General features: G+C 42.8%; 3 non-coding genes across 3 annotated transcripts; all 3 read left to right on the top strand.

Moving 5' to 3' along the window:
• The first annotated feature begins 40,563 nt into the window (after nucleotides 1-40,563).
• Nucleotides 40,564-40,638, top strand: Trnas-uga (transfer RNA serine (anticodon UGA)). Its single transcript has one exon. It is a non-coding gene; the product is annotated as a tRNA-Ser (tRNA).
• Nucleotides 40,639-42,429: 1,791 nt separating this feature from the next.
• Trnas-uga (transfer RNA serine (anticodon UGA)) lies at nucleotides 42,430-42,504 on the top strand. The gene has a single exon. It is a non-coding gene; the product is annotated as a tRNA-Ser (tRNA).
• Nucleotides 42,505-44,596: 2,092 nt separating this feature from the next.
• On the top strand, nucleotides 44,597-44,671 carry Trnas-uga (transfer RNA serine (anticodon UGA)). Its single transcript has one exon. It is a non-coding gene; the product is annotated as a tRNA-Ser (tRNA).
• The last annotated feature ends 27,418 nt before the right edge of the window (nucleotides 44,672-72,089 follow it).

Raw genomic sequence — 72,089 nt, 5'->3', positions numbered from 1 at the left:
CTGGGAGATGAAGAAGCTCGCAGAGGATAGAGTAGCATGGAGAGCTGCATCAAATCAGTCTCAGGACTGAAGACAACAACAACAACAACAGCATTTACAGTACAGTATTTGTGGAGAGAGATTGAAGAAGGATTTGTATTATGTTTATTCATTACATACAGAAATAAAATGCCAGAAAAATGTAAAAACCATCAACAAGCGAGCATGCTTAAAACTTACTGTAAATGCCGTGTAGTACAACAGCCATGCATGTCAAAATTTCTTTCAACTTACTGTGTTATAATAGTTAAGCAGTACCGAAATGAAGAGAAAGTATTCTATTAATAAATTACACGAACGTCTACAATTTCAACTATGTTTCTCCTCAAAACTCACAACATTATGCAAATATGATGTGCTATACCTAACACATTGAGAATGTCAAACACAGATAACAAGACAATGTGACCAGCGACTAAAATATAATTTCACTTCTGTACTTTGAAAAAAATAACACATTGGAATTTAATTTTCTAGTTTCCTACAGCACAGCTGAGGCAATATTCTTTAGGTTTCAACCAGTTACTTTAACTTTAGAATACAATGCAGTAACGCATCAGTTATCTTCGTTCACTTTCTGTATTTAAGATGTGCATACTCAATTAGCATTTGGCGATGCATGATTTAAGCCTCATTTGAAATCAACAATCTACACAAAACAAGATTTTAAAAATAAGGGCTACAATGTTGTTAGTAATTCTAAAATCGGTAACAAACAAAAATGAGCATTGGACGTTATAGCCGACATATTTCTGTGAAAATATAAAAAAATAGTTAGATTTATATGGTAAGTCGCAATAAACGATGTCGCACTGAGAGACTTATCAATACAGTATTAACATAGGATTTAGACAGGATAGTTAGATTTCGCTGTTATAACCAATATGCTGCTAAAAGCGATATCACTGTAGATGGTGCCACTGTATATTTAAATATTTTGACTTCGAATTCCAACTTCCTCCAAAAGAAGCCTTGCCTGACAGATTCCAGCAACGTAATAAACACTGCTTAAGCGTACTAAGGTCAATGAAGAGTACTTTGGGGACACCATAATGGCTATAATCTTGATCATGTTGAGCACCACACCTGAAACTGTTATCAGTGATGAATGAAAATTGCCTCAGATGTATTATTATTAGGGCCCAGTTTTTAATGACCTAAAAAAAACTGCGAAATGTAACAGCGTTTATGACCTAAAACTTATGAAAATATGACCTTAAAAGTAAAATATGACTTCATATAGGTTTATTTAAAATCATTCTTGTTTATTTTTTTATATGGAACATAATACAAAATTCACTTTGGAACAAATTGATAGTTTAGTACTTAACTTTTGCAGTGTTTAGAATTAACTAGCACTTATTTTTGAATGTTTGAAAAAGAAACAAAAATGATAAAACACACGTGAGTCATGGCCAGGTCACATTGATGCCTTGTTCTTTGGCATTTGTCACAATCGAGTGGCGTGTTATTACTCCCTGAGTTACTGCCATAACGAGTTGCTGACTTGCCTCCGTCAGTGGCAGCAGCAGTGCTTATCGATACTAGTACTGCTGTACCATCTTTGGTGTGACTGCGGTCGGTTGGGACAGAGCAGCGAGGAAGCCTCCGCGGCGCGAAATCAGATTGGGGCCATTGGCAGCATGCACACACTGTCAGATTTGTGAGGAGCTAGCTGCGAGAGCTACACAGTTCGTCGCCCAATGTAGCTAGACACTGAAGTTAAGTGATCAGTTAACCTGTTACGAAACCTCAACTGCTATGACATCTCTTTGTTCATTGCCAGTTGTTGCTTTCTGGCTCGTTCCCGCAAGCAGCAACGTATGGTGTGTGGGAGTCAGCGAAATTTTACAGCTGTCTTTTTTGTGTGGTGTTTGACTATTGAATTGGTTGATACTTATTAGTGAAGTGCACCAGCGGTATCGTCTGCCTTGTGGCTGCTAACGTTCCAGTTTCCTGCACTGGTCGTTAGCGTAGTTTTCTGGCAGTGTGTTTTTCCTCACCATGTTGATGCTGTCCGGCATGGCGTGTAGTTCGACATCCTTCGGTATTGTTCATACTTTTGAGTGGTTATTGTGTCTTGACTGTATTTGGACTCCAATTTTCAAGACGTAGTGCTGATGGTAACTTCGTACTTGCTGATTTTTCTGTTGTCGTGCTGTTGGTCGGGCGGAAGGGAATTGATTAGTTTGTTGGTCGGTCGTTCCGCTGTCCCTGGGTCGACTTGCCGTCCGATTATTTAGTATTACGCTTGGCTGCCTCTCTCACCTACTAAAGTTAGAGTTACCACCCCACGCCGACACTTGGTGCACTTCTGAGCACCACTGTTTTATTGTTTTAGATTGTGATTTTGTTTAAGTCTCAAGTATTGCGCGAGGCATTCAGCCATCTATTAATTTGTTTTAATGTTAAGATAAGGCCTTGAGCCGTCTTAAATTAAAACTTTGAAGATTCTTGCTTAAAGTATTTTCTTATTTTTTTAAAAAGGGGGATTTTGCCCATTGGAAATCCTTATTATTATCCAGGCTTTAAGCCTTGAATTGTTCTACGTTCAGTATGTGGCCTTCAGCCGAACTTTACGTGAAACGTTTTAAGACAAGGCCTTCAGCCATCTAAAATTAAAATTTGAAAAGTCAGTTGTTGACAACCTTTTAAAATTTTCTTCTCTATCTGAAATTCTTGTTATCCAAGCCTTAAGCTCTCAGTTCCTCTATCTCCTGTGTGTGGCCTTCGGGCGAGTTCTTATGTAAACTTTGGAAATAAGGTCTTCAGCCGTGTGTATTTCTTAAGCCAATTTTAATACCTTGTGTTTGGGCCATCAGCCATATTGATTTTGAATGCTTTTTACGGCATGTGTGATTAAGTGTTTTAGGAAAATAAAGATTTTATGTTTTGTGCAACTGACAGTAACTGATTTTGGCCCCTTTCCACAACTGTAACCTGATCCGCTGTGTCCTGCGAAACCAGATTTCAAGACCTCATACACAAAGTGCACTGAAAATAGTAACAACTATCCAAACCATAAAAACATGTCTTTACTACTGCACACTTCTTGTTTAAAATATTTCGTACTAGTTAACACGTCCTGTCAATTTTCAGTTTTGGCCCAGCTGCGCTATATCAGAAGGTGCATTTCCAGGTTTTCCACTTTCAAAGATAGACGGTCGTTGCTGAGGGCAGTTTTGTACCAGGAAAAGCCCCTTCGAATGTCACCGGACTTCGTAGGTGCGTATTCGAGGACTACGAGTGCACTGCAGCCAAGCTTTGATTTATTATCTTCAAATGTTGTGTCATTCCCAGAAAAACACTCACTAATTTTGCACACAGTAGAATATCCACGAGTCCGCTGGAGAACACTTTGCAGTTCGTTGTTGTCAACCTCACGACAACGAGCTCAAGCGAACTCACTCTGCATGCGGCGCGTGATATCGAGGACGTTACACAACTGAGTCGTGTGGTGGCTTTCCATACCACTCAAAAGTTGGACTTGATGGATGCCAAGTTTCCAGACAAATGAAGACTTGTTTCACGGTTTTTATAGCACTTGATTCAGTCCTATTAAGCTTACAATGGATTTCCTTTGTTTTGGTGTAGTCGGTGCAGTAATAACCAGCCCCATTAACCCACGAACGCCATCATGTCAGAACATGCTGAGCGTGAAGGGACAATGAAGCTATTTCTTCCTTGAATTTCTACACCCGTACCGCAGCTTTCACAGGGGATTAATGTTTACACATCATGGTAATTCCAGCGGTCCTCTTCTGCGTCTCTGTGTAACACGTGTGCAAGGCAAGTGTCGTGCACTGTTTCTGGGCAGAATATCTGAAGCCCCTTGGTTGGTTATGCAATGTGTGAAGCACTATATGTTACTTGCAGCAAAACACCACCAACAACAACTGCAACGTAACATTGGTAGGTTCAACTCTGGACACACAAACTTTTCGGTCAGCAACACAGATTTGTATTTTGTTGAGCACCTCCTTGAGCACACGGATAAATAGTTCTCAATTCTCCTGCAACAGGGTGTGCTGTGTCCTTCTCCAAGAAATGTCAGAAGCATGGATTATTTAGCTTCTTCAGTGAGATGTTGCGAGACACATCATCTTAGTCCGCCTGCGTAGATGGGTGATAACGTACTTGCCTCCTATATACTGGGTCCGGGTACAACTCCTGGCCGTGTTGCAGATTTCCTCTTCTCTTGGACTTGGTGTTGTCCTCATCATAATTTCTTCCTCATCATCGACCCAAAGTCACTCAATGTGCGCCGAATTAAATAAGACATGCACTTGGCGGCGGAACCCGACTGGGAGATCCCGGCCAATGATGCCATACGATCATTTCATACCAAATACTTACACAGTTCCTTGAAGAATGATAATAGGGTTGAAAAAGGGCGTGTCTGCTCAGATAACAGCGTTTCTCTGCTTCCCTTTACACAGCTCCCGTGTCTGGGGGTGTTACAGCGCTGTTCGACCTCAAACCAACTTCGCATAGTCTTCTAAATAATGTGCTATGGAATTTTCGTACATACTAACTCACATGATCTCGTAACTTTATATTTTTGGCATGTTGAACCAGCTGAGATTGGATTCAAATTGAATAATCTACATCTGCATCGACATTTATACTCCGCAAGCCATCCAACGGTGTGTAGTGGAGGGCACTTTACGTGGCACTGTAATTAGCTCCCTTTCCTGTTCCAATAGCGTATGGTTCGCGGGAAGAACGACTGCCAGAAAGCCTCTGTGCGCCCTCGAATCTCTCTAATCTTACATTCGTGAAGTCCTCAGGAGGAATAAGTAGGGGGAAGAAATATATTCGATACCTCATCCAGAAACGCATCCTCTCGAAACCGCGATGCAGAGCACCTCTCTTGCAGAGTCTGCCACTTGAGTTTGCTTAACATCTCCATAACACCATCACGCTTACCAAATAACCCTGTGACGAAACGCGCCGCTCGTCTTTGGATCTTCTCTATCTCCTGTGTCAACCCGGCCTGGAACGGATCCCACACTGAAGAGCAATACTCAAGTATAGGCCGAATGAGTGTTTTGCAAGCCACCTCCGCTGGAAGCCAGAGAGGATTTCCTCCGATCCATAGCGACACACATCATTGGTGCCGACATGAACGACCACCTGCAGATGGGTGCACCCTGTGCCCTTCATGGCATCCAGAAGGACCTTTTCCACATCTGGAATGACTCCTCCCCAACCCCCCCCCCCCCCCGGTATGCACACGGACTGCACATTGGTTTTCTTCCCCTGCTTTGAAGCCACATCCCTAAGGGGCCCCATTACGCGCCTGACATTGGAACTCCCAACTACCAGTAAGCCCACCCTCTGCGACCGCCCGGATCTTGCAGACTGTGGGGCAACCTGTGGAACAGGACAAGCACCCCTGTCTGGCCGAAGATCAGTATCAGTCGGAGACAGAGCCTGAAACCGGTTCGTCAGACAAACTGGAGAGGCCTGCCGTTCAGCCCTCCGGAATGTCTTTCGCCCCGTGCCACACCTCGAGACGACCTCCCACTCTATCACGGGTGAGGGGTCAGCCTCAATGAGGGCAGTATCCCGGGCAACCACAGCCGTAGTCCGATCGGAGGATGAGTGGTACGAGCTGGCCATCCCCCACAAGCCATCGTACGCAAGCACCCCTGTCTGGCCGAAGATCAGTATCAGTCGGAGACAGAGCCTGAAACCGGTTCGTCGGACAAACTGGAGAGGCCTTCCGTTCAGCCCTCCAGAATGTCTTTCGCCCCGTGCCACACCTCGAGACGACCTCCCACTCTACCACGGGTGAGGGGTCAGCCTCAATGAGGGCAGTATCCCGGGCAACCACAGCCGTAGTCCGATCGGAGGATGAGTGGGACGAGCTGGCCGTCCCTCACAAACCATCGTACGAACCCCTACAGTGACGCCCACGTGATCGAAGACAAGTGTGCGTTGTTTATTACGTCGGAAGCCGATTTGATGGCTGCGAGAGCGTTTTGTTGACACCATGCAACAATGATTTACGTCAACGACCCCACTAATGCGTTACGCTGCTTGTCTACTATAGTCCAGACAAGCTTCATAGTAATTGTTGTGTTTATTTGTACCAACATAATCTAAAGCTTTGTCACGTCAGGAACATTTTCGTGTTTTTAATTTTATGTCCTTAAAGATACAACAAATACACGAGTTTTTGGCAAAAATTGGCTGAAACATGATCTATTATTTAAAATAGTACAAATATATGTTTGCAATATGCAAAATCGAAACACTGTCTTCTAAACAACAGTACCTGGCCAATGCATAAATTGTTGTATAATTCACCCTAAAGTCCAGGAAAAATTTAATTTTCACTAAAATCGAAGCCGTAATTACTACACATTGTGTTATGACCGGTTTCGTTCGTACAATATCTTCAGGTTTCTGAGTTGTGCTAAAAGTCTTGACGCAATTAATCCGGGTGTCGTATAAATACAGTAACAATTACCTATGGACCATTTGCATTTGGCCTTTAACGTTAAATACGACAGCCAGATCATTTGTGTCATAACTATGGCAATACATGGCAATATGTATATGTTCTAAGAACGAAACCGCTAGTAACATAATAAAAGTCTAATACTGCATATGAGGTTAGTTTTCCTTAATCTTTAACATAACGTGTGTACCTTTCATTCATCTAAACCATCTACATGTACACCAATACCCTGCAATTGACACCTAAGTGCTTGGCATTGGGATCACACAATCAAATTCAGACTATACCTCGACTGTTTCATTCTCGACTAACAACTGGTGTAAACGTACTCCTAAATATCTACATCTACTTCTACATTTATACTTCGCAAGCCACCCAACAGTGTGTGGCGGAGGGCACTTTACGTGCCACTGTCATTACCTCCCTTTCCTGTTCCAGTCGCGTATGGTTCGCGGGAAGAACGACTGTCGGAAGGCCTCCGTGAGCCCTCGAATCCCTCTAATTTTACATTCGTGATCTCCTCGGGAGGTATAAGTAGGGGGAAGCAATATATTCGATACCTCATCCAGAAACGCACCCTCTCGAAACCTGGACAGCAAGCTACACCGCGATGCAGAGCGCCTCTCTTGCAGAGTCTGCCACTTTAGTTTGCTAAACATCTTCGTAACGCTATCACGGTTACCAAATAACCCTGTGACGAAACGCGCCGCTCTTCTTTGGATTCCCGGCGGGGTCAGGGATTTTCTCTGCCTCGTGATGGCTGGGTGTTGTGTGCTGTCCTTAGGTTAGTTAGGTTTAATTAGTTCTACGTTCTAGGGGACTGATGACCATAGATGTTAAGTCCCATAGTGCTCAGAGCCATTTGAACCATTTTTTCTTCTTTGGATCTTCTTTATCTCCTCCGTCAATCCGATCTCGTATGGATCCCACACTGATGAGCAATACTCAAGTATAGGTCGAACGAGTGTTTAGTAAGCCACCTCCTTTGTTGATGGACTACATTTTCTAAGGACTCTCCCAATGAATCTCAGCCTGGCACCCGCCTTATCAACAATTAAATTTATATGATCATTCCGCTTCAAATCGTTCCGTACGCATACTCACAGATATTTTACAGAAGTAACTGCTACCAGTGTTTGTACCGCTATCATATAAGCATACAATAAAGTATCCTTCTTTCTATGTATTCGCAATACATTACATTTGTCTATATTAAGGGTCAGTTGCCGCTCCCTGCACCAAGTGCCTATCCGCTGCAGATCTTCCTGCATTTCGCTGCAGTTTTCTAATGCTGCAACTTCTCTGTATACTACAACATCATCCGCGAAAAATCGCATGTAACTTACGACACTATCTACTAGGTCATTTATACATATTGTGAAAAGCAGTGGTCCCATAACACTCCCCTGTGGCACGCCAGAGGTTTTTTATTTTCGTGCGAGCTCAGATTTTTCTTATTTTATGATGACGGTTATTTCTCTCTATGAACATTTCTCTCTATGAACAAAGGAGTCAACAAATATTTTCGTGTTGGGGGAGAACTTTGATTGTAGAAATTTTACGAAAAGTTCTCACCCAACGACAAACGCCATTGTTCTAATGACTGCCACCCAAACTCGCGTATCATGTCCGTGGCACGCCCTCCTCTGTTTCTCGATAATACAGAACGAATCACTCTTCTTTGAAATTTTTCTATGTCCTCCATCAGTTCTAACTGCGCCAGAATACGCTAGCAGAGGACAGCCAAACTGTTTTTATTTACAAAAGGAATATCTCTTTAGTAAATTTGTTACATCCTCTGCATATTCTATTTATATAACGTAGTCTTTCGTTCGTCTTGCCCACAACATATGTGGTGGTTGCAATTTATTTTCAAAAAAATGGCTCTGAGCAATATGGGATTTAACATCTGAGGTCATCGATCGCCTAGAACTTAGAACTACTTAAACCTAACTAACCTAAGGACATAGCACACATCCATGCCCGAGGCAGGATTCGAACCTGCGACCGTAGTGGTCTCGCGGTTCCAGACTGTAGCGCCTAGAACCGCTCGGCCACCCCATCCGGCCCAATTTAAGGGTTCGTAACTGTAACCCAGTATGCATTAAGTTGAATCGATCACCTTCTAGTTTGTATTCATTATCGTCTAACTGAAGTTTAAGGATTCTTTAGTATTCATGTAGTTGACCTCACACTTCTTATTGTTCAGGATCAATTGATGCTCTTCCCACCATACAGATGTCTTGCGTAAATCATTTTGTAAATCGAATTGATCTTCTGATGACATTAATAGTTTATAAACGACAGAATCATCTCCATAAAATCGAAGTAGGCTGCTGATAGTGTCTCTCAAGCCGTTTATATACGTAAGAAACACAAAAGACTTTTAAAACTTACGTGGGGAACGCCAAATATCACTTCTGTTTCACTCGATAACTTATCGCATATTACTGTCTCCATCCTTTCTGACGGCAAATTACGAATACAGTCCTACAACTGAGACGATACTCCATAGGCAAGCTATTCGGTTAAATGTCGCTTGCCAGGAATGGTCTCAAAAGTCCTTTGGAATCAAATTGGGATCCCCCGTCCGTAGCACTTATTACTTCGCATGAGTAACAATCGTGCGATTCACAACAATGCTGTTTGCTAAGTCGATGCTATGTGTCAATAGATAGTCAATAGGTAGTTCTCTTCGAGGTATTTCGTCATATTTATAATACTGCAAAAGTTTACTGCTTACTGATGTCAGTGACATGGATCTACTGTTCAGTGAATTGCTTCTTTTTTCGTTCTAGTGTGTTTGTGTGACCTGTGCAGCTTTAAGGTCCTTAAGTACGTATCTTACGTCGAGAAGCCGATAGTATATCATTAAAAATTATACAGCTGTTAGTCACCACACATTTTAGAAATCCGATTTACTTTTACTTCCAAAATTTAAGAAAAAAATGCCTGCGTTCTCTAATAGCTCGCCTAATTGAAATATCAGCTTTAGCATGTATGTATATACTCTCGTCTGTAGCACAGTACGAATTGCCGGATATCTATGTTCATCACCTTTAAATAACCCAGAAATACGATAAACTTCCTTGTTACGCATAGTACTGAGAACGTGAAAGTCGAAAACGCACCAAAACAGTCTTTCACAAGGTTGCTTTCTTTTGTGTTGTTTTGTATTTATTAGGAACAATAAAATGAGTTTCTCAGGAAAGAGCACACAGCACAGAAGCGCCCCAGTCTCGTCGCAGCTTCTTTGCAGTTCCACTACACTTTATCGACTGTTTACGCTTCACTGACATCACAGACACTGTGTGTTATATTCCTTCTGAATGTTTGCCCACGGTGGTAGCATGTAAGAGATGAATATGCATCTATCGTTTTTTCTTTTCTCGTTTTGATTTGCAACTTGCTCTCAGCTGGGTTTATTCTTTGTGGCAACCGATCTCCTTGTGAAGGAAGATGAAATATCAGTAGCAAAAGCAGTCCAGTTTATGTAGCATCGTCTCTCATATTAACTTGTTGAGGGAACTGTCTCCGAGTGTATTGGAAACTTTCAATGAATAAATGCGAGTAAGAATGTGCTATGAACTAAATCTGGAATGAGAATTTTGTTCTCCATTAACGGGCTTTTTAGATTATGACATGCAATATTTTCACTTCAATCTACTTTCCACGAATTTTTATGTATTACTACGCCAAAAAACAAATAAAGTTACTATGTAAGTCTAGCCTAGGCGTACTATTAGAATAGTGACAAGCTAGAATGTTACACGGAAACGAAAATGTAGTAGACAAAGCTAATAAAACTGTACACAAAGCCACTCTGTTGCGTGAACAGCTCAAGGTTTACTAACAGCCTCATAACACTCCCGTTAATTTAAGAAAATCAATGAAACATTATAGCTCTGATGAGAAACCGAACTTTTTCTTCAATTTAGGTAAATTCATCATTCAAAACAATAAAATAAAGAGGAGCCATACGCACATTCGTATACTGTATGACGACAGGAAAGCAGTTCTCCGAAACTGCAACATGTTTATAAGAAGTGAGGCTAAATGGGTATGAGTTTGGTCTGCACTGTTGCCAGAGCCCCTCCTTCTCCTTATTGTGTCACATTACCATGTTTCCTCTTCCCTTCCCTAACTCCTCTGACATCACAGCTTATTTACCCCATATCCCATTAGTGCAGTTTAAACTATTACCGCCTAAGTTTGTAGCTGAGCTGTTCTAATTTTAGGACAGTTAGGAATAGGATAGAAACTTTCAAGTCCTTATTTACACAAACACCACAACAGGTCAGCCCACGATGTTCCACACCAGACACGTCTTCAGTCTGAAATCTACCCAACTGGAGTAGAACTTTACTCAGTGATTTCGAACTGAGTTCCGACGACCAACAAAAGACGTGACTGGAGACCCACAGGACCTGTCCGCCATACGGTCTGTCAACCAGGAGTGTTGGTCCGGGGTGCCATTTCAATTCATAGTGGGAACCCTTCATTACTTTTCGTTGATCCATTATGGATCGTGGGACGACGGCTGGCATGAATATCTTGATGTATGTATTGTAGAAATTTATTTTATTTTATGAACTTCTATGTGCTACCAGTTTCGGCATTACATAGATGCCATCTTCAGGCCCCACTCGTCATAGTCGTAAAATCACTATACATGCCTGGCCACCAAGAACTGTTGCAGGACGATTTGATTCACAGATCCAGTTATATGGCTCCTTCCGTGTACAGCGATACATAATATTCACTACATTCACCACGAAAATGGTTATTTGAACTTTTAAATATACACTATGTGATCAAAAGTACCCGGATACTTGCCTGAAAATGACTTACAAGTTCGTGACGCCCTCCATCGGTAATGCTGGAGTTCAATACGGATTTGGCCCACCCACAGCCTTGATGATAGCTTCCACTCTCGCATGTATATGTTCAATCAGGTGCTGGAAGGTTTCTTGGGGAATGGCGGACCATTCTTCATAGAGTGCTGCACTGAGGAGAGGTATCGATGTTGGTCGGTGAGGCCTGGCACGAAATCGGCGTCCCAAAACATCCCAACATTCAGGTCAGGACTGTGTGTGGGCTAGTCCATTACAGGGAGATTATTGTCGCGCAACCACTCCGCCACAGGCCGTGCATTATGAACACGTGCTCGATCGTGTTGAAAGGTGCAATCGCCATCTCCGGATTGCACTTCGACTGTGGGAAGCAAGAAGTTGCTTAAAACATCAATGTAGGCCTGTGCTGTGATAGTGGAATGCAAAACAACAAGCGGTGCAAGCCCCTCCATGAAAAATACGTCCACACCGTAGCACCACCGCCTCCGAATTTTACTCTTGGCACTACACACGCTGGCATATGAAGTTCACCGGTCTTTCGCCATACCCACACCCTGCCATCAGATCGCCACATTATGTACCGTGATTCAATACTCCACACAACGTTTTTCCAGTTGTCAAATGTTCACGCTCCTTACAAAAATCGAGGCGTCGTTTGGCATTTATGGCGTGATGTGTGCCTTATGAGCAGCCGAAATCCAATTTTTCTCACCTCCTGCCTAACTGTCTTAGTACTTTCAGTGGATCCTGATTCAGTTTGGAATTCCTGTATAGATGTCTGCCTATTACACATTACGACCCTCTTCAACTGTCGGCGATCTCTGTCAGTCAAGAGACGAGGTCGGCCTGTACGCTTTCGTGCTGTACCTGTCCCTTCACGTTTCCACTTCGTTATTACATGGGAAACAGGGAACCTAGGGATGTTTACACAATTGATTTACTACTACTGAAATAATAATGTATCGAAATAATAATATATTGAGTATTCCCGTATTTCCGAAACTCTCTCAAGGTCGTTTCTCGTGGATATTTGTTTATTGTCATTCTAAGACGATTGGACATGGATTATTGTAACGTTCATGACTAACTAGACCCATACAATGATTACGGTAGTCAAGCAGTTTCCAGAGTTTGCTTCTGCCATACGAAGTATTTTGCGTTGTGACGTGTAGTCAAAGTCATCCGCTTGTAGAATTACAAGACTTTTAAAACTGCTGCATAATGTTACAACACATTCACTTTGTCGCAAAGGTGGATTTGACGCCACAGCAACAACAGCCGATCCGACCTGGGTGGTCGAGCGGTTCTAGGCGCTACAGTCTGGAACCGCGCGATCGCTACGATCGCAGGTTCGAATCCTGCCTCGGGCATGGATGTGTGTGATGTCCTTAGGTTAGTTAGGTTTAAGTAGTTCTAAGTTCTGTCACTTGATAATTGCTCGTGTACAATAAGTCGTTATAATTGTTTGGAACGAGTTTATTCATTTTTCTATGTGTTGGGTTGTCGTCGCATGAAAAAAAAAAAGAAAAACATGGAATCCTGAACCTTTATGAGCTTCCAGCATGTTGGAGTAAAATGGGTAGGCAACTTCTGTTAATCTATAGAACGAAAAATAAGTTCAAGTTGCAATTATTTTATTTCGAGACCCATTTTCAAATCAACACAACACTGTCGAAAACGGCATTTCTGAAGATGTCAACAAAATGTCTAATGTAGATCTGTAATTTATGTTTAGAAAAATCACATGTTTCACAACAGATAACGAGTTTCTTCACATTGAAACCTAATGTAAATTATAAACTGATCATAATCTTACAGACAGACACATCTCAATGCTTCTGCATCTAATGAGCACTGCCGACTAACTGTCTTTTTTAGAAATGCCCAGCTTAAGCATCTCACGAACAACGATAGTTCGTAAAGTATTGTCAGCAGGCTAAGATTATTTTTACTGCTAGATACAGTTTAGTATTTGCAGCGTGTGTTATACGACGCTCTATGCAATGTCCTCAGCCTATGCGTGCATGTCTCAAGGAACAGTCACTACAGAGATTGACAGCCGTATGATACGAATTAAATAAATTAGCAACTGCAAAATGATTACACTTCACATGCAGACAATGAGAATTTGAGCCGGACGTGGACTAGAACCCGGATTTGCCGCTTACAGCGAGCGGTCGCCATAACCATTAGGCTATTTGAGCACGGCTCCAGAAGCGATCCAAACTTCCGTATGTCACTGTGTGTCCACAGCCTACACTTGCAAAGCATGTTTGAATTCCCGCACAGAGAGAGAGAGGTTCATCATTATTGTCACGGCCTTGCCTAGTTATGAAACAATATTTGCAGTGTCTGTGTAAAATGATTTACTATACAGTGTACTTCACATTTGCAGATATACACGCATTTATAAAGGAACAGACACTGCAGTGGTCTTCAGCTGTGTAATGTGAAGTTAATGTATTCGTAGTTCCGAATATGATCAGACCAGCTATTATATACTGGATTAGCGAAAATCGACATTTGTTTCGGACCGGAACCCGAATCCGAATTTCCAGTTAATCGCGAGCGGTTGCCTTAACAACTTCGAGTACCCAGATATGCCTCCAGCACCGATCAGAATTTCCGTATGTCTCTGTGTGTCTACGTCCTGCACTCGCACTGTTACTGTATTTCCCGCATATTGAGAGACTTTCTTTATTATTATCACAGGCTCGTCTAGGCAAGAAAAACATCTAGGTGATAAAGTCATGGGATAGCGATATGTACACATACAGACATTCGTAGTATCGCGTACACCCGGTATAAAAGGGCAGTGTCATCTGCACTCAGGTGGTTCATGTGAAGAGATTTACAACGTGATTAAGGCCTCACGACGGGGATTAACAGAGACTGAACGCCGAATGGCAGGTGGAACTAGACGCATGGAACATTGTCGGTAATCAATAGGGAATTAAACATTCCAAGATCTACAGTATACAGAGAATACCAAATTTCAGGCATTACCTTTCACCACGGACTGGCCAACAGTTTTTTGTCAACGTCCTAAAGCAGCCTACATAGCGTTGCCATTGCTAATAGATAAGCGTGAATTTATCGCAGATATCAATGTGGGAAGTGAGACGAACGTATCCGTTTGACGTTAATGGACATTATCAGCCATATGGCCATCGGGCCAAAATCGTTCGCCATTGGTCTGAAGACCATTCTGGTTAATTCCAGAGAATGATTTGGTCACACATATCGTCAGATATGAATCCCATCGAACATTTATGGGACATAATCGAGAGGTGAGTTCACGCAAAAAAAGTCCTGTTATGAGTCATGTGAGTCCTTCCTCACCAAATGCTCAATAACGAACAGAAAGAAGAAAAAAAATTGGTTATGGCGACTACATCTACATCTACATTTATACTCCGCAAGCCACCCAACGGTGTGTGGCGGAGGGCACTTTACGTGCCACTGTCATTACCTCCCTTTCCTGTTCCAGTCGCGTATGGTTTGCGGGAAGAACGACTGCCGGAAAGCCTCCGTGCGCGCTCTAATCTCTCCAATTTTACATTCGTGATCTCCTCGGGAGGTATAAGTGGGGGGAAGCAATATATTCGATACCTCATCCAGAAACGCACCCTCTCGAAACCTGGCGAGCAAGCTACACCGCGATGCAGAGCGCCTCTCTTGCAGAGTCTGCCACTTTAGTTTGTTAAACATCTCCGTAACGCTATCACGGTTACCAAATAACCCTGTGACGAAACGCGCCGCTCTTCTTTGGATCTTCTCTATCTCCTCCGTCAATCCGATCTGGTATGGATCCCACACTGATGAGCAATACTCAAGTATAGGTAGAACGAGTGTTTTGTAAGCTACCTACTTTGTTGATGGACTACATTTTCTAAGGACTCTCCCAATGAATCTCAACCTGGTACCCGCCTTACCAACAATTAATTTTATATGATCATTCTACTTCAAATCGTTCCGCACGCATACTCCCAGATATTTTACAGAAGTAACTGCTACCAGTGTTTGTTCCGCTATCATATAATCATACAATAAAGGATCCTTCTTTCTATGTATTCGCAATACATTACATTTGTCTATGTTAAGGGTCAGTTGCCACTCCCTGCACCAAGTGCCTATCCACTGCAGATCGTCCTGCATTTCGCTACAATTTTCTAATGCTGCAACTTCTCTGTATACTACAACATCATCCGCGAAAAGCCGCATGGAACTTCCGACACTATCTACTAGGTCATTAATATATATTGTGAAAAACAGTGGTCCCATAACACTCCCCGGTGGCACGTCAGAGGTTATTTTAACATCTGTAGACGTCTCTCCATTGATAACAACATGCTGTGTTCTGTTTGCTAAAAACTCTTCAATCTAGCCACACAGCTGGTCTGATATTCCGTAGGCTCTTACTTTGTTTATCAGGCGACAGTGCGGAACTGTATCGAACGCCTTCCGGAAGTCAAGAACAATACCATCTACCTGGGAGCCTGTATCTAATATTTTCTGGGTCTCATGAACAAATAAATGTGCATGGCTGTGTTCAGTTACGCGCTGCAGCTACGCAAGGCGGGTGACCTTGAACGAGGTTCGCCTCCTAATGAAACTGGACAACAAGAGTTACTTCAAGGACCTAATACCTTTGTAGGTTGCAAGATTCAATTCTCTTGTACTACTACAGAGGTAGTTAGTGGAAATTTCTGGTTAACATTTGCAATACTTCGAGGAGGCGAGTCTGCACTTCCAGGATTGGAGTCGTATAATGAAAGGGATATAATATGTTTTCGTACATTTGCAGTTGGTGTGATTCCAAACAGGAATTATGGAACTTGTGTTGTTACGACTGACAAACCATTTTCTCTTTATACAATTTGGGAAATACGCGTGCGAGTTCCCATCTGCTATAAATTTTCAGTGTCAATCCATTGTGCAGCAGAATTCTGAACATATTCGCAATTTTGATTACATTTAATTCGTTGGATACAGATTAATTAACTGTTGCAGCACGACTATCGATACTCAGTTTGCAGCCTTACTATAGGACAAGCTTTAACAGATAACAACCAAACAGAAAATAATATAAAGTATGACGTACAGAGTCCTCGCAAACTGTTACAGCTAGTCGCCCTCTCACGTCTTTTGTAGTCATATTGTAGAAGATGTATCGCACTGTGGCGAGAGTGCTTAATTACGTGTTGTCAACAAGTGATGATCGATAGGTCGACACCGATGTCTGGCTACACGTAACAGCAGGCGGACGTTAATGGGAAGTTCCATGCTGGCGTGTGTCTTGCTGCTGTGACCAGAGCTGGGCACAGTAAGGGGCACCGTTCATGACAACACGACGATCACTGCACGTGGAGAGAAAATACTGGATATTGACAAAACTGTAAGTATAGCAGTGAAACGTCTCTTATTAGGCCCAACTCAGAAATCTCCACATCAGAGGTGTCACCACCCTGGAGTTTCTGCAAAGTTTATTGATCTTATTCTTCTTGGGGGTTATCTACGGCTTCCGCCGCTTCTCCGCCAATCGCCTTCTTCTGTCTTGGCTCTCCTCAACGTTCATATTCCTTGCGTCCACATCTGTATCTTCTTACATATTCTACAAACCGATGTGAGGTACATGGCAGGAGGTACTTAACATGTTAGAGTTTCATCCCCTTCCAATAGAGTACGGATAACGAGCAAAATATCTGCTGAAATGCCTCTGCTACTTCTGTAATTAATCTGACCTTGTCTCTGCAGTACCTAAGGTAGTCATGCACCATCATACAGTACGAACGACCAGGGTCCCAACGTATTTCCCTGGGGCGCTACTTAAGTTACGTCTACATCCATATGGGTTTCTGTAGGAGGATACAAGGCGACACAGACAAAATTTCTAATTAGTTATGAATGGGAGCTTGTTCTAAATGCAGAAATATTAAATTAATGGAGATGATTAGGAAAAACAATATCGTGATGTTCGAATATACCATTAGTAGAGCGCTGCTTGACGCATTCACGTCAGTTAAATATCTACGAGCAAACCGATGTGAAATGGAAAGATGATATAAGGCCGGTAGTAGAGAAGGAAAATGATCGACTTCGGTTTATTGGGAGAATTTTCGGGATGTGTGGTTTATCCGTAAACGAGACCACGTATAGAACTAGTGCGACTCATTCTTCAGTACTGCTGGAGTATTTGTGATCCACCAGGTCGAATTAGAGGGAGACGTAGAAGCAATTCAGAGGCGTCCTGTTACATTTGTAACTAGTCCCTGGAGGAAAGATGACGTTTTCCTTCGCAATGTAGTACTGAGATTAATAAGGAAACCAAATTTGAATCTGACTCCACAATGACCCTACTGCCGCCAACGTACACGTCACGTAAGAACCACGAAGTTAAGAAAAATTAGGGCTTGTTCAGAGGCATATACGTAGCCGTTTTTCCATTGCTCTATTTGCGAGTGGAGCAGCAATGGGTATGACTATTAGTAGTACAACATACTCTCCGCCATGTACCATACGGTGGCTTGTGTAGTACGCATGTAAATGTAGATGTGGTTGTAGATGTAGGTCAGTCGACATCTCCGTGCCGATTTTGCCTGTCTTAGCACCCGACTGTAAGCTTCAAGCGCCTGTACCCTTCCAAGTCGACCCACTGTTACGTCTTTTGGAACCTGTATTCCGCCGTCATCCTGAAGCACATTATACACGTGCTGTATAGAGCAGTTCTGAGAGTATAAGAAATAATTTCAAGCATTTATCCGTTGTCACTGACAGAACACATTCGTCGTGGACCAGTACAACGCCGAGTACGATCAAATCCTCGATATCGGCACTTCAGAGCGTGACTGGTCATAATATAATGTAGGTGTTCCACACACTCCAACAGAAACTCTGTTTTAGAAGCTTATTTTAGTTTGCATGTATGCCGAATGTGTGGTAGTTTGTGTTTCACTCATGGTAATGTGGGTATAGTATCGTTCGTTGTGGTGTCAGCAGAGTTGATATTAGACAATGAAGTAACGGCAAAAGTACTTCTTCTGAGACGATTTCCACCTGAGATTCACTGGACGAAAAGTACTTCTTCTGAGACGATTTCCACATGAGATTCACTGGACGAAAAATCATAGAATATTGCAGTGTGAGATCTGTGTGGTGACTGGGGTAAACAGATGTTGAAAAAATTGCTTTTGTAATTCGTTACGGAAATGTATATCATTGTTGGTGTCATGAGAAAATTACTAATGTGAAACGGTATAGAGATGCGGCAATGCTACTGCATTGTCCCTTTCAAGACGTCCATCTGGTCCGAGCTCCATCTTACTGGACGGCAATACCGCTGTGGCAAAGCTACCATTCCCACTGAAAGTCCCACAAACGGAAGTACACCAGATGGATACGCTGAAAGACATCATCTGACTCTCGTGCAATCGGTCTGGGATGCGCTAGTGAGTCGAGTAGCCACCCCTTATCCTCCACCGAGGATTCTTCCAGGGCCCAGCTAAGTTTTTTAGGATTGGGGCTGACTGCCAGTACAACTCCTGAAAAGCCTCATCGGAACCTTGTTAATTGTTTTCACGGTCTAAAAGTAATTGCCCAACGTCTTTACTTTTTATATAATAAATGTATTAGTTCTAGGTCGAAACTGTTCAAATTACAGTTTTGCACATTGATGCATGCCTAAATCACTTGTTGTCACTCATTCTGTAGTCCTTCCGAAGTCCAGATCAGGGCAGATGCTTTCAGCTTTTAATTACAGATGAACATGGACTGTAGCGTAGTATAAGTAAAACCAAGGAAACTTCACAGAATGTGAACAGAATTTCTTGTCTAATAATAATATGGGCTACTCTAACTTAAAACGCTGTGTGTGCATTTCATAAAACTGATAAAATTTGCACTGTTATTTACTGGGTGAGGCAGCTCTACAGGCACCCTAATATCTTGGTGTAGTTTTCACCTAGTTGTAGAGGACAATATGGCACTCTTCCTGATGTTCGCAAGTCATTTTTATCGTTAACAGACGTCTTTATTTCTAACGCAACTACTTTTTCTGTGGTATTTGAAAGAAGCTTGTAAGAGAATTTCAACTACATAACAAATATGATACTTGATCAAATACTATCAAGGTAATAGCGCTGTGTACCACTGCTTCGCTCTCAGGAGAACAGGTCCTCAAACACCTATACTATTATAAGAAATGTAAGCAAGCACGTAACTCATGTACGGTTCGCGTGTTTATTATCGTGTGTGTCACACCAAATGCTCGAAATTTTGACCCTAAGCAATGCTACACACTATAAAGAGATACTGGAGAAATAGTACTGCACTATGAATTTCATCTGGCCTTAACTGCTTCACAGACCCGTGTTATACAGCATTTATACCTTCGGGAGCCGCTGGTCTCTCCTAGTAGGTTTCTAGCTTCAATTTTCGCCACAGATAAAAGTATAGAAGTGTTAAGTTTGCTGAGAGTGCAGATAATTTAGCCTTTCCTGAATGACCGTGCCAGTGTTCTCTGAACGTTATCTTAAGGTCGTCTGTCATTACATGTGTGGAATGGGAGCGACATCTGTCACTTTGAAGCCACACTTATTGTCCTATGTCCAGTGGCATGTGTTCCAATAACTGTAGCAGCAGCATCTCTTAGGAGCTTGATATATTTGAGTGTATTTAAATAATCGTCAGTAAAAGACAGACAAATGATGCGGGCCCTGAGAAACACGCATCAAAAGTTGATAGATCGAGAGCGTTGTTTATTATCCACTCATTTCAATAAGCGTGGATTTTCATTCGAAGATTAGGGCATACTGTAAAGATAGACTTGCCCATGGTTTGTAAAACTCTTCCTTACACAAAATTTTAAACAGGTGTGCCACATTACTTTGCACTTATTGTAGATAACATTCGGAAAACTTCAATAAACGTTGTAATTCGTTGCTGTGAAGCTGTAGAGGCAGATAAACGCGAAGAACATGAAATGCGATGGTATGTAGTGTTTGCGGAACACTAGTTTAGGTCATCCATTTCTTACTTCATAGGTGATTCTTAGTGACACTTGCGTTGTGTATTATTGCTGCTAAAAAGGTTAATTTATTTCTTAAGTTGCTCTTAGTTTTTCTTTGAATATATTATTCTTCACACTTCCAACTTCTAGACGTTTCTTTATAATTTTCGAAATCGTGAGTGCTTTGCACGATCAGGACATTCTTCAGCAAACAACCTCACCGCTACCCTTGTAGTTTGACTTCCGAGATAAACGATATTCACTTTTTCGACTGTCGTACACATTGTGAATGTCTAAATTGTCTTACGAGGAAGTTGTCTGATTGTTACACAGACTGATGGGCTTCAAGCGCACTGGTAATGACAAGAACCACATCTAAGTTACGTGTATGATCACAGTTGATACTATGGGGAAGACGTTTATGGAACCTCTTCTTCTGATGGTGGGACAATAGTTCGCGGTGCTATCATCTTGATATTATGTGATCAGATCCCATACATGTTATGTCGTTGAAGTTCTCTTAGAAGTCTCTTTCAAATGCCATAGAAAAACGTATGTAGTTCCATTAGAAAAACCAAGTTGATGTCGTAAAAGGAAAAAAGAAAATGAGGTTAGGGACACTTAGAGACTTGGTATGTTTGTTCTCGCTTTTACAAATGGGGCCATGCTCCTTTTACTGGGCTCATTACTGCAGTAGCAAAGTGTAATGAATATGTATGCGACTACAGTGCTTAAAATAAAATAATTTTTATGCTTATTCATTTGGGCTTTCCTTCTACATCTTATCCGCCTACTTACGTCATCTCACCAGCAAACTAGTTTCAGGTGAAGAATCTGACACCTATTTATTCATTCAGGATATACACTCCTGGAAATGGAAAAAGAACACATTGACACCGGTGTGTCAGACCCACCATACTTGCTCCGGACACTGCGAGAGGGCTGTACAAGCAATGATCACACGCACGGCACAGCGGACACACCAGGAACCGCGGTGTTGGCCGTCGAATGGCGCTAGCTGCGCAGCATTTGTGCACCGCCGCCGTCAGTGTCAGCCAGTTTGCCGTGGCATACGGAGCTCCATCGCAGTCTTTAACACTGGTAGCATGCCGCGACAGCGTGGACGTGAACCGTATGTGCAGTTGACGGACTTTGAGCGAGGGCGTATAGTGGGCATGCGGGAGGCCGGGTGGACGTACCGCCGAATTGCTCAACACGTGGGGCGTGAGGTCTCCACAGTACATCGATGTTGTCGCCAGTGGTCGGCGGAAGGTGCACGTGCCCGTCGACCTGGGACCGGACCGCAGCGACGCACGGATGCACGCCAAGACCGTAGGATCCTACGCAGTGCCGTAGGGGACCGCACCGCCACTTCCCAGCAAATTAGGGAGACTATTGCTCCTGGGGTATCGGCGAGGACCATTCGCAACCGTCTCCATGAAGCTGGGCTACGGTCCCGCACACCGTTAGGCCGTCTTCCGCTCACGCCCCAACATCGTGCAGCCCGCCTCCAGTGGTGTCGCGACAGGCGTGAATGGAGGGACGAATGGAGACGTGTCGTCTTCAGCGATGAGAGTCGCTTCTGCCTTGGTGCCAATGATGGTCGTATGCGTGTTTGGCGCCGTGCAGGTGAGCGCCACAATCAGGACTGCATACGACCGAGGCACACAGGGCCAACACCCGGCATCATGGTGTGGGGAGCGATCTCCTACACTGGCTGTACACCACTGGTGATCGTCGAGGGGACACTGAATAGTGCACGGTACATCCAAACCGTCATCGAACCCATCGTTCTACCATTCCTAGACCGGCAAGGGAACTTGCTGTTCCAACAGGACAATGCACGTCCGCATGTATCCCGTGCCACCCAACGTGCTCTAGAAGGTGTAAGTCAACTACCCTGGCCAGCAAGATCTCCGGATCTGTCCCCCATTGAGCATGTTTGGATGAAGCGTCGTCTCACGCGGTCTGCACGTCCAGCACGAACGCTGGTCCAACTGAGGCGCCAGGTGGAAATGGCATGGCAAGCCGTTCCACAGGACTACATCCAGCATCTCTACGATCGTCTCCATGGGAGAATAGCAGCCTGCATTGCTGCGAAAGGTGGATATACACTGTACTAGTGCCGACATTGTGCATGCTCTGTTGCCTGTGTCTATGTGCCTGTGGTTCTGTCAGTGTGATCATGTGATGTATCTGACCCCAGGAATGTGTCAAGTTTTCCCTTCCTGGGACAATGAATTCACGGTGTTCTTATTTCAATTTCCAGGAGTGTATTTGGGGGGTATTTTCTAGCTGCCTCGTCCTATATATTTAAAGATGTGGGGTTAGTCACTATCTTAAACGAGTGATCGTTGTACATTAGTGGCTTGTGTTCCTCAGCGACATAATTAGCTGTACTGCAAGGGGAATCGACAACGGAGGATACCTACTGAGCGTCCAGACTAACGTGTGGCTCCTGCAGAGGGACAGCAGCCGTTTGACTAGTTGTATGGGCAACAGTCTGGTGATTGCTCTGGCCTTGTAAAACCAATCAAAACAGCCTTGCTGTGCTGGTACTGCGAACGGTTGAAAACAAAGAACATGCAGCTGTATTGTAAAGTTAAATGATGATATTCTGGAGGGAAAGCAGTTCCACATTCAAATTCCAATTGGAAACTACTTAGAAGGATGTGGTCATCAGGAGGAACGAAACTGGCGTTCTGCAGTTTGGAGCATGAAATCCCTTCATCGTGCAGGAAGGTTCGAATATTTAAAAAACAGAGAATGGATAAGTCGAAGTTAGATGCAGGGGAAATTAATGAAATTCATTGTCTGGAAGAACAGAGCTTCTGTTCAGTTGAACACAGAGTTACAAATATAAAGTCACGTAGAGGTGGTACTGGAGTGGGTTTAATAATAAACAGGAAATTAAGAATGCGGGAAAGTTACTACAGACAGCATAATAAACGCATAATTTTAGTCATGATAGACACGAAGCCCATAAGTACCACCGTGGTATATGTTTGTATGCGAACTACTTCCACAGATGATGATACAAAAGAATGTTTTCTTATAGTTTAACGAGACGAAAATTTAATTGTGATCTGTGTTTGAAAGTCGATAGTGGGAAAAGGAGATAAGGAATATATGCAAGTTAATATGGACTGGGGGAAAGAGGGAAAAAGGAAGCCACCTGGTAGACTATTGCATAGAGCATAATTTAATCATAGCTGACACTTGGTTTAAGAATCATCAAAGAAGATTGTACATGGGGAAGGTACGTTTATTCTCGAGGCTACTAATATGTCTGTAGACAGGCATGCGGTGGCGGCGTTGACGATACATACGTTGACGAGGCACAGTGCTTCAATGCTGTTGCAGATAGAGCTCACAGCGGAATGGTTTCGGGATAAGCCACTCCTGCTGGTGCGTGCAGAGTCTAAGTCCGTTAGCAGCGAGTTACGTAATCAAAGTCACCCGTCTTCTATATAAGCGGGCAGTGCACACCAGCAGAACCATGTCGCTGTGAGCTCTATCTGCAACAGCATTGAAGCACTATGCCTCATCGACGTGTGTATCGTCAACGCCGCCACCGCATGCCTGTCTACAAACATATTATTAGTCTCGAGAATAAACTTGGAGGAAATGGAACCGCCAGTGCGGCACTATATTTTTGAATTTTTTCAAACTGTTGCATCCTTGAGCCCCAGTTCGCGATGTACGCTCCCCGGTTACAGAGATCAAAGTTCATTAATAATTATAGAACAAAGTAATATCTCCAGTTAGAGTTACATTTTCTGCGAGTACACCAAGTCCTTTAATCAATACATGAATTTTTTCATCATTACTAACTTTTCTAGAGGTTTCAAAGGAAAATAAGTTGTGCACTTTTAAAAGCAGTAAAAATAAAGGGTACACGCCGATGTTAGTTTTCCAAAACTAGAATATTTGTTTTCAGTGAAAAATGGGTTATCCGGGCCGCGCACTGTAGTCTTACTAGCAGTGCGCGCCGTCCGTTGTAAATGATGTTTATAGTAATATGCCATATAGTAATATGCCATTTACACAGGGAATGTACACCACTTCGGTGCATTTGAGAAGTGCTATCAGTTCAGGAGGCTGCCGTTCGGCCTGAATATTAAATATCTCGTCTGTTATCTTTACCAGAGGACTGCATGGTGTTCTCAGTGATTTCCTCAAGGAGAGAGTGACACGATTTGTTGATCTGTTAATAGCAGAGAAATCATGGCAGCAACACAACGTGGGCCTAGGAGAGTTGTTGAACACCTTCAAGAGACACGTTGTTACAGCCAACATTGAAAATTCATGTTTCGTATCGACAAAAGTTGATTCCTTAGAACATTTATTCCGGCAATTATTGAATAAAAAAATTGAGGCCGTAATGAATTACCCTTGCCCGAAGACCAAGTGACAGTTGCTTCGTGTCATCAACTTTTACCACCGATTCACGCACATTGAGTTACTGAGTCGTGCACTCCTTACTGTACTGATGGAAAAGAATAGACCCTGGGAATGGGACAAGGAGGCAAAACTACAGTTCCAGGCACTTAACCTGGTCTTATTAGCGGCACCTATTCCTCCACACCCAAACCTCGCGGATGATTTCTACATGGTGACAAATAGCGCTTACAGCAGACATGACGTGATTTTCCAAAACTATGTGAACGGTGGAAATCCTGTATGGAAAGGAATCGCTCTAATAGTTCAAATGGCTCTGAGCACTATGGGACTTAACATCTGAGGTCATCAGTCCCCTAGACATAGAAGTACTTAAACCTAACTAACCTAAGGACATCACACACATCCATGCCAGAGGCAGGATTTGAACCTGCAACCGTAAAAGCCGCGTGGTGCCGGACTGAAGCGTATAGAACCGATGGACCACAGCATCCGCCAAAGTAATCGCGTTTGGGAGCCGCTTCTTCACGAAAACTGATAAAAAGTGCTCCGCAAACTAGCTGGAAAAACTCGCTATGGTGTGGGGACTCCAGTAATTTAGATATATTTTATATAGAGGACAAAGGTCTATATGGACCACAAAGCTCCGGAACTCCTTCTCACGCTGTATTTGATAAATAAGCGGCTAACCAGATGATTACTCTTGCTTCAAGAGTTTCATTTTCAGATTATCGGTATAAAGCACAGTATGAACATCATAACTAACGTCATGTCTCGGTCGCCGATTGGCTTCGTTGAGAGCAACGATGATGAACTCGAGGGAGGCCATTTGTTTCTCTGCTGTATGGGAAAGTTTGCGTGAGAAAAAGACTTAACAGATACCATGAGGGACATAAGAAAAGAGCAGGGTAAGGACCCAGGAATAGTCAAGATCAAACACAAATGGGAGTACCAGAGAGAGACTGCCATCAGACAATTCCTCCAGAAAGCGCTTTTATTCGGTAGGGGCAGTGTGGCGTCTGCTTAGGCCGAAACACCTGGCTGATAATATTAACTGGCACACACACTTCAGTTAAGCTCACTCTGGGAGAGGAAGTGCTTCCTGAAATTAAGAACGATCCGTCATTTCAACAATATGTGACGGAGTATCCTCCGAGTTCCGTCAGTAAGCAAGCACTACCAGAAAGTTAAGCACACCACTACAACTATACTGACGCCGCTTTACCCCATTGTATCCTGCAAATTGAAACAACTAATGGCCGAAGACCTCATAGGACCGTTACCAGAGACCAAGAGCTGCTATTGGTTCATCAGTTGTTGAACTGATGTCAAAGATCGTCATTTTAACGCTACTCAAGAGGGCCTTTCGAAACGATTTTATTTCGTAAGTGGGACATGCCGATCAAAGGATCTCCGATAATGATCTGCAGTTCCATGAGTCGTTGTGGAAAGATACGATAAGGAGACATAAAGTATTTGCGGTCTGCATATCCTCACACCAAACGAGCTCGAACCATGCGGAACGGATGATGAAATGGTTGGGAAAGATCCGCAAGATATATTGCACAAGGCAACACATCACCTGGGATATCTTCCTGAAAGATTTGCGGAATGTGTTGAACGAGACACCGCATGGAATCACTCAACTGGTGCCAGTTACAGTACTGCGCCACAGGCAGTCTGTGGACCTCGTCAGAATTGTGGACTTCCCACACAGGTCTCGCGTGAAGCATAAGAGTAGTTTTGAAATCGTAATTAAACGGATTCAGGCGGCAGTGTGTAGCAGAGAGACATATGCTAATAATGGGGCGAGAGAACGGGAATTTCGTATCGAGGACAAAGTACTTATCAAGTCCTTTCACCTGACGAATAAAACAAAGCAGAAGTGCGGCAAGGTTTCCTCCATTTACAACAGGTCATTTCCTGTATGGAAGATAGCTCGCGCAAACTCGTTGGAGCTGGAGTTTGTAACATTATGTGATTGTCTTATCATTTTCAATCATTCATTAATCGAGCAGTCGCTCGGCAACAGCTACAGTTAGCAAATAATGTTGCGAGAATGTAAAAGGTGAACGACCTGTGATGTAACTTGTTTATTGTCGAAGCGCCGTCAGAGATGCTGTGAGTTATTGACTTTGAAAACCGCGGCGCGAAAAACGGACAGAAGAAGAACATTTTTACACATTTTGTTTAGATGTACGAGATATTCTCGATGAACAGTTACTCATTCTTCTCCTGTCTCCTGTAACTTGTGTCGGACGCGCATGTCTTGCCGCCGTATTATTATTGCCAAAATTAATGTTGTTCTAGTGTAAAGTAAATGTGTAATACTAAAAGTGCCTAGCAGTAGATTTATTGTGCGACGTGTATGTGAAAACGTCAAAGGAATTGTTTTCATTAAGAGAAGTGCCAGTCAAAACGGCATCCATGTTAAATCCGTCATTGCAGTGTAAGTTTGTCTATTACTTGCCATAAATTCAGAGTTAAATGGAACTGGTGTATGGACTATTCATTTACTATAGAATCTATGTCTCACTTCTTCATGAAATTATTTAATTTTCTATATGTTTCTGCCAAATAGAGAGTTCACAGTCACGAATTCTTTCGTCGAGTTCGGACGGAAGTTGCACGCGGCGAAATATTTTCTCCGCGCCATATTCTACTGGTAAATGCATGATAAACTACGGTCCCTTAGGAAATTCATGTTGAGCTATCCAAAATAATTATATTTTGAATAGGCATTTACTCTCCTCTGCAATGCAACTTCCGACTGATCAGACGATCCAACAAGAAACAGCCGCACACGGTCGGCGTTCGCAAATATGTTTCCACCGCTGATTATAGCTATATGTTACAGCACAAAAGTAACATATTGTTATAATTAGAGACTACGAACGGGGACATTTATAACTGTATGTTTATGTATACACATTACGTAAACATATCGTTATAAGTTGTTACGGTCGAAGAAGTCCATTGGCCTCTACCTTGTGACTCACGTCAGACAATTTCTAGAACAGGAACTTTGTCGTTTGCTGTTTTCATTTTTGGATGATAGTACTAGTTTTTATATTCTCATTTTTGCGAAATTTTCTTTATGTCTACTGTGAGTAGAATAGGATCAATTTTAGTATCTAGATTATCTCTTTTTCTTGTTGTTGTTTTGTATGTTTCTGTAGTTCTCATTTTGTTTGTTTTGTGCGTATCACAGTTGTATGTCAGACACCGTCCCCGGAAAAATTCGTACACATATCAGGGTAGATTATGAGAATCATCGTTTTCTGTTGTGGACAAATATCCCAAGCCGCGAGGAGTGGCCGCACGGTTAGAGGCGCCATGTCACTGATTGAGCGGCCCCTCCCACCGGAGGTTCGTTCTTCTCTCAGGCATAGGTGTGTGTTTTGTTCGTAACATAAGTTAGTTTAAGTAGTGTGTAAGTCTAGGGACCGATAACCTTGGAAGTTATGTCTCGTAGTAATTCACACACATTTGAACATTTAAACATCCCGACGTATTCATTATCTGTCTACTTCATAGGGATTGACAACACTTCGTTCGCTGTAGGCTGTCGTGTTTGTAGTCGAATTGTCCTAGGTTTTATCAGAAGCTTTGGTTCAGCGCTCTAGGCGTTCTGTGTGAGATTGTATATGGGTGAGAGATGGGTGCACGCTTGGGCAGCGTGATATACTTTTAATTTTGTTTCGAATGAATACGACAGCTCATAAGTGCATAGGTGCATCTCTTGTGTTTCTGTTTGTGCTTATGATGCTAAGTTGCTCAGAGTGCCCGCCCCCGCGACAAATACACTGGGTCATTGGGAATTGTTTTAGATAGGAGCGTGAGGCCTCGCCAGTTTTGGGAGCGCCAAGTTTCTTAGATGTATGCTGAAGGTGTTAAAGAAGCCACTCTCACCGTAACTGCGAAGGGTCATCCCACCGTTTTGCGATTGCCACGATGTCACAACGCCCTTGGCCGCATGCTCAATTTATCGTGATCGAAAGAGACGTGTTCGTTGGGCAAGTATCCTATACTGATATCAGATCTGTGACTCGATCAATTCACACCTTCTATAATAACTTGCACGTTTCGCAAAATTCGTGTGTACTATATCGGTAATAGGATCCAGCGGATCTTCGTAGCTGCCAGTATTTTGTGAGTTACAGAGAAATCAAATCACACTAATCGGAAACCTGCAGACCACAGATAGATCCAGGACTCTCAGAAACCATCTCACGAAGGAATTTTCCACAATCGCGGCAGCAAGATGGGGACAGCAGTCTGCTCAGAAACACGGAACTAGAAAAAAATGGTATCACTCCTCTTCTATTTGTTTTCAGCTTGCGTATATCACTCAGACACATATACTCATTTATAAATTCGGGCATGTCGATAAAAGTGGGAGTCAATGTCCATTCTGCTTCTTTACTATAGTATGTTTGAGAGATACGTTGCAACTATATCCACAGGTGCTTTTCTCACGAAGAGAAGCGAAGATTAACACAGGAAGAAAGAGGCCTAGGCCTGTCACACACAAGAAAAGGGAGAGAATCTAGATAATCTGCTCAATATGTAAAGAAATTCTACAGATAATTTAAGGGCAATACTTACTTATTAGCTGCATAAGGTTAATTACAAAAGCATGTTTAATTTATTCACCTGTCTGTCGATTTTTTATGCATGGAATTCATAAGGGTAGTTTTAGAAGTAGGTGGTGCCGCGTAGCATTGGATTTCTGATCGCAAGTGCTATTTTAATTTAGTAATAAAAGAAGGCCCCGCAACCCTTCACTTCTAAGTCCTTTACTTGCGGACCTTCGAAAGTGATTCCCTAGTTATGGTACATCCTAGGATTAACTTGCGTGTCATGTACATTGTTAGATACCTATGAGTTGTCCTTGGCTCATGTTAATCAGTTTATTCCTTTTTTGCGTCTCATTAGAGTGAGAAATAGTGGGATCTACTTTATGTGTTTTTTTTTTTTTTTTTTTTGCTTTCCCGAACTTGTAAATTGAAATATGTAACTCTGTTCAACAGCGTTTTAACATGTTTGTAAGCGGGCAATGCACGAAAAACGGAATGTATCGGTGTTGTATAGTGATCCACAATGGAGCTCGAGAAGGGACGTCGCCCGGCTCTGCACCCGAGCCGTCGAAAGAAGCGTGAGCTGGAGGGTGGGAGTACCTGAGCGGGCGGTTGAACTGCAGTGCATGGTCACAGAAATTATTCTAGTGGCCGAGGTGAGATAATCCCTAGTCACAACGCTTCCTCTGTCGATGAGAATTCATGCCGGACACGGGAGCGAGACCCGTTCACAGAAACAAGTCGTGCAAGACACGACGGCGCCACAGCCCAACATTGGGGGCTGGCACTCGCCAGCACTGCAGGACTACTGCTTTCCCCAAGGAATAGCAGACAAGAAGGGTCGACGTGACACGTCCAGGTGTAGCAGCCGATGCACCTTTCCCATCCATCGACATACTGGCCTGCGGGCAGAGAAATGAAATGAAGCAATGAATGCCCACACAGTGGATCCCACCTAAGAACATCTCACTACCAAATTAGGGTGTATGGCTAACAGTTTACCAGACGGGGAATGCACATACTGTCATGCAGCGCAGATGACGGTATCAGTGCAGTAGTGGGCCACCTGTTCCTCTATGTCTTGCCATCAAAGAGCTACCAATGGCCGTCTGATGAGAGGCTGTGCGGCTGATAGCTGTAACGCTCCAGAATGTTTTCCAGCGCATGGTACATGTGACAGCATGCCGCCTCCAGTCTCCTCACCTCTCACCCATCGACATGACTTCGCCCACCTTTTACCTGGACAAACCACAGTACACGCAGACACTGTGTGTAAAACATTTTGTGCTACAGCAAGCGTGTTGTAAATGCTTTACATTACAGCCATTATCTAAGCATATGACTGGTGCGACGACTAAAACACGACCTACTTCCAACTCATATGTATTTATATCCATTTGTACATACTGTAATGGCACATTTTTATTGTAGCATGTCTTCTTGTAAGTCTTTCATTAATCAACTCACCATTTAATTCCATGTTTAAATGCCTTTTCTTTATGCATATTATCCATGAAATACTCTGATAGTGTTTTCACGAATATATCCTCTTCGCTCTTAATATTATATAATCTCTAGACCTCAACTCTACCACTTTACTCATTCATTTTTAATATAAGCTACATGGCTATGTGCAACATCCTCTATTCGCTTTGAGGTTGAAGCATTTCACCATTATGCATTTTATTATATTACTTTCTTCTACTTTGATGGTGTGAATCTTTGATATGTAACTTGTTCTTCTCATGTTTTTCGAATGAATGAACATGATTGGATATTAGATCAACTAGATCAACATTAATTGATTATACACTATACAGTCGTCTTTCTGGGACACGTGGTCGTGCGTACTATCTTCCTTAGTCGGAGATTCAACCGTACTGTGCGTTGGTCTCCATTTCTCTTTGTTTCTCTGTGGACGTCTGTGGTGTTTCCTTACTGCCACAATTAGATGTTTTCATTATTATAATTTGTTATTTGTGCTCATTAATTGTAAGGGCTTGATCCAATCTGGCACGCTCATTTCAAATATCTTGGTCAGAAGCCTGCTGGCCAGTTCGCTGAGTAAATGTTGTGTTCCAGAGGCTGTCCCCATGTTCTCTGTCTAATGATGAAAGGATAGAGGGTTGGCAAGTCTTCACCACTATTTCTTTATTGAGTCATTTGGTTCCTTTGGGCATGTTGTGAAAATTTTGAATTAGGTGCGATTTTTCACACCTGCCCTATTTTTGAGGTGAGGCACAGACACTGCATAAAATCCTAGTGTGAGTGGTGGGGTAATGCAAGACGGTAGGTCTATCAAACGGTAGGACCATCAGACCACCCCATCTTGCATTTTTGAAATTTCTATTTGAATACAAGCAATTAATGTCATTTCGCTACTGTATTATACTGTCGTGCAAAGTAGGTAATTGGATGCGTAGCGGCGTGTTCATGATCGGGAAAAGGATGCATACAGTTAAAATTATTTTCTCTTCACGTTGGAGATGAGAGGGATTTTTTTGGCTGTGAGGTGACCAATCGCTAACAATAGCAGCGAACGGAACATCTGGTCAGGGGCAATTGCGGACGGAGTCTTAACGTGTAGCTAGCGGCTTTCTCTTTTGAAGTAGGCTCTCAGGGGCCAGAGCGGCGAACGCTCGGTATTTGTACAATGGCTAAGGGAATTTTCTCGTAAATGCTTCCGTTTTGAGCAGCAATGCGCCAGCTTCACGCCACGAATGTGTTACTTTTGCGAAGTTATGGTCACCGAGCTCCACGGGATAGCTGATAGACGTAGCACCCCAATTATCATATTCTGTTGGCCCCCGTTTCCAGAGAATTTCACGCCCATTCCCGGAAGAGGCTGTGATAGGCTGTTCGATTATTACGTCAACACACGATTGCAGTCACCGTCAGGTGTTGGTGGGAAGGAATGATATTGGCGCCGAGGGTGACGGAGTACGATACTGGGAGTCTAGACGAATTTGTTGTAAGGCCATAACTGGCTTTCAGCAGTCGTTCTCTGGGTTTGGGTCGGAAGAGAATTTCAGAGAGTTGGTTCCTGGTTGCTGCAGGAGTCGGTCGCGTACTTTGTTACCATTGGTGAAGAGTAATTTCATTCTTAGTTTCACTTGTCTGGCCACCGGACAAACAAAGGTCTTTTCGCGCTAATACTTCTATCGGCGTAGCCTATCTCCATGCGGCTAAGCCGACCAGGAGTAGCTGCCATCAGCAGCACACCACCTTGCGCCATATTGTCGGTAATATACGCAGCTCCGGACTGTAAGGTTTCAGTTCATTTTTTTGCCGCCCAAAATTTGAATTGTGGTTTATAGCATCTTGGTTCTGCCCACTAACTTGCATATCTGTTAAGGGTTCCACGATAGCATACACGCAGCTAGTTACCAGTTTCTCTACTATAAGCAGCGATGCCAAATGAGAGATTAACGCAATTTGAAACAGCATAATGTTTTCTTTATTAAAGAACCTGTTAATAAAACATATGCTGCAACAATTTATATGCGGACTGATTCACACAATCAGGTGCAGTATTTTACCTTCTAGCACATTGTGTAAACATGGACTGGCCTCTGGTGAGTAATATTTCACTTGTAACGTAAATCCTGGACATTAAGATGGGAGAAAACTCAGAAAAGAAATATAAAAGAGTATGATCGATTGCAACGTTTCGCCAGACATATTGCATAATTTTGCTTTTGTCTCTGATCATGGAGCCAATATGATGAAAGCTTTCGAAAATCACGAACGGCTTTGTGCTGCTGACTGTATTAACACAGCCCTTTGCAACTCCCCCCATGAAGGTAACCTCATATTTAATGATGCTCCTAACAATTCACGAACAATAAAGACAGCTGGCTGTAGACTTCATAGCGGTTTCGCTGTATTCTCATTATACGGTACATCAACAAAAGTGATATCTGCTTATCTGTACAAACTTATTTGAAACTAGAGGTCAGTACGCGTTAGAACAGCTTGTACAGTTTGCCCGAGTCCTTATATCTTTAGTATAAGTAAGTTGCCGCTTTAGTGACAGGAAATAATTCCCCCTACAGGTTAAAGGTATATGATAGTCAGCTTGCAGCAATAAGTGTGGATATCCTGAAACCATTTTTTGAAGCAACAGTTGAATTAGAAGGGGAAAAAACACCTTCAATCTAGATACATCTTCTCTGACTTGACAACGAATGTGCAGTGCTAATGCAAATGACTTGGAGATGAATTAAATTATTGCTGTTAAAAATGATGTTCCATTATGATTTGATGAAAATATATATATGTTTGCTTACATCATTTATGCTAGTTAACTGAATAGACACAAGGTATAAAAGTATTATAATTTGTATAATATTTTATCAATATAAAATAATTTTTTCCACGTGCACCATCTTGCAGTACTGTATTACTACCCTTTTGTTTAATAATATAGATCAGATAATACAGTGCCGTGGTTAATGTTGTTGCGCAGTTGTGTACATTAGAGGAAATTCTGGATTCTATTCTCTTATTTAATGGAAGACATTTTGTACTCATTCTGTGTTGTTAACTGAGGAAAAGCGGCATCAAAGTCTGAGAAGCAGACGCGGGGCTGTAAACTGGCATGTTAACCGAGTGCCTGTCTAACCGACTTCCAGATCACGTCTTAAGGCAGCGAATGAGCCGAAGCAGCCGTCACGTTGCATGTTCCTAAGAAATTACATAGCGACATTAAAGAGCCAAAGAAATTGTTACAGCTGCCTAATATCGTGTAGGGACCCCACGAGCGCGCAGAAATGCCACGAGGGGGCATGGACTCGACTAATGTCTGAACTATATAACAGAACGTAAAATCATGTATGTCAGTAATTTCTTTACGTGTAATGTTTTATGTAAATATAGTCTTTGACTGCGAGTTTAACAACTAAGAGACGATTGTCTTTGGTCATGCGGGAAGGAGGTCGATCTTTGGAAGACGTGGTTGGCGGTCTTTGAATCGGGAGCGTGGGTTGCAGGAGGTGGTGATAAAGATGTGGTGTAAAACAATGTCTTATTCCATATTATTGTAGAAGTGTTAAATGTGAATAAATGAATTAAATAGTGATGTGCAAAACTAATGTAACGTTTGCTCTCTAAAAATCAAAATACCACGTCGCCCTACAGTTAGTCTCATCCAAACACAAAGAAAACCGCGGGAACTTCGCAGTGGAATCACCTCTAGACTTCACGAAGACAACAACGCAGCCATCGATATGAGTTAAGTACCAAACTGTTCGTACTTGTTAACGACCTCGGACTATAAATTTGAATCTCCTGTAGTGCCTGAAGTCACCATGTGGACAAAGAAGTAGGACAATTTATAGACTTTGGAAATCTTAGGAAGAGGTCTGTTAAACTTGGGGGCTCGTCCGGGATATTACAGTTAAATGCGATGAGACTAATTGTGCTTTGTTTGCAGAACAGTATAAACTTTATAATTTGTAAAACATGAATAACATTGTACACGTTTCCTGGACCAAGAAAAGTAGTGTGAGAACCAACAAAGTGCTGGCTTATCGGAGAGGTGCACCTGTGATCGACGTCATGGTGTGAAAAGATAAGTACAATTCTTCTTTGTTTTAAACTTTTCGTCAAAACTGTGTCCAAACACGTGGTGTCATAATGACGCTATCAGCAGAAATTAAAAAAGAAGTGGGAGAAATGTTAGACTCGAACGTGTGTGGTGTAAGTGACGATCCAGATGACTCACAAACCGAAAGAAAACGGGATCAACAGGACTGAGTAAGGTTACTCTTTACCAGAATGGGACAAATGCAGTCCGAATTAACAATGGCAATGAATTCAAATAGTGAATTCCTAGAATCGAAAATAAATGCATCCAGTGAATCGCTGGAAGCGAAATTAAACTTAACTAGTGAATCGCTGGAAGCAAAAATGAAAAGCAACGGTGATGTACCGAAAGAAGAGATCTAGAATTTAAAACTTCAATTAGGAGAAAGTTAGAAGGGCGTGAACTCCGAAAATTGAGGATATAGAAAATAAGTTTGTGACCTTAGCAAATAAATTGGCCATAGTTAGCTCAAGGCAAGGGAAAGAAATTGAAAGATTAACCGCTGCTCAAAGAACTGTGGAGGAGAGGGTAGACAAATTAAGTCTAGATACAGAATCAAAAGTCAATTCCTTAGATGCTGAATTGAATAAGATACAAGAGTCTGTAACATGTAATTTAAGTGTAATAGACAAGAGATTCACTGAAATGCAAGATAATTTTGTGTCTAGAAATTTATGTATGAATGGTGGAAGTGTGTGGAGTAATTCATCTGTAAAAAGGTTTTCCTTGTGATAATTTACACCCCGTAGACATTTTACAACACTGCTCTGACAACCTTGTTCCTGGTATGTCTGATAATCTAAAGATTAAATTTGTCCAAAAAGTTCTTGAGGGACAAGCTTTGTCTTGGACAAACCAACTTTTTGATGAGTGGAAAACGTTTGATGATTTTAAGAAGAGTTTCTTAAATAAGGTTTGGTCTGAGACTGAACAGGGTAGAATAAAAAGTGAATTTTTAAACGGGCCTAGTTTCAGGGGCAGAAACCACTCAATGGAAGACTTTTGCAGAGATCAACTTAGGAAATCTGGCGCATCTAGATAAGCCCTTCGACGAAATGACGCAAATTGATGCCCTTAAAGGAAGGTTACCTGAAAGAATACAGTGGGAATTAGTGCATGGACCTGATGACTGTTTAGACTAGTTTCTAAAATATATAGACAATGGAGAGAAATGTGCAACAGTTTAGTAATGGAAATCATTACAGTGGGAGGTGGAATTCTGATTACCGTGGAGAGAACCCTACAAGGGACGATAAAGATTTTCGGAATGAACACCAATATGATAGAACAAGAGAGTACTAGGCTAATGGGAGAGGGAGAATTCGGGGGAAACAATGGTGTAACTAGGAACAACAGATGGGAAGGTAACAACAGAATGAATACAAATTGGAGGAGTGACAATAGAGGTAGCCATCCAGAAAACTCCAGACCACCTCAATGAGGGTCCACAGCTTTGGGGTGAACAGATTTAAACATAATAGGACCACTAACTTTCACACAAAAGCAAATAGTGTAAATAACTGTACAATTAACAAACAGGTTAAAAACCAGGAATACAAAGTGAATTTTATAAGTTTGGATAAAAATTTCTGGGATGCACCACAAAATAAACGTAGGAGAGATCAAAGTTCTGATTCAATTCTGGATGAGGAGATGTTAAGTGATTTTTACAGCTGGGCAAAAAGGGGAGAGCAAGCTAATAATGATGAGAATAATAAATGTTTTAGTTCAGAATTGGGGGGGGGGTTGTTCACACAAGAAGGTAATAGTGAGTCAGCTGATGATAAATCTAAGCAACAGCAAAAAGAATCAACCATAGAAAGTGAGAAATAGAGTGAAATAGATGAAACTGGCAGTAACGTATACCATAATAGTGATGATGTTAGTATTATTGATGTGAAAAGTATGGTAAGCAAACCAGAAGGTGAGTACAATGTTTTTATTGAAATAAATAATGAAGTGTTGAAATTTGATGATAGTTGTGGTGACAAAGCAAAGGAATATGATTAGAATAGTGGACAGCTGAAAAGCAATTGCTGCATGTCTGTCCTGATCATTTCATGTTTAATCAAAGTGGGGACAACAAAAGTGAAAATATTGTGAAAGATTTAGATTTGCGTGATATTATTGAGAGTAAAGGAAGCCAATTTTTAGAAATCCTGTGGGGACCAGTATAATGAGAGTTGTAGTAGCAAAGTGTTTTGGTATCGTCTAAGTATAATTAGTAGAGTATTACGCCCACGTTGGTGGGAGAGTAAAAGAAAGAGTCTGAGTGAAAGGTTCAAAAAATTGTTCAAATGGCTCTGAGCACTATGGCACTTAACATCTATGGTCATCAGTCCCCTAGAACTCAGAACTACTTAAACCTAACTAACCTATGGACATCACACAACACCCAGTCATCACGAGACAGAGAAAATCCCCGACCCCGCCGGGAATCGAACCCGGAAACGCGATCGCGGGAAGCGAGAACGCTACCGCACGACCACGAGCTGCGGACTGAGTGAAAGGTACATAAACTGTAGGGACATATTTTGTGTGCAGCCAAAGTGTAAATTTGATAGTAGTAACTTAGAATCTGAAACTCAGGAAAACCTGATGAAGACTGAAAGGGAGGAAGTAGATGGAAATTATTAAGAAGTTGAAAAAGATTTATTATATGAAGTCCCCAAGGGGAAGGCAGATGACAAGGAATTAGGGTGTCCATACATTAAAGTAAGAATAAATCAGTGGGAAGGACACTGTCTTATTGATACAGGAAGCCCCATATGTGCAATATCAGAAAAATTTAGAGATAAAATTAGGGATGGTAAGATCTTTGTAGAAATGCCAGTTGTAGGGGTAAAAATCAGAGGTGCCACTGGTAGGCAAAGTAAGGTAGTTAAGAGTCAAGTATTGTTAACGTTTGAAATTGAAAATGTGGAATTTGAGCAGGGTTGCCTTGTGGTCCCAAGGTTAGAAGAAAATATAATTTTTGGCATGGATTGGGTCTTAAAAGTGGGTGTAAGCTTCTCTTGGGAAGATAAGAGTGGTATGATTACTTAACATGAGAAAAATACTATTCTGAAAACAGAAATGTTCATCCTTAACTGTAGTAATTCTTGTAAACATATCAAAGCTGTTGCAAGCGAGGTAGATAATCAAGCCATAACTGATAACACATCCTTTCACCTTATAAATGAACAAAATTTAGAAGAATTACTCGAAGTCAAATTGAAGGAAGCTGCAAATCTAAGCGAAAGTCAGAAAAATCAGTTAAGAGAGGAGTTATGGGAATTTCAGGATACATTTAGTGAGAGACCAGGGAAAGTAAAAGACTATCAGTGCAGACTTCAACTCAGAGATCATCTCCTTTCTTCCTAAAACCCTATGGCATTCCATTCTCCAGGAAAAGAGATGTAGAAAGGGAAATCCAAAAAATGGAAACTTGGGGGATTATAGAAAGAAGTAGAAGTGGTTACAACAACCCGTTAGTAGTTGTGTCTAAAAGAAATTGTGGGGTTAGACTTGTACTTGATTCTATGCACCTTAATAAGTTTTTGATTAGAGAAAATGACCATCCTGTCAATATGGATGAGGTTCTGCACAAATTTGATAATGTACAATTTATGAGTAGCCTAGACTTGACATCTGGTTTTCACCAAATACCACTTGAACTTGATTCTAGGAAGTATACTGCCTTTTTGTATGGTGGCAAAAGTTACCAATATTGCGCTGTCCGTTTTGGATTGAATTTATCTGCGGCTGAATTTATCAGAGCATTGGATTTTGTATTAGGTGATGAATTGTCTTCAAAATTAATAGTATATGTAGATGACATTCTTGTAACTGTAAAAACTTGGGAAGATCATGTAATCCTTCTGAGACAAGTCTGTTGAAAATTGAGAGAATGGGGAATGACTGTAAAATTGGAAAAAATGTTGTTTTGGAGTTATGGAACTGAAATTTTTGGGGCACAATATTTCAGAAAAGGGAATCTTACCTGATAAGGATAAACTTGAGGCCATTGTAAACTTCCCTACTCCCAAGAACAAAAAACAACTCAAGTCCTTTTTGGGTCTCACTGGATTCTATAGAAAATTTCATAGTACCCAAGCTTTAAATGCAAAGTGCTTATGTAACTTACTAAAAAAGAATACTGTTGGTGATTGGACACAAGAATATCAGGATGCATTCGTGGAAATAAAACAACAACTGTCCCAAAGTCAGATGTTGTATGGACCTGTTATGTCGATACCATTCTGTACAATGACAGATACTAGTGAGACAGGTTTAGGGGCACACTTGTTTCAAGACATAGAAGCAGAAGGAAAATTAGAGCACCGCTCTATTGCTTTTGCTAGCTGTGTCTTACAAAAGTATGAAAAATCATATACAGAGAAGGAACTACTTGCCATCCACTGGGCATTCAATTAGTTTAAAAGTTTTCCCTTAGGGGACAAGATAATTGTCTTGTCTGACAATAAAGCTCTATCTTTCATTCAGGAGTGCAGACTCTATCATGACCATGTAACAAGGTGGGTTTTAAAACTTCCTGGCAGATTAAAACTGTGTGCCGGACCGAGACTCGATCTCGGGACCTTTGCCTTTCGCGGGCAAGTGCTCTACCAACTGAGCTACCCAAGCACGACTCACACCCCGTCCTCACAGCTCTACTTCTGCCAGTACCTCGTCTCCTACCTTCCAAACTTTACAGAAGCTCTCCTGTGAACCTTGCAGCACATGCCCGCGAAAGGCAAAGGTCCTGAACTCGAGTCTCAGTCCGGCACACAGATTTAATCTGCCAGGAAGTTTCATATCAGCGCACACTCCGCTGCAGAGTGAAAATCTCATTCTGGAAACATCCCCAAGGCTCTGGCGAAGCCGTGTTTCCGCAATATCCTTTCTTTCAGGAGTGCTAGTTCTGCAAGGTTCACAGGAGAGCTTCTGTAAAGTTTGGAAGGCAGGAGACGAGGTACTGGCAGAAGTAGAGATGTGAGGACGGGGCGTGAGTCGTGCTTGGGTAGCTCAGTTGGTAGAGCACTTGCCCGCGAAAGGCAAAGGTCCCGAGTTCGAGTCTCGGTCGGGCACACAGTTTTAATCTGCCAGGAAGTTTCATATCAGCGCACACTCCGCTGCAGAGTGAAAATCATATTCTGGAAACATCCCCAAGGCTCTGGCGAAGCCGTGTTTCCGCAATATCCTTTCTTTCAGGAGTGCTAGTTCTGCAAGGTTCACAGGAGAGCTTCTGTAAAGTTTGGAAGGCAGGAGACGAGGTACTGGCAGAAGTAGAGATGTGAGGACGGGGCGTGAGTCGTGCTTGGCTGTGTGCTCCCGAGGCAGCCGCACCGAGCACAAATCAGTTGGTAGAGCACTTGCCCGCGAAAGGCAAAGGTCCCGAGTTCCAGTCTCGGTCCGGCACACAGTTTTAATCTGCCAGGAAGTTTCATATCAGTGCACACTCCGCTGCAGAGTGAAAATCTCATTCTGGAAACATCCCACAGGCTGTAGCTGAGCCATGTCTCCGCAATATCCTTTCTTTCAGGAGTGCTAGTTCTGCAAGGTTCGCAGGAGAGCTTCTGTAAAGTTTGGATGGTAGGGGACGAGGTACTGGCAGAAGTAGAGATGTGAGGACGGGGCGAGAGTCGTGCTTGGGTAGCTCAGTTGGTAGAGCACTTGCCCGTGAAAGGCAAAGGTCCCGAGTTCGAGTCTCGGTCCGGCACACAGTTTTAATCTGCCAGGAAGTTTCATATCAGCGCACACTCCGCTGCAGAGTGAAAATCTCATTCTGGAAACATCCCCAAGGCTCTGGCGAAGCCGTGTTTCCGCAATATCCTTTCTTTCAGGAGTGCTAGTTCTGCAAGGTTCACAGGAGAGCTTCTGTAAAGTTTGGAAGGCAGGAGACGAGGTACTGGCAGAAGTAGAGATGTGAGGACGTGGCGTGAGTCGTGCTTGGGTAGCTCAGTTCGTAGAGCACTTGCCCGCGAAAGGCAAAGGTCCCGAGTTCGAGTCTCGGTCGGGCACACAGTTTTAATCTGCCAGGAAGTTTCATATCAGCGCACACTCCGCTGCAGAGTGAAAATCATATTCTGGAAACATCCCCAAGGCTCTGGCGAAGCCGTGTTTCCGCAATATCCTTTCTTTCAGGAGTGCTAGTTCTGCAAGGTTCACAGGAGAGCTTCTGTAAAGTTTGGAAGGCAGGAGACGAGGTACTGGCAGAAGTAGAGATGTGAGGACGGGGCGTGAGTCCTGCTTGGCTGTGTGCTCCCGAGGCAGCCGCACCGAGCACAAATCAGTTGGTAGAGCACTTGCCCGCGAAAGGCAAAGGTCCCGAGTTCCAGTCTCGGTCCGGCACACAGTTTTAATCTGCCAGGAAGTTTCATATCAGTGCACACTCCGCTGCAGAGTGAAAATCTCATTCTGGAAACATCCCACAGGCTGTAGCTGAGCCATGTCTCCGCAATATCCTTTCTTTCAGGAGTGCTAGTTCTGCAAGGTTCGCAGGAGAGCTTCTGTAAAGTTTGGATGGTAGTGGACGAGGTACTGGCAGAAGTAGAGATGTGAGGACGGGGCGAGAGTCGTGCTTGGGTAGCTCAGTTGGTAGAGCACTTGCCCGTGAAAGGCAAAGGTCCCGAGTTCGAGTTTCGGTCCGGCACACAGTTTTAATCTGCCAGGAAGTTTCATATCAGCGCACACTCCGCTGCAGAGTGAAAATCTCATTCTGGAAACATCCCCAAGGCTCTGGCGAAGCCGTGTTTCCGCAATATCCTTTCTTTCAGGAGTGCTAGTTCTGCAAGGTTCACAGGAGAGCTTCTGTAAAGTTTGGAAGGCAGGAGACGAGGTACTGGCAGAAGTAGAGATGTGAGGACGTGGCGTGAGTCGTGCTTGGGTAGCTCAGTTGGTAGAGCACTTGCCCGCGAAAGGCAAAGGTCCCGAGTTCGAGTCTCGGTCGGGCACACAGTTTTAATCTGCCAGGAAGTTTCATATCAGCGCACACTCCGCTGCAGAGTGAAAATCATATTCTGGAAACATCCCCAAGGCTCTGGCGAAGCCGTGTTTCCGCAATATCCTTTCTTTCAGGAGTGCTAGTTCTGCAAGGTTCACAGGAGAGCTTCTGTAAAGTTTGGAAGGCAGGAGACGAGGTACTGGCAGAAGTAGAGATGTGAGGACGGGGCGTGAGTCGTGCTTGGCTGTGTGCTCCCGAGGCAGCCGCACCGAGCACAAATCAGTTGGTAGAGCACTTGCCCGCGAAAGGCAAAGGTCCCGAGTTCCAGTCTCGGTCCGGCACACAGTTTTAATCTGCCAGGAAGTTTCATATCAGTGCACACTCCGCTGCAGAGTGAAAATCTCATTCTGGAAACATCCCACAGGCTGTAGCTGAGCCATGTCTCCGCAATATCCTTTCTTTCAGGAGTGCTAGTTCTGCAAGGTTCGCAGGAGAGCTTCTGTAAAGTTTGGATGGTAGGGGACGAGGTACTGGCAGAAGTAGAGATGTGAGGACGGGGCGAGAGTCGTGCTTGGGTAGCTCAGTTGGTAGAGCACTTGCCCGTGAAAGGCAAAGGTCCCGAGTTCGAGTCTCGGTCCGGCACACAGTTTTAATCTGCCAGGAAGTTTCATACCAGCGCACACTCCGCTGCAGAGTGAAAATCTCATTCTGGAAATATCCCCAAGGCTGTGGCGAAGCCGTGTCTCCGCAATATCCTTTCTTTCAGGAGTGCTAGTTCTGCAAGGTTCACAGGAGAGCTTCTGTAAATTTTGGAAGGTAGGAGACGAGGTACTGGCAGAAGTAGAGCTGTGAGGACGGGGCGTGAGTCTTGCTTGGGTAGCTCAGTTGGTAGAGCACTTGCCCGCGAAAGGCAAAGGTCCCGAGTTCGAGTCTCGGTCCGGCACAAATTTTTAATCTGCCAGGAAGTTACATATCAGCGCACCCTCCGCTGCAGAGTGAAAATCTCATTCTGGAAACATCCCCCAGGCTGTGGCTAAGTCATGTCTCCGCAATACCCTTTCTTTCAGGAGTGCTAGTTCTGCAAGGTTCGCAGGAGAGCTTCTGTAAAGTTTGGATGGTAGGAGACGAGGTACTGGCAGAAGTAGAGCTGTGAGGACGGGGCGTGAGTCGTGCTTGGGTAGCTCAGTTAGTAGAGCACTTGCCCGCGAAAGGCAAAGGTCCCGAGTTCGAGTCTCGGTCGGGCACACAGTTTTAATCTGCCAGGAAGTTTCATATCAGCGCACACTCCGCTGCAGAGTGAAAATCATATTCTGGAAACATCCCCAAGGCTCTGGCGAAGCCGTGTTTCCGCAATATCCTTTCTTTCAGGAGTGCTAGTTCTGCAAGGTTCACAGGAGAGCTTCTGTAAAGTTTGGAAGGCAGGAGACGAGGTACTGGCAGAAGTAGAGATGTGAGGACGGGGCGTGAGTCGTGCTTGGCTGTGTGCTCCCGAGGCAGCCGCACCGAGCACAAATCAGTTGGTAGAGCACTTGCCCGCGAAAGGCAAAGGTCCCGAGTTCCAGTCTCGGTCCGGCACACAGTTTTAATCTGCCAGGAAGTTTCATATCAGTGCACACTCCGCTGCAGAGTGAAAATCTCATTCTGGAAACATCCCACAGGCTGTAGCTGAGCCATGTCTCCGCAATATCCTTTCTTTCAGGAGTGCTAGTTCTGCAAGGTTCGCAGGAGAGCTTCTGTAAAGTTTGGATGGTAGTGGACGAGGTACTGGCAGAAGTAGAGATGTGAGGACGGGGCGAGAGTCGTGCTTGGGTAGCTCAGTTGGTAGAGCACTTGCCCGTGAAAGGCAAAGGTCCCGAGTTCGAGTTTCGGTCCGGCACACAGTTTTAATCTGCCAGGAAGTTTCATATCAGCGCACACTCCGCTGCAGAGTGAAAATCTCATTCTGGAAACATCCCCAAGGCTCTGGCGAAGCCGTGTTTCCGCAATATCCTTTCTTTCAGGAGTGCTAGTTCTGCAAGGTTCACAGGAGAGCTTCTGTAAAGTTTGGAAGGCAGGAGACGAGGTACTGGCAGAAGTAGAGATGTGAGGACGTGGCGTGAGTCGTGCTTGGGTAGCTCAGTTCGTAGAGCACTTGCCCGCGAAAGGCAAAGGTCCCGAGTTCGAGTCTCGGTCGGGCACACAGTTTTAATCTGCCAGGAAGTTTCATATCAGCGCACACTCCGCTGCAGAGTGAAAATCATATTCTGGAAACATCCCCAAGGCTCTGGCGAAGCCGTGTTTCCGCAATATCCTTTCTTTCAGGAGTGCTAGTTCTGCAAGGTTCACAGGAGAGCTTCTGTAAAGTTTGGAAGGCAGGAGACGAGGTACTGGCAGAAGTAGAGATGTGAGGACGGGGCGTGAGTCGTGCTTGGCTGTGTGCTCCCGAGGCAGCCGCACCGAGCACAAATCAGTTGGTAGAGCACTTGCCCGCGAAAGGCAAAGGTCCCGAGTTCCAGTCTCGGTCCGGCACACAGTTTTAATCTGCCAGGAAGTTTCATATCAGTGCACACTACGCTGCAGAGTGAAAATCTCATTCTGGAAACATCCCACAGGCTGTAGCTGAGCCATGTCTCCGCAATATCCTTTCTTTCAGGAGTGCTAGTTCTGCAAGGTTCGCAGGAGAGCTTCTGTAAAGTTTGGATGGTAGGGGACGAGGTACTGGCAGAAGTAGAGATGTGAGGACGGGGCGAGAGTCGTGCTTGGGTAGCTCAGTTGGTAGAGCACTTGCCCGTGAAAGGCAAAGGTCCCGAGTTCGAGTCTCGGTCCGGCACACAGTTTTAATCTGCCAGGAAGTTTCATACAAGCGCACACTCCGCTGCAGAGTGAAAATCTCATTCTGGAAATATCCCCAAGGCTGTGGCGAAGCCGTGTCTCCGCAATATCCTTTCTTTCAGGAGTGCTAGTTCTGCAAGGTTCACAGGAGAGCTTCTGTAAATTTTGGAAGGTAGGAGACGAGGTACTGGCAGAAGTAGAGCTGTGAGGACGGGGCGTGAGTCTTGCTTGGGTAGCTCAGTTGGTAGAGCACTTGCCCGCGAAAGGCAAAGGTCCCGAGTTCGAGTCTCGGTCCGGCACAAATTTTTAATCTGCCAGGAAGTTACATATCAGCGCACCCTCCGCTGCAGAGTGAAAATCTCATTCTGGAAACATCCCCCAGGCTGTGGCTAAGTCATGTCTCCGCAATACCCTTTCTTTCAGGAGTGCTAGTTCTGCAAGGTTCGCAGGAGAGCTTCTGTAAAGTTTGGATGGTAGGAGACGAGGTACTGGCAAAAGTAGAGCTGTGAGGACGGGGCGTGAGTCGTGCTTGGGTAGCTCAGTTAGTAGAGCACTTGCCCGCGAAAGGCAAAGGTCCCGAGTTCGAGTCTCGGTCGGGCACACAGTTTTAATCTGCCAGGAAGTTTCATATCAGCGCACACGCCGCTGCAGTGTGAAAATCTCATTCATGGTGGGTTTTATTCCTTCAACAGTTTGACTATGAGATCAAATTTATTCAGGGTAAACATAATGTCATTGCAGATGCCCTTTCCAGACTACCAGTAGGTGCAGATGTTGAAAATACTTATGGAAAAGTGGAGAAAGAGTTCAAACTTATGTACTTAAAGGGTGTAAAAGATGAGGCTGAAATACTAAAAATTTGTAATGATATTCGTAGAAACCAAAACCATGATGAAAATTGGAAGTTGGTTAAAAGTTATATAGGGAAAAAGGGAGGAGAAAAGGTAGATCAGTATTATAAAGTACAAAAAGGGATTTTGTTTAGGAGACCTAGACCTGACTTAGACAATTGGAAACTGTGCTGGCCTGAGCAATGTATTGACACGTTATCAGTTTCATACATAAAAGCTTCGGACACTGTGGAGCAACAAGATGTATACAGAAGATACAGGAAAATGTATACTTCTATAATATCAGTTGGAGAATGAAGGAAAAACTTGAAACCTGTGATCGTTGTCAGAGGGTAAAAGTGAGTAACCAAACTTCTAAAGAATTGATGCAAAACATTTTACCAAATAAAAACCTAGAATTGACAGCTATCGATTTATATGGACCACTACCAAAATCAAGAGGAGGGTACAAATACATCTTCGTTATAGTTGATTTTTTCTCTAAATTTATTAAATTGTACCCATTAAAGAGAGCAACCAGTAAACAAATTATCAAGCTGACGAATCATTATTTCACAAATATTGGTATACGCCAGGCCATCAAGTCTGATAATGCGTCACAGTTTACATCTAAATTATGGAAAATTTTTATTGAGGATACAGGAATAAAACATATTTTGATTTCGGTTTGTCACCCATCAAGTAACCCAGCAGAAAGGTACATGAGGGAAATTGGAAGGCTCTGCAGAACACATTGTAGTAAAAATCATGTTAATTGGATTGAAAATGTTACTGACGTCGAGGATATAATGAACAGCCTACAACATTCAACCACTGGTTTTTCACCTTATGAAGTAATGTTTAATAGACGACCTGCAAATTTGATTTCTGAGAATGTTGATTTCCCACCTCGTCAAACTATGACACCCCAGGAAAGGGAGACAGCTGTTAGGAACACTATGAAAAGACAAGGAGAGGTAAGGAAACGGAGACATGGTGTAAGAAGTGAAGGAGTATAGTTCAGGACAGGAGATCTGGTTTTAGTAAAAATACAGGAAAAATCTAAATTGATGAGTTCGGAAATAAAGAAATTTTTTGACATCTATATAGGCCCCTTTGAAATCAAGGAAAACCCGCACCCTAATGCCTATAGGCTAATCTACCCAAAATCCAAGAAGTTATTTGGACTGCGCAATGTTACAGAGTTAAAACTCTACAAACATGACCAATAAAATAGTCATTAACAAGTGAAATGCTGCTTGTAAGGAATTAGTTGACTGGCCCAACTATATCACTTTATTGTTTTATCTTTCAAGGAAAACTTCCTGTCAAAGTGTGGTACTATGTCAGCTAAAAGTGTGAAGTAGATTTTGTGTTAATGCGAATTATGTTTGTACTAATTTCTCTTTGGTCTCTAATATACCCATTCATTAAATTTGGTATGAGGGCAGTGTGTCAGACTACGAACAATTCCACAGTTCCATAGTAATGTCTCTTAGCAGAAACCCAAGTTAATGATGTACACACTTTTAAAGTAATAAGATATGAATAATGATTGTTTGTAAGAAGACAAAACCTTGTCTTTTGTAAGCTATGTCAGATGGAACATTATTTAATGGATAAAGCAAACTGCAGATACTTGTCAGATTATGAGGTGTGCTTTGAAAGACCAGGTATGTTGTAGTGTGTTAAAAAAAAGTGGGTAGTCATGAAATTTAACTACGCGAATTAAGAATGTATTGAGGTTTAGAGCATTATGGAGACAGTTGTTGATGTGTTACGTTTGAAACTCTTTTGATGGATTGAAGGTTATGTGATACTAATTTTGAGGTCTATATTGTGGGAGAATATTTTGTAATAGTTTACATAATTTAATGTTATAGGGAATGAAGAGCTGTTAGGAATGTATCCCATGCTCTGTTACACAATTTAAAATAATGTCTATTCATGGCAGTATGCTATTTGAGCACAGGAGGGTAAATCAAAATGAAACACTGTTTAATAATTCTGTAAAGTTAAGGTATAAATACCAACAATCTTACACAATGTAAGTGTAGAGTTTGTCATAAATTGAGCTATAAAGCTGACATAGATGTACAATGTGAGGATACTGCAATGATAAAGACACAATCATATAAGTAATGTCTCAGCTACCTTATTATAAAGGAAACATTAAATCATAAATAGGTAAACCAATCTCACTCTGAAAATACAGTGCTGATCACATGCAATTGAATTTACACTAGATTCACCATGTGATTACTTGCATTATGTATACATGAATTTTACCTAAGAGACAACCATTTAACGCTGTGTATAAGTATTACAATATTTTGAACTCTGTCCATTTTATGTATGTGGTTAAAAGAACCTGTTTATCTTACAATAATGATTTCTTTAGATTTAATGGTTGTTTTGGGCACAAGCCATGCCATAAGGTATTTTATTGAAACGCTTATATTAAAAGATTGTGAGAGATGCCTTCATTCCACAGTTAATATATTCTAAAGAAACCACTGACAATGTTTCCTGCTATCAGAAGAGTGAGTTTAACTAAGATGCATTAAGTCAGTATGGAAGTAAACTTGAGTTTATACATATACTATATAATTATGTACCCATATTAACACGGCTCTGCAGCTACCATGATCAATTAAATATAAGGTGCCATATTTTATTGTTAGCTATAAGTTCATTACACTTGTTACTCAATACAGCCAAAGTAACCTTCAAATTTTGTATCATGGAAGTATATATATAACTAAGATCACTTGAGAAACCAATTTTATTACTAACTTTCGGAACTGGAAATTTTATTAAGATGTATGTATTAGATATATTTTATTCCATAGTGACACACAATCCCATTTATGGCATGCATGGACTTGTGTGTGTGTGTGTGTGTGGGGGGGGATGTATTATAACAGAACGTAAAATCATGTATGTCAGTAATTTCTTTACGTGTAATGTTTTATGTGAACACTGCCTTTGACTGCGAGTTCAACAACTAAGAGACGGTTATCTTTGGTCATGCGGGAAGGAGGTCGATCTTTGGAAGACGTGGTTGGCGGTCTTTGAATCGGGAGCGTGGGTTGGAGGAGGTGGTGATAAAGATGTGGTGTAAAACAATGCCTTATTCCATATTATTTTAGAAGTGTTAAATGTGAATAAATGAATTAAATAGTGATGTGCAAAACTAATGTAACGTTTGCTCTCTAGAAATCAAAATACCACGTCGCCCTACAAACCAGTTAGTCTCATCCAAACACAAAGAAAACCGCGGGAACTTCGCAGTGGAATCACCTCTAGACTTCACGAAGACAACAACGCAGCCATCGATATGAGTTAAGTACCAAACTGTTCGTACTTGTTAACGACCTCGGACTATAAATTTGAATCTCCTGTAGTGCCTGAAGTCACCCTGTGGACAAAGGAGTAGGACAACTTATAGACTGTGGAAATCTTAGGAAGAGGTCTGTTAAAACTAGTTCTGGAGGGAACTGGCTCAATGAATGCTGCAGGGCTGTTGATAAATCTCTAAGAGTACTTGGGGGTGGAGGCCTCTTCTGAACAGCACGCTGCAAGGCATCCCACACATGCTCAATAATGTTCATGTCTGGGGAGTTTGGTGGTCAGCGGAAGTATTTAAACTCAGAAGAGTGTTCCTAGAGCCATTCTGTAGCAATTCTGGACGAGAGAGTTGTCGCATTGTTCTGCTGAAATTGTCCAACTCGTCTGAATGCACAATAGATATGAATGAATGAAGGGGATCAGACAGGATGCTTACGTACGTGTCACCTGTCAGAGTGGTATCAGTCCATCTGCACACGTCCCACACATTACAGAGCCTCCACCAGCTTGAACAGTCCCCTGCTGACATGCAGGGTCCATGGGTTCATGAGGTTGTCTCCATACCCGTACACATCCATCTGCTCTATACAATTGGAAACGAGACTCGCCCGACCAGGCAACATGTTTCCAGTCATCAACAGTCCAATCTCGATGTTCACGGGTCCAGGCAAGGCCTAAATATTTGTGTCGTGAGGTCATGAAGGTTACACGAGTGAGCCTTCGGCTCCGAAAGCCCATATCGATGATATTCCGTTGAAACGTTCGCACGGTAAGACTTGTTTATGACCCAGCATTGCTGAAGGGTAGCACATCCCTCACGTTAAAGGATTCTCTTCAGTCGTCGTTGGTCCCGTTCTCGCTGGATCTTCTTCCTGCTGCAACTATGTCGGAGATTTGATGTTTTACCTGATTCCTTATATTCACGATGGAACGGGAAAATCCCCACTTCATCGCTACTTCAGAGACGCTGTCTCCCATCGCTCGTGCGCTGCCTATTACGCCACGTTGAAACTCATTTAAATCTTGATAAGCTGCCATTGTAGCAGCAGTAGCCGATCTAACAACTGCACCAGACACTTGTGTCATATAGGCGTTGCTGAGCGCAGCGCCTGTTTACGTATCTCATTATTTGAATATCGTTGCCTGTACGAGTGTTTCGGCGCTGCAGCGTACATTGAAATTGCTATCAAGACGTTCCGTGAGCTGGAGAAGAAGATAATTAAAACCTTTATCAACTGCACCTGTGTGTTCTTAAAATGCGTTTCTAGTTTCTCGCTAGAGAAATAGACTTTCTCTTTAGCAGTAGTCCATGACTTATATTTTCCAAGTTACTTGATTGTTCCGCATTCCACATTTGCACCTTCGTAACTGTAAGAAAACTGATATGTTTCAAATGTTTTGCATTCAAGGTGTGTTGCAGCCTTGATGTACTTGATAAATAACATTTTTATTTATGTATATAAATAACGATGTTTGATTTTTATGTGTTTTCATTTACCGAACCGGTATCGAGACAACTATCATTAATAGCAGTTCTACAGAAGATATAAAAAAGAGATGAATAAGGCATGCTATATAGGCTATCTGTTAAGGGAGTCGCTGTGCGTTTGTCGTTTCTAAACGAGCAAATATTTGTATCAACATTTTTACAAGTATCATCGTCCAAAGATGTATCAACCTTTAAAACTAAACCTAACACACTTCATACTATTTATATTTCCACGTTTTATTTTTATACAACTATATTTTTACATCTTTATTAACAGCAGGCGAAGCAAACATGGAGACTGCACACCTTAGCTAAACCAACCAAAATATACAAAAGTGATGTCTTTGACGTACTTGACGTTTGCACAACAAAATATCTCAGTGAATTTGTGAAGCATGATTAGATTCATTTGTACTAACGTGGGAATGCGCTAGAAAAGACGTAATATTAATGGAGCATCAAAAATATCAATGAAGGTTTGAACGTAAAATATATCTGAGTAATAAACAGTGTAACACCAAATACACAAAATTATAAACACTTTCAACTCCCATAAAGTTAGCCTATGGCACATATTACACAACATATTATTTGCATTGGGCAGCTGATGATGAGCATGTTCACGACACCGGTCCAGTAAATCATAAAGAATAAAAAGCAAGTATCCCTGTCCTTAGATACAAATACTAATTCGTTTATCAACTATGTTTTCTTAGTTACTGAATTTCGTTAATTACTGCAATTTTAACTATAACGAAATTTTTGCTTAAAAATTGTCGTTCTTGTCGTCAGGATTAGTATTTTTAGGGTATTGTAATTGGTGGATACATATCTCATTTGGCGTAAGGTAAGGCGTGCAGTGCCCCACTTTCTAAAAATAAGTGTGAGGTCGTCGTCATGAGAAAGAGGGATCAATACACATAACGATAACTATGGTTGGAAAATGACAATACGTAATACAAGGAAAGTGTATATTTAAATAAAAGAACAAGAATGGTTAAATCATTTTAGAAATATTAGGTATAATGAGACTATCCAGAAAAAAAGGAATAATAATCGAAAATGATGGTGTACACGATTTAATGACAACCACAAAATTTTGCATAGTCTTCTCCGGTATGTTGTTGAATATGCTGCCGCACATACATCACCTTAAAATGTCACGAATTACTGAGTGCCAGCCGACGACAGAAAAGTTGGATGAAAGCGTAGAACATACCTTTGTCCTTATCTAGAAGGCACTATATTTCGGAAATTATTATTTCTGAGGGGGTCCGATTTATAATGAGACGCTCGTTCAAGATCTGCTTTTATCGCTGTAGCAGAAAAAGGTTTCTCCAGTTTTCGACGCCAGGTAACCATTCACTGACGCCAGTAATTTGGAAAGGCTGCTCGTTACCGTGTCTGTAAGTAGGCAAACACCTCGTTCTCTTTCAGTCCCTGGGAAATGTTCTCGTTATTTGTTTCTGTGGCAGAACACAAATGTCGCAGCGTAGTAACAGCCCAATATACGGGCATGTCTACGTGTCTACATTGAGCGGAAAGAAGATGCTGAAGATGCAGCTTTTTGCAGGAACGAGAGACGCGATTCGCTCCTTTCCTTCTCTGTGGACAACCAAGAAGCACTTGTGAACGTGAATTCACATTTCCACGTACATTTTCCAGATTTCAGTCTTTGTTGCATTCACTGCATCTTTGCCTTCATGCATAAAATAACAGCAGTCGAACATTTTAATGAGCACCTGGTTTTCTTTTTGGGGTACAACTGTACGTATCAGTCATTTGAAAATCAACAGCATTGATTTAGTTTCCGGGTAGCAGTGTCGTGTACACATGAATTTATAAGGTCTTTGCAGAATGTAATTTGCAGTATAGTAAATCTAAAACTAAGACGATATCATACAATGGCAGGAAAAGGTAGCAAGAACAAGAAGTAATGAATGTAGACTAACGAGATTTCGGGAGTACTTTTGTCTAAGTAGCATATTGAAATGATTAGCCGGCCGCTGTGGCCGGGCGATTCTAGGCGCTTCAGTCTGGAACTGCGTGAACTCTACGGTCGCAGGTTCGAATCCAGCCTTGGCCATGGATGTTTGTAATGTTCATAGGTAAGTTAGGTTACTCAGTTCTGAGTTCTAGGGGACTGATGACCTCAAATGTTAAGTCCCATAGTGCTCAGAGCATTTGAACCATTTTTAAACGATTAACATTGCGAGACGTCAGGTTAATGTAATCGCAAGATAAACCATTGTAAATGTGAAATGGCGGACCCTTAATATCCGGTGTAACCACCAATATCTTGAATGCAAGCATGCAAACGTGCACGCATTGTGTTGTACGGGTGCTAGATGTCTGTGGGGTGGAGTTCCAATCCTGTTGCACCTGATCAGTCAGTACAAGGGTAAATGGAAATGTCGTGTGGCTAGGGCCTCCAGTCGGGTAGACCGTTCGCCTGGTCCAGGTCTTTCGATTGGACGCCACTTCGGCGACCTGCGTGTCGATGGGGATGAAATGATAATAATTAGGACAACACAACACCCAGTCCCTGAGCGGAGAAAAATTTCCGACCCAGCCGGGAATCGAATCCGGGCCCTTAGGATTGACAGTCTGTCACGCTGACCACTCAGCTACCGGTGCGGGCAGTACAAGGGTGGTTAATGATGTTTGTAGACGACGATGGAGTTGTCGTCCGATGTCCGCAACCCTTCAAATCACCAGACGGACGGAAAATTTGCAATCAGGGTGCGTGGGATAGCGACGAGAGTGCTCCTGCTGTCACACGAAGTCGTACCCCGACTATAGCTCCAGGTCTAGCACGCAGCCAGGTTATTTCCAGGCCGTCAACTGACCTCCTTCTAACCAACACATGGTTATCACTGCCACCGAGGGAGAATCAGGTCTCACCTCAACTCGACCCTCGAATGAGCTTTCACCTGAAACCACTGAAATCGCAAATGGCGGTGGTATGGGGTCAGTGGAATGCACGCTATAGGACTTCTGGCTCTGAGCTGTCTTTCAAATAAGCGGTTTGTGGTGGTGGTGGTTAGTGTTTAACGTCCCGTCGACAACGAGGTCATTAGAGACGGAGCATAGGATCGGGTTAAAGAAGGATTGGGAAGGAAATCGGCCGTGCCCTTTCAATGGAACCATCCTGGCATTTGCCTGAAACGATTTAGGGAAATCACGGAAAACCTAAATCAGGATGGCCGGAGACGGGATTGAACCGTCGTCCTCCCGAATGCGAGTCCAGTGTGCTAACCACTGCGCCACCTCGCTCGGTTAAGCGGTTTGTAACATTTTTTTGTGTCACTGCAGTGCAAACTGCTGCTCAGGCTGCTGCTTTAAACGCAGTACGATGCGCCGGAGCAGTATGCCGAATACGATGATCTTCCCTCTCGTTAGTACCAAGTGGTCGTTCGGAGTCCGGTGTTCCTTCGACTGTACATTCTCGTGACCACCACTGCCAACAGTCATGTGCAGTACATATTGAAATGCACTGGTTAACCCGCGGTATAGGACAGATAGAATAAATTACGGAACGGGGCCGAAATAAGGGGCTGTCAGTTACACTCGAACATACAACTTTATTACAAGAGCCCCAAAAAAATTTCTTGAGTAGATACTCTTCATCTTAGGGACTTAATTACCGGCTGAAAGCCACTTTAATTTAAAAACGGCTGAAGGCCAATAACTGAAAACGTAAGCATAATGAGAAATTTAAAAGGTAAGCCTTGTCTTAAAACAGTTCTTTAGTTAGGCTGAAGTAAACAACTCCATAACATAATTCTTTAAATACCAAAGTCCTTACGTGGAACAGTTCTTTAATTTAGGCCGAAAGCCATAAGAAAAAACAACTGAAACTCAAACCGGCTGAAGGCCGAAGACTTAAATATTCAATAGGTTGAAGTACAGAAGGTAAATTCAAATCGGCTGGAGGCCGAAGCCTTAAAAATTAAAAAAAAATTTAAATGCCAAAGGGCTTACGTGAAAGAGTACTTTAATCTAGGCTTAAGGCCTTAAGAGTAAAACAACTCGAATTTAAAACACAAAACCGGCTAGAAGCCACACAAGTACAAACAACAAGAACAAATTTAAAAAAAAAAACTAAGGCACTACACACAAGGACGCCCAGATGCTCGAGGGTCAGCCTGTGATTAAAACACTAACGCTCGCTTAGGTGAGACAGGCAGTCGGGCCAACCATTAACGATCCGATGACAACCCAACCGACCGACCAGCGGACCCACCGACAAGATAACTTTCACTTCACCCGACCAGGGCTCAACAGGGAGTTCAACGTAGAAGATATTGGCGCCCACAATCAATCATACACGGAGATGTCAAACTTCACACCGTGCTGGACAGCAACAACACAATGTGGAAACTACACTGCCTGAAATTTACGTCAACGCCCAGGTCAGGTAACCGGAACATTAACGGCCACAAGGCAGAATATTCCGCTGGTGCACATCAATTCGAATACCCAAATACAGCGAAACTCCACCGGAGGGTGGCTAGAATTTTCCAACTTAAAAGTCACGTTGTTGCCCGCGGGAATATCCCAACAGCCGACAACGAACTCCAAACGCTACAATGTCAACAGTCTTGACTTGTTAGTAGGTTAAATCAAAACTCAACTTTCGTGTCCAAGGACGGTGAGCCACACACTGCGACACGGCGTAGTGACCGCGAGCGGGCCCCGGCCAAAATACGTCCAGCCGAGAATACCACACTGCTCCACGCCGACCGACCGACTCCTCGCACACTGCCCATCTAGAAACTAAAAGCGCCAGGTCGAAGATAGTCCAAGGTGCGAATATCGATACACACCGCTGCTGTCACACGCGGAAGGAGAGGATAACAGCATAATCGCGATAACCGCGAGAGACTAAAGACAGAATCGCAATGAAGGGTTAATCCAGCGCACAGCGTGAGCGAGCCACGGCTTATCTATGTTTGTGTCAAGTCTTTGTGCAGTTGGTTGGTTTGTGGGATTAAAGGGGCCAGACTGCTACGGTCATCGGTCCCCTTTCTGCAGCATCACAGTAGGAACGTCCAGCTTCTCGTAGCCCTATTACACGACCTCGTTCAAACTCAATGAAGTGTTAACAACGGCAGCTTTATCGACCTAAAGGCAACGTGAACTTAACCATGTTCAATCTCAAAGATAGCAACGCTAACGATCTCATGGCGTATATTAAAAGCAAAACGGATTTGCATAGTGGCGCTACCAGTGCACCTCTTATGCGACTGGCGCGAAATTTGAGTAGATGTCACCTTCCAGATGTGGAAACATGCGTACCAACTTTCGTTTATGGCGCATCGCTCCTTCTTGGTGATGCGATTTTTTTCCCTCATTGTATTATGGAAATGCGTCCCAACATTTGTTCATCGAAGACTACTTGTAACGATGGGTGCCACTTAATTGTTGGTGAAAAGTGTAACAGAAGTCGACCAAGTGTTTCAATTGGGGAGCATCGGGTGACACCAGAATCATATTTTGGACAACGTGGCTTCAATTCCTATTCTACCGTCCTGACTGATTTACTTTTTAAAGACAGAAATCATACGCGCAGCGTGCTCACTCCACAGGAACATGGAACCTGAAAATACTCACAATAGCGTTAATTTAAGGTTATTGAAGGTAATTTTAGTGATGTAAGAGCTTCTTTCCTGTTTTTCGAGGAATTATATCATGTCTTCATGGGTTCAGCATGTGAATCTTGGTTTGGCAATGTTAGTGGCAGAGGCTGCCCAGGTACCACTTCTCCCTCTTTCCACTCACCCTTCTGGGATGGAACGTGCATCTAGTGTTACCACATGTGACAGTGTGACAACGTTATCCAAATATTTGTGTATCATGCAGCTGAGGCAAGACATTGGGTCCAGGTTGGCCAGCACATCTGCCCTAATCATTAATCCACTGGATTGATTCGATCTGGGGCCGGCGCTCCTCTCCGAGTCCCGTAGCACATGGTTAAATGTATTTTATTTGTTGTCACTGTAGTAAGAGTAATGCTATACAGGATGATGCATACAATTTCATGTTACTTTCTAGTGATCGCTTCTCAGAAACTGGCTGATTTAATTTATGATAAGCTTTTAGTGGTGCTTGAATGCTGAAAGCTAGGGGTTCTATGTTTAACACACATACTGGTGGAAAAACTAGCACACTGTCTAGCCACATTAACGTAACCACCTGCCAGAAGCCACGACAACCACCTTTTGCAGCACGTACCACTGCAATAAATCAAGCAAGAGAGTCAATGACGTTCTGGAAGATAGCGAAAGGGATGTAGGACAATACCAACCGCAGTCCCGCGACCAGGTGCCTAGGTTTCTCTGCTGAGGCTCCTTAGCGCGGACAGCCCGATCGAGCTGGTCCCACGTATTCTCGGCTGTGTTTAAATTCGGGAAGTTTGGTGGCCAGGGGAGTAGCGTAAACCCTGGTGCTCTTCGAACCACGTGCGCCCACTGCGAGCTGTGCGTCACTTTGCATTTTCCTGCTGACAGGTGCCAAGCTGCCGAGGGAAAACAAACTGGATGTAGGGTTTTGCGTGTCCTCCGAGTATAGTTGCGAACTTCTGTTGATCAATTGTGCTTTCCAGAATGGCGAAGTCACCTAGTGAGAGCCACAGAACAACTCCCCAGACCATAATGTCTCCTCCTCCGGTATGGACCCTTTGTTTTCAGAGGTTTCACGCCGAACACGACAATGGCCAGGACCTGATTCATCTGAAAGGGGACACCGGCCGCCGCTCAGTTGGCCTGCAGCTTCGACATTAGCTTTCAAATTTCAGCCTTCGTCACGGATGAACAGCGGTCAGCAGTCATCATGGGTGCGGAGGCCAATGTACAGCAAAGTTGGCTGAACGGTCGTTGAGGAGAAATTGTGGGTTGCCCCTAGGTTCTTCTGAGCGGTCTGTTAGTTCGTACGTATCTTCTCATCCGTCGCTCATCCCTGTAACCTATGGGGCGTGGTGCTCCAGTTACCTCCGTGCTGGCTTTGGCTAGCGCCATTGTGCTACGCACGGTATGCATTAAGCACGGCTGCCAGTTTACAAACTTAGCCGATTCGGAACTGCTTCCATCTTTGGCCCGAATGCCAATAATCACGCCTTTTTGCCCGTTAACGACAACGACCTCACTGTTTTCTGCGACCTCCCAACACGTTTTATATACCCTTCACTGCCAGTCCTGCCACCTGCCGTTAGTGGTTATTTCACACTGACTTCGAACGTAGGTGGTGGTCAGATTAATACGAATGTGCCATGTAGTATGCATGTCTAGCATCCAACAAATTTAAAATAAATTCTGCATACACCTCCAGCCCACTTCCTTCCGTGACGCTATAGAAATTAGAATAAGCGATTAAATCGCGGCCCAGATGGCAATTATCGAACGACGAGCAAAGGAAAAGTTTCAAATCAGCGCACACTCCACTGCAGAGTGAAAATCTCATTCTGGAAACATCCCCCAGGCTGTGGCTAAGCCATGTCTCCGCAGTATCCTTTCTTTCAGGAGTGCTAGTTCGGCAAGGTTCGCAGGAGAGCTTCTGTAAAGTTTGGAAGGTAGGAGACGAGATACTGGCAGAAGTAAAGCTGTGAGTACCGGGCGTGAGTCGTGCTTCGGTAGCTCAGATGGTAGAGCACTTGCCCGCGAAAGGCAAAGGTCCCAAGTTCGAGTCTCGGTCGCGCACACAGTTTTAATCTGCCAGGAAGTTTCAAATCAGCGCACACTCCGCTGCAGAGTGAAAATCTCATTCTGGAAACATCCCCCAGGCTGTGACTAAGCCATGTCTCCGCAGTATCATTTCTTTCAGGACTGCTAGTTCTGCAAGGTTCGCAGGAGAGCTTCTGTAAAGTTTGGAAGGTAGGAGACGAGATACTGGGAGAAGTAAAGCTGTGAGTAGCGGGAGTGAGTCGTGCTTCGGTAGCTCAGATGGTAGAGGACTTGCCCGCGAAAGGCAAACGTCCCGAGTTCGAGTCTCGGTCGGTCACACAGTTTTAATCTGCCAGGAAGTTTCAAATCAGCGCACACTCCGCTGCAGAGTGAAAATCTCATTCTGGAAAGGAAATGTATTCTAGCCGGCAAGTGGTAGCAGATGACATAAATTAGACTGGCGGATTGTTTTAGCATCAGCAATGATCTTTATTTCGTAAGACATCATTAGTTAGTCGAAAACACAAGAACAACCCAAGTCACGATTACAAACAATGAATAATTATCAAAATGTTGGAAGAGACGGCAGGATCCCTCCAACACACTATTTTCTTAAAATGTGTTACTTATAAGAAGGCAAGAAAATTATTCTCTTATCTTGTGGACGCACTTGAGAAACGTTCTTCTCTGCTAATACTGAGTCGTATTGCAAACACTGGTAACACAGTGTTAAAGGAATACGGTGTGATGCGGAATGGACAAGCGGTAACGCTTTTCTTGAATACAGAGTCATTACAAGACCGTAAGAATAACCCCAAACGTCTTCCTGATTCGATTGAGCCAAGTAAGTTTAAACAAAAACGTAAGAAATGCAATATATTATGGCTTAAATTCGGACCTCCCTAGAACAGCAGGAGATGTTGCAGACTCGCTTCGGTCTAGATTTTTATTTATTTATTTATTTATTTATTTTTTGAGTCATCAGTCATCAGACTGATTTGTTGTAGCCCACCACGAATTCATCTCTTTTACTAACCTCTTCATCTCAGAGTAACCCTGACAACCTACGCCCTCAATAGTTTGCTGTGTGTGTATTACAATCTGTGTCTTCCTCTACAGCTTTTACCCGCTACAGCTAACCTAGTAACTTGGAAGTCATTCCATGTTGTCTTACCAGATGTCCTGTCATCCTCTCCCTTCTTCTTGTCAGTGCTTTCCACATATCCCTTTCCTCCCTCATTCTTCGAAGAACCTCCTCATTCCTTATCTTGCCACTCTGCCTAATTAACATTCGGTTGTAGAACTACATCTCAGATGCTTAGATTCTCTTCCGTTCCAGATTTCCCACAGTTCATGTTTCACTACCATTCAATGCTCTGCTCAAAACGTACATCCTCAGAAATTTCTTCCTCAAATTAAGGTCTGTGTTTGATTCTAGTAGACTTATCTTGGCTATGAATGCCTTTTTTTTCCAGTGCTAGGCCTTCGTGCTCCATCCGTCATTGGTTATTTTGCTGCCTAGATAGTAGAATTCCTTAACTTTATCTACTTCGTGACCCTCAATCCTGATGTTAAGATTCTTGCTGCTCTCGTTTCTGCTTTCGTCCTTCTTCGATTTACTCTCAATCCATACTCTGTACTAATTAGACTGCCCATTTCATTCAGGAGATTCTCTAATTCCTCTTCACTTTCACTCCGCATAGCAATTTCATCAGCGATTCGTATCATTGATATCCTTTCACTTTGAATTTTAATTCCTCTCCTGAACTTTTATTTTATTTCCATTATTGCTTCTTTGATTTACAGACTCAACAGTAGGGGCGAAAGACTACATCCCTGTCTTACACCCTTTTTAATCCGAACACTTCGTTCTTAGTTGTCCACTCTTATTACTCTCTCTGGTGCTTTTACCTTTCCTGAAGCCTAACTCGTTGTCATCTAACACATCCACTATTTTCTTTTCCATTGTTTTTCTTGTAAGCGCCTTTAGTACATGAGCTTTAAAGCTGATTGTGTAATAATTCTCGCACTTGTCAGCTCTTGCACGCATCGCAGTTCGTGGATGATATTGTTCCGAAAGTTGAGTGGTATATCACTAGACTCATACATTCTACGCACCAACGTGAATAGTCGTTTTGTTGCCACTTCCCTTAATGGTTCTAGAAATTCTGATGGAATGTTATCCCTTCTGCTTTATTTGATCTTAAGTCGTCCCGAGTACACTTAAATTCTGATTCTAATGCTTGGTCCCCTATTTCTTCTAAATCGACTCCTGTTTCTTCTTCTATCACATCAGACTAATCTTCCCCCTCATAGCGAGCTTCAGTGCACTCTTTCCACATATCCGCTCTCTCCTATGCGCTTAATAGTGGAATTACCGTTGCTCTCTTAATGTTAATTTCCTGTATGCTGAGTCAGTCCTTCGGACAATCATTCCCTTTTCGATTTCTCCACATTTTTCATGCAGCCACTCGTTCTTAGCCCCCATACGCTTCCTATAAATTTTATTTTTCAACGATCTGTATTTCTGTATTCCTGAATTTCCCTGAACATGAATTGTTCACAGTAACACACACTCAGCCCTACCTCCATATTTATAACGAATCCTACTCCCATTATACCATTTTCTGCCGCTGTAGATGTTATGCTGTACTCATCTGGCCAGACATCCTTATTTCCTTTTCATTTCACTACACTGACACATACTACAACTTTATTGAGCATTTGCATTTCCCTTTTCAAATATTCTGGCTTCTCTACCATGTTTTAAGCATTTGACATTCCATGTCCCCACTCGTAGAACCTTATCCTTTCGTTGCTTATTCAATCTTTTTCTCATGGTAGCCTCCCTTTGATTTGACAGTCCCTTCCCGGAGATCTGAGTGGGGGACTATTCCGGAATCTTTTGCCTAATGGAGAGGTCATAACGACACTTTTTCAATTACAGCCACATGTCCTGTGAATAGACGATATGTATAGTTAATGCAGTGGTTTTCATTAACTTCTGCATCTTCATGCCCTTGATCATTGCTAACTCCTCCGCCTTAAGGAGCAGTTTCCCACTCCAGGGTTAAGAGTGTGCCCTGAAACTCTGTTCGCTCCTTCGCCCTCTTTGACGAGGCCGTTGGCAGAATGATAGTGACTTCTTATGTCGGAAGTCTTCCGCCGCAATTATTTATCAAAATTTATGAGGCGAAGGGTTTCGAACCCACGACCGAGGACGTTCTGATTACTTATCAAAGACAGTACCCTAGAACACAGCAGATATGTCGACCCACATACCGACAGCAGTCAGATGCCTCACCAGTATCCACATTTGCTAATTGAGGTCATTCAACCGTCTTTACAAGTGGGGAAAGAAAATGTGTTAAATTTGAAAGTAAACAATTGTGCTCTCTGTAATACAATAAACTGGTAGCCAAGAGCGTCGGAATTCTTTTTATTCCATGATTACCGATTTCGGTGAAACTGAAGCCGCCTTCATCGGATCGTAGGACACATACAGGTTACAACATCAAGGCAAACAATGGTGATGATAAAAGTTCCCTATAACACGCAGAATTTATAAAATTGCGTGTTAGAGGCAACTATTAATATCACCATTGTTTTACCTTGATGTTGTAACCTGTATGTGTTCTAAGATCCGATGATGGCGGCTTTAGTTTCGCCGAAACCGGTAATCATGGAATGAAAAGAATTCCTGCAGTCTTGGCTACCAGTTTATTGTTTTACAAACATCTAGATCGCTCCCACATGAGCACAGGGTGCTCCCTACAAAGTTATGCTGTCTCCTCCCTGTCAGTAAGTTTTATAACCTTCTATGATTTAGCCCTTACTCTGTCGTTTCCGCCCCCAGATCATTTCTTCAATCCGAAAGGAAGCGGGAAAATGTTGATAGATTATAAAATATCAATTTATCCCAAGGCTTACAATTCTGCCTCCATTTCTCAGTTCAAGTCTGTCATCTTCTCCCGCCAGACACATTATTGTCACGCTCGAAGTACCGTTCTATTCCAAGCTGCGGCAGTTTACATTAACAGTTGAATGACCTCCCTTCCTCTTCCGCTATGATGCATTAAATTTTCAAGTAGAAGTAGCTAATCTGCAGTCGCACATGGAACAATGAAAGAAGGAAATTAAAGGAAATCAAACACTTAATCCTACGCATCTTTCTTCGCGCAGGCCTCAGAGCAGTCTCACCAAGTGAAAACTAGTATGGCAGACATTAAAGGACAACACCATCATGACTCAGAGATGACCAATGCGTTTGTGCCATTGTTTACGAACTGTTGGGCACCAACTGAACAAAAGAATGATACGTTGTAATCTAGAAGTACGCAATGCACATTTTTTTCGACTTCCTATGTCAGTAGAGAAACGTTTTCCCTTATGTATTTTACATGAAATATTTTATCAGATGTGCTTACATAATTTATTACCATTCCTTTTTTGTAATTTTTAAGACAGCTGTGTTGGCCTTTTTAAATGGGCCAAATGGCACGGTGGTTAAGGAGCTAGGCTCATAATTCAACGCAGTAGGGTTTAAATCTCTGTGCTGCCATTAAAAATAAGATTTTTTTGTGGCTTCCCTAAATCACTTAAGGGATATGCCGGAATGGATACTTACGGAATTTGTTGGCTCAGTTCCTTTTATTTACTAGACTGCGTTCCATCTCTGATAACTTCGTTGCATATCACATGTGCCCTAACTTTGCTTCCCTTTCGAATTTTTATTGCTGTACCTACACTGTAGAATCGAAACCAGTTAAACCACTTAAACTCTTGGTACTAGTACACAACAGTGGTCGTGATATCAGACCAAAATTGATTACTCACCTAGTTTCCAGTATTACAATTCTGATTTCACTCATTAGATTCGAGGATAATTTCTGATCAATTTAATTTATCCATTTGAGCCCTGTGCTGTGCGTTCAGGTGTTGATATCGGTAATCCTCGTCGGTATTATCCTCTCTGGCCCAATAGAGTCTAGAGCGGTTTGTTGCCTGCAGAGGCATGTTTGTGGCCCAGCATTTAAGCGCTGTCGAGGCCAGCATGTGCTCTTCAAGTGACGGCCGGTCGAGCGATGTGTTTGACAGCGGCTGAAGTAAATGCCGTGACGGCGTGACCGACAGTATCCGTGGACCGCTGCTAAAAGTAGCGTATTTAGTCACTGACGGTTCGGTGGGACTGAGTGTCAGCTGGGGCCGTTAAAAATTGCTAGTTTAAAGACCTATCTCTGCGCGACGCGTGGAACCCAACTTTTTCTGGTCATCTCAATTTACAAGAAACCTGTGTAAGTTGTGGTGCTGGGTTGGCTTATTGTCTGGCAGTTTCAGGAAGCGGGTGCAGGGGCATCTTACGAAGAGCATCCGTGGGTTCGTAACTCTTAGCAAACACGTCATAACACCTACTTGATGGCAGCACTTGAACGAGCGGTTATCATCTTACGCTTCGAAGTGCAACAAATTATGGTGAGCGTCCGATTATCGAGTGCATGATTATGTCGTGTCGTGCAGTAGCTATTCTAACTCGCCACCCACGTTATCCATCATGACAAGTAAACGTTTTCATTCAGGAATACTTTTAAATGATCTCACTCACGTTCTGTGAATGTGTGGTGCTCTAGCTGTTTGACAAAGTTTAGCAGCATCTGTAATTAACATTTGTTGTTTACTTTGGAATCAGTATCTTCATGGGCAACGTTCGCCTTTTTCAAATGTATTTACAATGTTTATATATGTTGGAAATGCAAATTGTTAATTACTGATCATACAGCGTAGGCTTTCACGGCTGGTATTGTCTTCACTTAAAACTTCCGGGCTGATAGGCCGTGGTCGGTGTATAAAATTCTCCCCTGACGTTTTGTCTCCGACTGCGTGAGACATTCTCCGAGGTAAAGCGGTAAACTGCGAAGAGAATTCGAGGAAGCACAGTGCAGAGGGCGCCAGTGTCCACCACGTGACATCGGCTATGAAACTGTCTGTTAATGCCAACATTATCGACTGAAAGTAATCGATCGTCATGTTTCCGGTGCAACGCTGACATCCCTGTTAAAATTATTACGGTGTTTATCAATCTCGATAGTCTCTCTATAAGTGCGCTCGAAAGAATGCGAGCTATTAGATATGACGCTCGTCTCGCTGAATTTTATTTCATGATTACCTTCCTGGTAAACATGTTCTACGGCCGATTTATTCGTGTGACCCAGGCGAAAATTCCTCTTATGTTCAACAAGACGAGTGTTCACACATCTCTTTGTGGTACCGATATCAATCTGCCCACAACTACAAGGAATTTTATATACCCCTAGTGTAGCCGAAGGATGGCATACATCTTTCCCCGATCTTAAATATTCTTTTATTTTCCTGGTGGGTTTGAAAATCGTTTCCACCCCATACTTACTTAAAACTTTCCCAATGCGAGCAGTGACCTTACTAACGAACGGATGAAAAATCTTGCCATTCGGCGACTGTTGCTCGTCATTTCTCCTGATTTTCTGCCTAGAGCGAAGTGCTCGATCTATCTCCGTTCTAGAATAGCCATTCTTCATTAAAGTCAGTCTCTTCTTTTAAGTAAACATGTTCGCAAATTTTGTACGCGCTGTCTACCAAGGTTTTTATTACACCTCTTTTTTGTCTAAGGTGGTGGTTCGAATCTTTATGCAGATAAAGATCTGCATGTGTGGTCTTTCTATGCACCTTGTGGCCCAACGTTCCGTCCGGTCGTTTAAACGTTACGGGAGAGTTTTATACATCAACCACGGATCAACCGGAAGTTTAAAGTGAAGTGTGTTAACTACTGGTTCGTATGATACAGGATAGCTTGATGTATCTGGTGTTTATATTGGGGGTCCAGATAAATACGTCTGGGTACAGTAAATGCCTTTACTGAGAATGTCTGTGTCTCTAGTGGCAATCGCCATCATCATTTACGTGAAGAAAGAGAAACAGCTGGACTCTACAACTCCCACTTGTCTCATACTTTGAATTTAGTTTTTTCAGGTTGTTCCGCTTGCTTGGAACCGGACGTCTTACTTCGGATTCTTTGATAATAGTCACATGATAGTGGATCGCTGATGTTAATGGCATGCTAGCTATTTTCAACATGTTTTTGAAACTTGTAATGTGGAATATGCAAGTTAATTTTATAAACTTGTGATCTGATTAGATCTTTGTGCTAAGCATCTATCATCTTTTTAACTTAAGGTTAACCTAAAAACATACTACTCATAACTCTATAATTATTAGTCTGCAAAAGTAGTAAATACCGATATATTTTTGTTTAGTATACTGTGCTCAGTCATCAATAGAAATATGTGCTCATACGCCACTAACACCGTGAGTATTCATGGAAATCAGCCACAATGTCTCTTATCTTATTCTCATATCCCCAGTGAGATACAAAATGATCGCTGCATGGTAGATGAACTACATCCAACATTGTTTCCTTAAGTTTAAACAATAAGCTTTCGTGATAACTACAACTTTTTTCTTAGAAAGATCTCTAATTTCTTATGAGCTAATTGTACTGTTAATATCCCAGCAGTGTGTCCCCGAATTCGTTTGATATCTGTTGTCAAGCCTACCTCACTATGACACCAAACAACGCAATAAAATTCTAAAACTGATCGCACTGGTGAATGGTGTGCGATTACCTACACTACTTATTGCCCGAACTGTCCGTTTCTAAGCCAAAATATCCTTTTAGAACGGGAAGAGTTAACCCAAAATATAATACCATACGACATAAACGAATGAAAATAAGCAAAGTAGATTATTTTTCGTGTCGAACGATCACTCACTTCAGATACCATTCGAATAGTAAAAATGGCAGCATTAAGTCTTTGAACAAGATCCCGAACGTGGGCTTTCCACAACAGTTTCCTATCTATCTGAATACCTAAAAATTTGAACTGTTCAGCTTCACTAATCATATGCCGATTCTGTGAAATTAAAACGTCAGGTTTTGTTGAATTGTGTGTTGGAAACTGTGAAAACTGAGTCTTACCTCTTATTTTGCGTTAGCTTATTATCTACAAGTCATGAACTTATATCATGAACTGTACTGTTTAAAACCGAGCCAATGTTGCACACAACATCCTTTACTACCAAGCTAGTGTCACCAGCAAACAGAAATATTTTAGAGGTACCTGTAATACAAGAGTGCATATCATTTATGTAAGTAAGAAACAGGAATAGCTCCGTCACTGACTGTACCCCCCTCAGACATCACATCACAGCCATTCTCAACACTGTGAATAATGACCTATGGCTGCCTGCTGCTAAAGTAAGAGATTCACCAACTGTGAGCTAATCCCCATATTCCGTAATGGTCCAACTTCTGGAGAAATATTTAGTGATCAACACAATAAAACGTATTAGTTAAATCAAAAAATATGCCCAGCGTTCGAAACCTTCTGTTTAACCCATCCACTACGTCACAGAAAAAAGAGAAAATAGCACTTTCAGTTGTTAAACGACTTCTAAAGCCGAATTGTACATTTGATAGCAAATCGTGTGATATAAAATGATCAATTATCCTTACATACACAGCTTTTTCAATAACATTAGTAACCAAACACTGATGCCATAGAAATGGGTCTAAAATTGTCTCCATTATCCCTTTCCCCTTTTTACAAGACGGCTTTACTACTTAGTACCTTAATTGTTCAAGAAACTGACCATTCGTAAAGGAAAAATTACAAATATGCCTAAATATAGGGCTAGCATGTGCAGCGCAGCACTTAAGCATTCTGATAGGCACTCCGTCATATCCATGAGAGTCCTTAGTCTTCAATTATTGACTGAATCTCCCCCTTGTCTGTATCACAGAGGAGCATTTCAGACATCAATCTCTGAAAGTCATTTGCCAAGAGAGTTATATGATTACCTGTAGAAACTAAATTTTTATTTAATTCACCAGCAATGCTCAGAAAATGATTGTTAATTACTGTATATGTATCTGATTTATCAGTAACAGAAGTATTTTTACTACGAACTTACTTCATATCGTCGAACTCGTGCAGCTGACCAGACACTTCCTTCACAACTGAACATATGATTTCATGTTTTCCTGTGAATTAGCTATTCTATTTACGTACCACATGCTCTTTGCCTTCCTAATAACATTTTAAGCACCTTACAGTACTGTTTGTAATGGGCTACTGTAGCTTGATTGTGACTACTTGTAACATTTAGATATAATTTCCGCCTTGTTCTACATGATATCCTTATCCCACTAGTCAGCCAACCGGGCTATCTTTTACTGCTAGTACGCTGTTTAGAACGTTATAATGGAAAGCAACTCGCAAAGAGCATGAGAAATGTGTTAAGCAAAGCATTGTATTTTTCATCTATGTTATCGGCACTATAAACATCCTGCCACTCTTGTTCCTTGACCAGGTTCAAAAAACTCAATTGCTGTGGGATTAACTTTCCTACATAGTTTGCAATAATATCACATTTGTTTGAGTACAAAAACCTTTCAATGTTAAAATTTGAGCATAATGGTCTGAAAGGCCACTCACCCTTTTAGTAACAGAATGCCCATCTAGTAATGAAGAATAAATAAAAATACTGTTGATGACTGTGCTACTGTTCCCCTGCACCATAGTTGGAAAAACACCGTCTGCATCAGATCGTATGAATTTACGAGAATCTACCAACGTCCTTTTTCTTGCACCATCATACACAAAATTTATATTGAAGTCACCACATATAACTAATTTCTGGTACTTGCTATAAAGTGAATCAAGAAACCTCTCTAGCCAGAACAGAAATGCTCTGAAGTCAGAGTGAAGGGACCTATAAACAACAACAATTACAAGTTTAGTTTCACTAAATTCAACTGCCCCTGCACAACATTCAAACATCTGTTCAGTGCAGTGCCGTTAAACGCCTATGGACCGAAACGAAATACCGTTTTTTACGTACATGGCCACTCCCAGAACCCGCAAGGAACTCCTTGAAAAACAGCTAGCTAATCTGTATCATCGTAGAGGAAGCCTCCGAATTTTCTAATTATTTAAGTGGTGCTCCGTCAAACCAATAACGTCAGAGTCGACATCTATAAGCCGTTCACTACCTTTATCTTTCCGAAACACATGCAAAGCATCTGGGACATCCGTTCAATTTCATGATGTTGATTTTAAAGTATTTACTCATTTAATATTGGTTCTATGTATTAATATTATGGAAGACATTTGTACCATGTGTTGCGCTTAAGATATTTACCATCTACCTTCATGTTCTCTTTCTTATATGTTTTATATTACATTTATCCACACTTACAGAGGGTAGCCATTCATTAGACCAAGTGTTTAGTCCAAACCATTCTGTGTCTACTTCAGACCGTCCAACGACAGAACCACAATATATATAATTGTATCGCCAGTGAATAATCACGTAGTTCTGCTAGTCCTCTCTTATAAATCGACTATTTACGATGGGCATTCAACAGGTAATGAAACACTTTTTTTTGTTCCTTAAAGTAGGTTGGTTTTATTCCCGTTTCCTATACACCATTTTACTAGACACTCTTCTGGCTACAAAATCCTATTTTCCAAAATAAAGACACAGAATGATAGGACATCTGTTAAGACATAAGGGAATGACTTCCATGGTACTAGAGGGACAGTAGAGGGAAAAAACCGTAGAGGAAGACGGATATTGAAATACATCCAGCAAATAATTGAGGACGTAGGTTGCAAGTGCTACTCTGAGATTAAGAGGTTAGCACAGGAGAGGATTCGTGGCGGGCCGCATCATACCAGGCAGTAGACCTAAGACAAAAAAAAAAAAAAAGAAAAAAAAACATCCTGGCAGATTAAAACTGTGTGCCAGACCGAGACTCGATCTCGGGACCTTCGCCTTTCCCGGGCAAGTGCTCTCTACCATCTGAGCTACCCAAGCACGACTCACGCCCCGTCCTCACAGCTTTACTTCTGCCAGTACCTCGTCTGCTACCTTCCAAACTTTACGGAAGCTCTCAGCTCAGATGGTAGATCACTTTCCCGCGAAAGGCAAAGGTCCCCATTCGAGTCTCGGTCTGGCACACAGTTTTAATCTGCCAGGAAGTTTCATATCAGCGCACGCTCCGCTGCAGAGTGAATGCCTAATTCTGAAAAAAAAAAAAAAAAAAAAAAACACTTGCCGTTCAGTGCGCCGACCTTACTGGGAGGACCTGTGTGGCCGCATGGTACCACTCTACCGGTCAACGTTGGAGCCAAATTCTTGCTGCATCAATAACCGCCCCATGATCCACTTCTTCCCACGGGGTGCATCCTCCATAGTGGCCCAACACATAGAAAGTGCGAGATCCGGGCTGAACCCATGTTTCATCGCCTGTGACGATGTTTAACAAAATATTCTCGCTATCATCCTTGTAGCATGCAAGCAATTCCGCACAAAGGGCCCTCCGTTGCTCCTTATGGTCTTCTGTTAGGCGGCGAGGAACCCAGCGGGCACAAACCTTTCAGTACCCCAGCGGTGGACGAGTGCATCAGCACTAACAACAGAGACATCCAGTTGAGCTGTGATTGTGATCCATTGATTACCGTGAAGGAGTGAAAATAAGTTCCAACACTGCAGGAAGCACAGCTATGTGGACCGGGTGGCACGAGGGAGATCGGGCAGATTTGCGTGATCTTGTTGCAATTAGGACCGACGCCTCACACAACGACTCACCGCGCATTTTGTTCACGACCAGGTCTCCGTAGACACTCTGGGTTTCTCCCAAAAGATGTTCATGGCCAGCTATCTGCCTGGTACGCACCTCCGTTACGCACTCCATTTTGAAGGCAACGTATAGCGCCGCCCCCTATCGGAACTTCTTGAAACTGTTGTTGTTGTTGTGGTCTTCAGTCCTGAGACTGGTTTGGTGCAGCTCTCCACGCTACTCTATCCTGTGCAAGCTTCTTCATCTCCCAGTACCTACTGCAGCCTACATCCTTCTGAATCTGCTTAGTGTATTCATCTCTTGGTCCCCCTCCACGATTTTTACACTGCACGCTGCCCTCCAGTACCAAATTGGTGATCCCTTGATGTGTCAGAACATGTCCTACCAACCGATCCCTTCTTCTTGTCAAGTTGTGCCACAAACTCCTCTTTTCCCCAATTCTCTTCAATACCTCCTCATTAGTTATGTGATGTACGCATCTAATCTTCAGCATTCTTGTGTAGCACCACATTTCGAAAGCTTCTATTCTCTTCTTGTCTAAAGCATTTATCGTCCATGTTTCACTTCCATACATGGCTACACTCCATACAAATACTTTCAGAAACTACTTCCTGAAACTTAAATCAATACTCGATGTTAACAAATTTCTCTTCTTCAGAAACGCTTTCCTTGCCATTGCCAGTCTACATTTTATATCCTCTCTACTTCGACCATCATCAGTTATTTTGCTCCCCAAATAGCAAAACTCCTTTACTACTTTAAGTGTCTCGTTTCCTAATCTAATTAACTCAGCATCACCCGGTTTAATTCGACTACATTCCATTATCCTCGTTTTGCTTTTCTTGATGTTCATCTTATACCCTCGTTTCAAGACACTGCCCACTCCGTTTCTACTGCTCTTCCAAGTCCTTTGCTGTCTCTGACAGAATTACAATGTCATCAGCAAACCTAATAGTTTTTATTTCTTCTCCATGGATGTTAATACCTGGCTCTGTCAAGGCTGTCAGTAGTTCTAATGGAATGTTGTCTACTCCCGGGGCCTTGTTTCGACTTAGGTCTTTCAGTATTCTATCAAACTCTTCACGCAGTATCATTTCTCCCATTTCATCTTAACCTACCTCCTCTTCCATTTCCATAATATTGTCCTCAAGAACATCGCCCCTGTATAGAGCCTCTTGAAACTATAGCAGAATTTTCCAGATGTCAAAAAGTTAAACATTTTTTCAACTGAAATTGGCCGAGAAGAATTTGTCTTCCATTATTTATTAAACGCCCATCTTATATTGAGAATGTTCACTCTGTCTTGAGACACCAGCGATATTAGTTTCGTTTATGCGAAGTATCATGCTACAGCTAAACCAGTCCCAGTTTCTAGAACGGAGAAATCGTCGCAGCCACTGGTTCTTCTACTGGAACGACAGAATTCAACGACGTCCGCGACTCGGTTCTCATATTTTCCGTGGAACGGCGCAACACGAGACGCTAATGGATTCCTAAGCGTAACGCTTAATGTCGGGAATTACACGGGCGTGGAATTCAAGCGCCGCGCGCCATTCATTTGCATAAGCTATCGCGTGCTGCCGCTGGATGGCACCCGCGCCGCACACGGTTGGCCGCCGGCTCGCCCTGGCCCGGAGCTTATTATTTTCGGTGAGGGCCCAAAGTGGATATCGACTTTCGGCGCGGCGCGTAATAGACGGAGGACGCATCAAACCGGCAGTTAACGCCATCGCGCCGCGCCAGCTAATGAGGAAATTGCTCGCTCTGGGCGCCTTATTGCTGGCGCTACTCGCCTTGGAGGTGGCGCAGCCTCAGGCGCCGACATCGGCTGACGTCACATTCCGCTGCGTCGCCCCGAGTCATACATGAGGTGGGACCTCTCATCGCCAAGGGGATACAGTTACGAAATTCGGTAGTCTGCTCGTTTACAGACAAGCTGTAAAGGAAAACAGGTATTTGGGACGGAAATTAACGCTGAGAGGGAAAACATATAACCCGACCACATTGCAATTGTGAAAGTAAGAGCAAGTAGATATTTAGCTGAATATGGAACATGTTATGTCCTGAATATCAACAGAAGTAAGACAACAGTAACTGAGTTCAATAAAATTAGGTCTTGCTGTGGAAAATAAATCAGAAAATGAGGCACCCACGATAGAAGACGGGTTTTGCTGTCAGAGTAGCAGGAATAGCTGACGACGACAAAATGGTTCAAATGGCTCTGAGCACTATGGGATTTAACTGCTGAGGTCATCAGTCCCCTAGAACTACTGAAACATAACTAACCTAAGGACATCACACACATCCATGCCCAAGGCAGGATTCGAACCTGTGACCGTAGCAGTCTCACGGTTCCGAACTGAAGCGCCTAGAACCGCTCGGCCACCACGGCCGGCTGACGACGACAGA

The sequence above is a fragment of the Schistocerca nitens genome, chromosome 6, assembly GCF_023898315.1.
Source record: "Schistocerca nitens isolate TAMUIC-IGC-003100 chromosome 6, iqSchNite1.1, whole genome shotgun sequence".
Lineage (NCBI taxonomy): Eukaryota > Metazoa > Arthropoda > Insecta > Orthoptera > Acrididae > Schistocerca > Schistocerca nitens.
Note: the sequence above shows the minus strand (reverse complement) of the source record. Positions and strands in the feature narration are given on the sequence as shown.